Genomic DNA, 72,089 nt, shown 5'->3' with positions numbered 1-72,089 from the left:
TAAACGCTACTCTGTTGTTGACATGTTGAACTATGAGAAACCTGCAAACCTCACTCTCTAACCTCAACCACATATTGGTTCTAGAACATCACTGTACTATGGAGTATTACTTCAGAGTGAGCTGCTTGAGACAATCAGATAAGTTAGGGACAATTGAATGAAATTCATATCTACTAGATCCATAAATGAAATTAACATTAACTATAGTCAATAGCAGAAACAATAGTGTATTATAAATAATATAAATAATAGACACAATTATTCTTTTAAGAAACAACATAGAACTAAGAATACCCTAAGAAATTTTTAGTAGCAGTTCTTCATTACAAAAAATGTTGCTTTCTTAAACAAATTTATATGGGATTTTCAGGCTTCTTGGGCATGTTTCTGGAAAAGTCAGTCCCTTCAACTGTGTTGACTATATGATCTACAGATGGACTATTCCACAATATTTCCTTTTCGATATTATAACCAGTTTGAAACCAACAGGTAATCTCTCAGGAGAATAATGATTAAGTGATGACCACATTCTAAAAGAAAAATATTGTTTTCTTCAGAAAATATATCATTAATAAGATGTTCATTCATCCTAATATTTTGAGAAATTATTGGAGAAATTATTTTTAATTCAGTTTGAGCAACACACTGATACGGTTTCAATTCCTCAGACAATTTATAGGCATTGTCTCCACACCTAATTAAAAAAACAAAATCTCTTATAGTTACATATTTCATTTTCATTCAATTTTAGCAGCTTGAAGGGGAGAGTAAGGGATGTTTTAAAATCAAAATCGATGGAAGAGACGAGAAAATATTTACTAATTCCCAGAGAGTGACCCTACGGGAGTAGGGAACCAGAGTGCATACAATTTACCATCCAAAGTCTCATGGAACCAAAGTCTGGAGTTTTAACATCAGAAATTAGTAAGATAATACAAAATTTAAAGAGCAACAGTGTAGCTGAATACTCTTACTTTTATTTCTTCACAATGCAGTATTCTGTTTTTGAGCTTACCTTGGAAAAGAGTTAACATAAAACCAAGATTAAGAAATGTCTATTAAATCAGAAATTTGAACCTCCGTGTTGTGTACTACTTTATTTTTCTGTTTTAAGTGCTCTTCCAGTTTTTGTTTCCCATAATTGTCAGAGTCTGTATGCTGGTCCATACTCTCTTCAATTATTCCTATGTTAATGAAACTTTCTGTAAGAGTTTGAATATGATTTAACACCTAAAATATTGCATGAGACATAAAGTATTTTTTGGAGATGTTTTTAAATAAGCACCTGTGAATAGATTCATAGATACACTGTGAAAATAAAAGCTGTTCCTAAGGGAAGCGTTGAAATGAGTGCTATCATTACTAAGAACTGTATATTAGACAGCAGGAAAATATTTAATTAAAATAGTATCAAAATTAAATTTTAACTGATCAGACAATATGAGGAAAACACTTTATAGAATACATTAACTTTAATAAAAGTTGGAGAAACGAACGGTAAGGAATGCTTGTTAGTCTATGATGCACTAAGACCTCATCACCTTTTCTCCTCACGGCTCATGTTTCGGGAGCCAAGAAAGACAAGGTGAGAGAAAGTGAGGGGAGAAACGGACGATGTCTTAACTTTGGTGTCTTTTATCCTTCTTCATTGTCCTCTGCTTCCACCTTATCTGTCTCCCTTTTTTTTTTCATGTACTTTTCAGAAAGGTGACAAGACAGAGCCCCAAGACAGGCCCCAGTAAAATTTAATATGATTCTGAAAAATGGTGAAATTAAAGCAGAATGGCCATGCTCCTTGACTTATGTAAAGTTTATTCAAACCTGTCTTGCTCTCCTTTTGAACCTGATAGTGCATGGATTTCTTAATGATGTGCAAATTAAAAGGACTTTATCAAAGACTCAATAAGTCTGTAGTCAATTCCAAAAAAAAAAAAAAAAACTGGAAAGAAGTCCTATAATAATTTCAGAAGAAATATAATATACTGCATCATATGTATCTAAAACAAATATTCAAACAAACAAAAAAATCCCTGCTGAATAGTTAAAATGATTGCATTTCTTATTTGTAATCAGCTGGGAGGAAAATCAAAATTAGATATTCCCAATTAGTCTCCTCACTGTTTAGACTTCATTCCTTAGATTAGTGAGTGAAATAAAGATCTTCAGTCTCTGTAGAATTAGATACCAAAATAGTAATGTTTTCAGGAACAAGCCAGTGGATCCTTTTACTGTGATTCTAGTCTGTCATGTAATTGAATCAGGTTTATTTGAATTATGATATTATAGACTGATTCTAAGCTGTAATTACAGAGAAATGTTGTGAGGAAAGTTGAGAGCACAGGAGAGGAGAATGCGGAAGTGGATTTTGGAGACGTTCAGGATCATTGGCCACAGAGTTAAGAGTTCACCCAGAAATATCTGCAGGTGAGAATCGAAACTATGGTAGAGTACTCGAGGAGCAATACCATGAGAAAACTGGCAAAGATGATACAGAAAAGAATGCAAAGGAAGACTGACCAGATATTTAGAGAATCTAAAAATGCAGGTGAAGTAGACACGTGTTCCTTTTTTTCATGGTGTTTTGACTGTTCAGAATGCGAACCGCCTCCTTCCTGCTCACTGTGTCACTCTGTGGGTCCTGGTGTTGGCCAGAGTACATTCTCAATATAAAAGATAGAAGGGCATATTCATTTCTTCTCTCAGTCCTGGCAGCAGAGCCAAAAATGATGACCTGTGCTTGGCAAAGCAGAGGTTCCTAACTTAGAGTTTAACCAAGGAGGGGGCACAGTTTAGACTCTTCACTGGTGGCAGTGCCCACCCTGTTTAGTAGTGGGGACAGCAGCAGTGTCTAGCCACCCTTTTCCCACTGCGACGTCTGAACTGGGGTTTGAAGTAGCAAGTAGTGCATAGCATTTTCCAAGACTGTTTCTTGAGGCTTACCACTGACCACTGGCCACCAACATCCTTCCAAACTTTTCCTTCTCTGCTGAAGTTTAAAACACAGAATGCTGACTGGTACAGGCCCCAGTGCAAAATCAAAAGTGCAGGATCTCCTGTTTTTGTTTTTGTTTGTTTGTTTGTTTGTTTTTTTAAAGGTATTTAAACAGAAGAGCATTAAAACAAACATGAGTCCCATCTAAATGTGGGGTGCCGTGCAGTTGCACAGGTTGCACACCCACGAAGCTGGCCCTGCTGCTACGTCACAGAAGGAAAAGCACTCATTGAAAATATAAGGTTAAGAAGAAAATCCCCCTGAGAAAATAAATCTTCAGTACTTTTATTTTGCAAGTGATTGGTAGCCAAAGAATGTTCTAGTCCAAATCAAGCTATCGAATGAAGCTATCAGTTAGAGCTCATTCCAAACCTAATGCCAGACTACTAGGAAGGTTTGGCAGAATTTGCTGTATCTCCTCAAAATAAGAGTGTTCCTCTGTGTATACATTGCATTATGAAAATTTTGGGGTGTGATTTATAAACACTGAGATGGAAAAATTAAAAGGGTGTGTTTAGGGGCGCCTGGGTGGCTAAGTAGTTTAAGCCGCTGCCTTCGGCTCAGGTCATGATCTCAGAGTCCTGGGATCAAGCCCCGCATCAGGCTCTCTGCTCAGCAGGGAGCCTGCTTCCTCCTCTCTCTCTGCCTGCCTCTCTGCCTGCTTGTCATCTCTCTCTGTCAAATAAATAAATAAAATCTTTAAAAAAAAAAAAAAAAGGTGTGTTTAAAGGTCCCACTCTACGCCCACCTGTGAGAGAGCCCAGGCACTGGTGCCATTTGTCCTGTCGCTGAAAGATGGCCACACAGTTGTGGCAATGGCCAGCTGATGGGCAGCTGCCGTTCACACAGCGTTCATGGGTCCCCTCCAGGGATTCCGAATCCCTTAGTGGCCACCGCATTCAGCCAGGGCCCAAGCCAGATTCAACGGGTGGTTTTGCTTTTCCAGAGAAAACCATCTGTTTAGATTACCATCCTACTAAAATTGCCCAGCTTTGATATGTTCACCCATAAATTTTATGTCTGAGCTTAGAATTCTGTAAGACTTTGTATTTAGTAGAAGGAAAAATCTTCACAAAATGGACAACTAAGGAAGACAATTCTGGTCACAGTGCCCTCAGTCTGGTGACAGCCCATGGGAAGTTACCCTGCTGGTGCCCTTGGACTTGGCACATAGCCCCACCCACCTTGGGCAGTCCTGGGAAAGGGATGGACGTCTAATAACATGCAAGTCATCAAGTATCTCCCATGAGACATTCTGTCCTCAAACAAAAAGCCTTCTGTTCGGTCTCTAGCTATTTTTAGACCAGGTCTCGAGATTTCTATGTTCATGGAGAGGACAGGGAAGAAAGTCTGCAGGGCTCTCAGTGGTATGACAAAGGCTGTGGCAGGTGGAAACACCCTTGCAGGGACATGAACAAGCTTCCTGCCTCATACATCGTCTTTCCACACGGCCCCATGGACACAGCAGACACGTCTGAAGAAACCAGCACTGTTCTGTGATCAGAAACACAATAAAAAATGACCACTCCCTGGCCCACCAATAGAGCTCCTGAGATTTTCAGCCCAGAATAGAAAGACAGCTTCTGTGCCTACCTGGCCTTTTCCTCCACCTTATACACCTCCTTGAGTTGATGTTAGTTTATTCAAATTAGTCCATAATTGGAAGCAGCTGCTATTTCATAGATGACTGCAAGTCTTAATATTCTTTGGGAAACATGCAAAATTAACTGAGTTCGTATAATTTGATATCCATTTTTTCACATTCATCTTTCTTAAATGGATTTTAGTAACATAACTGTATTTATGAGCACCTACTACATGTTAGGCCTCATAGGCTTGAATACCGAATCTCTTTTTCTGTATTCATTTCATTCTCCCAACATCCTATGAGCTAAATATAATGACACCCAAAAATGCAGAAATTTGAATGTAGAGAAGATACGTAACTGATCAAAAGTCACATTGATGGATAGAAGTGATAGGATTCAAACTCCTTTCCTAATTGTTGGAGAGCTATTTTCTGCTACCTCCAATATTATTGGAGTATCTCTTGTATAAAAAAACATTGTGATAGAAGCTATGAAAAAATCAATATAAAAATACATATTCTGGGGGCACCTGAGTGGCTCAGTGGGTTAAAGCTTCTGCCTTCAGCTCAGGTCATGATCCCAGAGTCCTGGGATGGAGCCCCACATCGGGCTCTCTGCTCAGCAGGGAGTCTGCTCCCCCCCCCACCACCTGCCTCTCTGCCTACTTGTGATCTCTATCTGATAAATAAATAAAATCTTTTAAAAAAATACATATTCCAGGCCTAAAAGAGCTTTTATTATACCAAAGAAGAGATGAGAATATAAACACACACACACACACACACACGATCAACTGATTCTTAACAAAGGTCTAAATGCAATTCAATAGAGAAAAAAATAGTCTTTCAACAAGGGGTTCTAGAACAATTGAAATCCACTTGCAAATTAAAAAAAATAATAATAAACCTCAATCCATATTTTTAACTATATAAAAAATGAATCAAAATAGATCACAGATCTAAATGTAAAACCTAGAAGTTCATCATTTCTAGAAGAAAACATAAGAAAAAAAACTTTGAAGCTTGTGTTAGACAAAGGTTCCTTATATACAACACCACAGGCACAACCCATAAAAGAAACAATTGATAAATTGTACCTCATCTAAATTAAAAACTTCAGCTCCAATGACACTGTTAAGGAGATGAAATATAAGACACAGATTGAGAGAAAACACCCCCAAACACTATATCAGACAAAGACTTGGATCCCAAACATATTTATAAGTATATAAACTCATTGGCAAGTAAATAATTCAATAAAAATACATAGGCACACTACTTGATGGACAGTTTACAAAAAAAGATCTATGGATATGAAATCAGCATAGGAAAAGATCATTAATCATTACAAAAATTCGAACTAAAGCCACAATGCTGTATCAATACACATCCTTTAGAATGGCTTTTTTTTTTTTTTTTCTAACATCAATACTAAAATGCTGGAAAACAGTTTGGCAACTTTTTATGAAGCTAAACATCTACTTACCACATGACTCAACCATCTCACTGCTAGGTATTTACCCAAAAGAAATAAAAGCTTATGTTTAAACAAACACCTGTATGTAAATGCTTGTAACAGATTTATTCATAATCTCCAGAAACCTGCAAGAAGTTAATGTTCACCCCCTGGCAAACGGATAAATAAACTTTGGTACACCCATAGAATATACTCCTACCTATCAATAAAATTAATGAACCACAAACACTTGTGGTTTGTTATACCAAGTAAAAAAAATTATACCATGTAAAAGAAGTCAAGTTTTAAAATCTCGCAGACTGCATGATTTCACTTAAGTCCCATTCTAGAGAAGGAAAAACTGCTAGGACAGAAAACAAACGCGTGGTTTCCTGGAGCTGGGGTTGAGGAAAGGTATTGGCTATAAAGGGACGGGAGGGAACATCTGGAATGGTGGAAATATCCTCCATATCAGTTTTGGCGGTGGTCACATGAATGTTTACATCTGTCTGTCAAAATTCATAGGGCCGGATACCAAAGGAGGGTGAATTTTGCTGCATGTTAATTACATTCCAACCAAACTGGACTTTAAATATTTAGCATGTCTAAAACAGAGGCCCTTCTCTTTCACACTGAATCTTGCTTCTTCCCCATCTCCCCCAAAAGCTCCACCCAGTCTGCAAAGGATGGTTCCCTCCATCTCTCCCTCCTGGCAGCTGGTCAGCTTTGAAACCCCGTAAATCCTACCCCTTTTTCTGGAAATGTTTTCTTTCCCCTCCTTTCCTATTGTCATTGCTTCGCGTTCTTTCCACCTTTCTGGCCCAGTTCCTATCTCTACCTCCTGACAGGTTTTTCTGCCGTCCCCTACTCTCTGGCCTGAGTGGCCTTTATACAGTGTCCTCCTCACCGGGGATATCCTGTGCTCAAAGTCTTTGAAAGTGCAAGATCCTTCAAACTGCCCCGAAGCCCGGTCCCACGTAGCCCTTGCCACTCCTTCCTGCGTATGTAATGTCCCAGCCATCCTGGGACACGCCTGCCTCCCACTTCCTGAATGTGTCAATATTTTTTCTCTTCTCGGAATCTTTGTAAATTCTGCTCTTTTTGCCTGAAACGTCTTCTTAAAAAAATCTTGTCTCTAGTGACATCTACTCATCCTTTGAGATTCTCCTGACTTGTCAACTTCTCAATGGAAGCTTCGATCCTACTGCCCCCATCAGGCTGAGATTTGGGTGTCTCAGCCCTTTGTTCCAAAAGCACACCTTTGTATCTTAACGAAGGCCCTCACTTCCCTGTCCCGAAACTGTGCATAGATCTGGCTAGCCCAGTAAATAAGGTGCTGCCTAAATAAATGGGCCAATATCCTAAACTCTTGAATCTTCGGCAGCTAGAGGTGTTTGGAAAATATCCTTCAGATGATTGAGTAAATGAACATAGAAGTATAGTACATACACAGCATCAGAAAAAAAAAAAAAAAAAAAAAGGAGGGGCTCGAACAATTTCCCCTCCTGACCTACATCCCTTGGTATTTTGGCTCTGCATAGACTGCTTCTGAGAAAAGATCACCTAATACATGCATCAGCAAGGGCACAACATTATCCAAACAAATCCCCGGGGCTATAAACGAGCAAATGTGCTGAGACAGGCATAATATTTAAAGCAGATCAGTTGTGGGAAAAATACAAGAAGGGTTATAAGGTCACTAGCCTGTATTTAAAGTCCGCAGTAAAGGTTTGCGTAGGATGTTCGTTTTCATCGTAGATCATTTCTTGCTTCTAAGGGAGACCAAACTAGTTTTTGAAGTTACTATTTATGGAACTGGTGGAGTCGGCATGGGGAGATTCCTGGGGCATGCGTTCGTGTCTGCTCTGCCCTGAGAAGCAGGGGGCTTGGCTGCACTTGGCCGGAGAGTGGAAGATGATGTTTTGGGGACGTGCTCCAGTGGCTGTACTTTGGCAAACCGAGAGGAGATGGGGAGAGCTGGGGTATGGAATGCCATCCCAGACTGCTTACATGGCAGACTGGCTTCCCCCATATGGAGTGAGGAGTTAGGGGCCGACACTGACTGTAGTCAATAAAACTAGGGTGTTCTAGGGCTCCGGGGTGGCTCAGTTGGTTCCGCAACCACCTTCGGCTCAGGTCATGATCCTGGAGTCCCAGCATTGAGCCCCGCATTGGGCTCCCTACTCCTCAGGGAGTCTGCTTTTCCCTCTGACCTTCCCCTTCTCATGATCTCTCTCTCATACTCTCTCTCTCAAATATATATATATATACATATATATATATATATATATATATATATGTATATATATATATATTTTTTTTAAATCAGGGTTTTCTTGTGCACAGAGGACTATTTTAGTGCGTGGAGGCAACAGTCACCAGGAAGAAAGGAGAGAAGAGGCTTTTTGTCCCCCTTAGTCCCCTGTAGACCACAAGGATCAGACAGAAATGACATGCACAAAAATCATTGAACTGAAATAATAGAAATACTCCATACTCACAGGTGGTTGGTTTTTTTTTTTTTTTTAATTTTCAAGAAAATACCATTTAATAGATTATTTATTTTAATTTTCTGTGTTCTTTTTTTAATTTCTTTTTTTAATTTCTTTTCAGTGTTCCAGAATTCATTGTTTAGGTGGTTGGTTTTTTATTCTCTTTCTCTCCCTCTCTCTCTTTTCAGAGAGGATTACTTAGGACATTTTAATGCCCAAGTAGGTGGTTTTGCCACACTTTTATTCATCTGATTCATTTTCTTCTCTTATTTCCAGAACTGAGGGTGTGGCTTCTCTCTCTCTCTCATTTGTGTTGTTATTTCTAATTCATTTCCAGTCAACCTACGCACACTGTCTATTCACTGAAAATGAATTAGAAATTACAAAAACTATAGATTATTTGTTTTCAACCACATCGTTGTGTGCAACAAATCGTGGTGCTAGCAGCTTGCTGAATTTTAATCAAATTACATTTTGTCAAGTTTTAGGCAGTGAAATCGCATCACATAAATGGTTTGGAGAAAACAGATTAATGACGGATTACCAGGAGCCTCAGAGTGGCCCCTGGGGGATCCCAGTGGGGCCCCATGGGTTCATCAGCCAAGAAGCCTGATCGCAACCAGACAGTGACAGGAGCCCCTTCCAGAAAACAAATCAAAGCCAAAGAATGGGAGAGAGCTTGTTCCCTTCTACCGGCAGCAAACCCCCAGGAGAATCCCAAGACTATCTGGGAGAGTCTACATTCAGGAAGACAACTGTCTTATTTCCCATCCTTCTCACAGTCAATGGTGCATGTCTTGGCCACGGTGGTTCTGTTCTGTGCAGGGTCTTTTCTCAAAAAGCAGGAACAAATGTTCCTGTTCAAGATACTAAAATAAAAGATTTTTTTCCCCTTTCTTCTGTGGTCTCCCCATTTGTCACAGTGCTTTTATTTGCTATTTAATGTCATTCTAAGTGAGGAGAAATGAAAATTTGACATGATTAGTATGGACTTTATCATTCTTCCTTACATTGCACAATGCTGGTATTTGAATATGAATACAAGAATTTATAGCACAATCACCAAAATTACACAATTTGTATTTCATATGTGGTATATATTTTGTTCTTATCAGAACATGGGAAAAGCTGTACCAAATCAAGTCAACTGTTTTTATTTCATAAATGCACATTCTTCTAAGAATCTCTATCTTCAGCTTACTGGTGAATAAGGAAGGACTGAAAGGAAAGGAATTGTGGCTTGCCCTATTATTATTATGGACTATCATGATTTTTGTCATACCTGGTTGGTGAATATAGGGAAGTAACACATGTTAGAAAGAAGATATGATACAGTTTCTTACTTGTATGCATTTGTTAGTATATCACTGTTTGCTTTTTACATTTGAAGCAAGTTCTGTTTTCATAGAGAAAGCATGGCCTCTCTGAGAGTCCAGTACTCCGTAGCTCACTCAGTGCTTACGGAAGGATAAATTAAAGATCAAAAGAACAGATCAGAGACACTGCAGAAAAAAAGCTCCAAACTGGAACAACCTAAATGTTTTTCAACAGATGAGTAGAGAAACTGGCTCTTCATGCACTGGAATATTACACAGAAATAAAGAAAAGAACAAACTACAGCTATGTCATCAATAAGCTAAATCTTGAAAACATCATGTTGAGCCAATGAATCCAGACACAGAAGAGCAGATACTCTATGACTCCATTTTTGTGATGTTCTAGATAAATTAGGCAAATCTAATTTATGATGATAGATAGCACAATACTGATTCCTCTGGAGAGATTCAGAGACATCTTAAAAATGTCCTGAGGAAGGCTTCCGGGGTCCTGGAAAAGGATCGTGGTGTAGGTTATCTGGATAGATTTTTTCTTCAGACTTGTCCAAAGGTACATTTAGAATCTCTGAATTTCATTCTATATAAATAATATCTCCATGAAAAGTAAGCTACTTTGTATTTCTCTTCACACAAAAAAATCTTTTTTCTTATACCTTTTATCTTCTAAGCAAATTTTAAGATCAGATTGTCAAATTTTTCAAGGATTATATTGGGATTGGGATTAGGATTGGAAAAACATTCACTTTGTGCACTTATTTAGGGAAGAGGCATTCATATTATATGAAATCATCTTAATCATTATATTTCTTGCCATTATGGGTTTTTGTACATTCATTCTTTTCAGTTAGCTCTAGAGGGGATTTTCATGTTTTTATTAGGTTTATTTGCAAGTTATTTGCAGATTGGCTTATTTCATGTGTATATTGTTTCCTCCCTATTTGATTTTCTCATTATTACTAGAAAATAAAATACTAATGATTTTTAAAAATTTAACCACTTTACTTAGTTCTAGTATTAGTTCTATTATATTTTTAGTTGATTTTCTGCATTTTCTGACTAGCCAATTTTATACAAGTGACTTGAGTTAAACAACAACTTTTTCTAGTATCATATATTGTTCATTTTTTAAATTTTATTGTACTTAATAGAATGACTACAATATTAAATAGGAGTGGTAGAAGATGGCATCGTCTTATTTACAGGAATATTTTTATTATTTTTATTATTAAGATATTTTTTCTGAGTATGTTACAATAAACATATATGAGGTTCAGGAAATATCCTTCTATTTCTGAGAAAGCTATTCTGAGATTTCGTATTGGTTGAATTAAAATGGTGATAGCAGGAAAAGCCAAAAGATAATGCAATTAAAATGGACAGCAGACCTGAATAGACATTTTTCTAAACAAGATGTACAGATGGCCATCAGATGCATGAAAAGATGCTCAACATCACTAATCACCAGGAAAATGCAAATTAAAACCACAATGAGATGTCACCTTACACCTGTCAGACAGCTAGAATCAAAAAGACAAATAACAGGTGTTGGTAAGGATGTGGAGAAAAAGGAACCCTTGTGCACTGTTGGAGGGAATGTAAATTGGTACAGACACTGTGGAAAACAATATGGAGGTTCCTCAAAAAATTAAAAATAGAACTACTCATATGATACAGCAGTTCACTTCTGGGACTCTCCCACCCAAAAAATGGAAACACTAATTCAAAAAGATACATGCACCCCTATCCTATGTTTATTGCAAAATTACTTAAAATAGCCAAGATATGGAAGCAACAATCCAAGTGCCCATTGAGATAGACGAATGGATAGGAAAGATACGGTATACATTACCATGGAATATTACTCATTCATAAAAATGATGGAGATTTTGCCAACTGTGACAAAAGAGATGGACCTAGATAGTATTACGCTAAGTGAAATAAATCAGACAGAGAAAGACAAATATCATATGATTTCACTTATATGTGGAATCTAAAAAAATAAAACAAACAGGCAAAACCCAGAACCAGACCCGTAAATACAAAAAACAGACTGATGGTGTCTAGAGGAGAGGAGGGTTAGGGGGATGGTACCACATAGGTAATATACAGCAGGAACAGCAGAAGGAATGGAGTCAATGGTATTATAATAGTGTCCCATGGGGACAGATGGTAGGTACACTTGTGGTGAGCACAGTATAAAGTACAGATTTGTCAAATCACTGTGTTGCACTCCTAACACTAATCTAACACTGTGGGTCAAATATACCGCAATTAAAAAAATAGGTGACAAATTGTTTTATTGTTTTATATAGGTGATATAATTGTTTTATATAGGTGACAATTTGTTATTATCAAATAGTTTTGGTAACTATTGGGGTACTCATTTTTTCCTTCCATCTGTATTAATAAATATATTAATGTTGAAACATCTTTGAATTGCTAAAATTATCCTGACTTGTGGTAATATATGAGTCTTCTAACAAGATGGCTCCGTTTATTAATCTTTCACTTAGGAATTTTCCATTGGTTTTGTAGTTTAGATTGCTATTTGATTTCCCGTTTTTCTTCAGACTATATCTGGCTTTGATATCACGGCCATGCATGCCCTCACTTGACTTTGGGAAGCTCCCAATTTTTCTCTGTTTCTGAAAGAGTTGAAAGATTAGAAGAAGACCTGGCAAGACTTGTTTGCAAAATTATCTAGGCATTGTACTTTTGTTAGAAATTACCTCTTTTTTTCAATTCCCCTTTTGATCATTGGCCTGTACAGTTTTTTTTTGAATCTTTTTAAGCTGTGCATTTCTAGAAAATATTCTATTTCATCTAGATTTTCAAATCTACTGAAATAAGTTTTATGTATACATCTTTTTAAAAAAATGTTATTCTTTTTCTTTTTCTTTCTAGAAAGTCTTGCCAAACAGTCTAATTTATTTATGTTTTTGCAGAAGAACTTTTAAAGTTTTTGGCCAAGTTTATGTTTGCCTTCTTATCTCATAAAATTCTGCTTTTACCATATCGAGTTTCCTTTTTTCTCTATTATTTTTATTTTTTCTTACTTATTGAACTGAAAATCTTGGTCATAAAGTTCCAGTCCATTTAGTCTAGGAAATGTATTTTAAGATTACAGTTTCCCTCTTGAATACTGCTTTGTCTGCATCCCATGGGTTTAATAAGGGTCATTCCTTATAATTTATATTTTGATTCCTTTTTGATCTCAGGAATCTTTTAAAAGATCATCTTAAAATTGTATTTGATTGGATAGAGGAGTTTTATTACTTTATTATCAATATATAGTTTTAATAAGATATGGTCACAGAATGTAAATTTTATAATTCAGAACTACAGAATTTATTTAGATTGCCTTTGTGATATAGTATATGTGGAGAGTTTTTGTGACTGTCCCATCAGGTTTGAAAGGATGTATGCCATCCGCTTTTGAGAAACATATTTCTATATGTGAACTAAATTATTCAAATGCTTTATATTTTATATGATTCCCTTTTTTTCTTAACCTAGACCCATAATTTGGGAGATGTGTGCTAAAATCTCTTACAATGATTTTGAATTATGAGATCCTTTTGAGTTTCAAGAAATATTGACTTTTTATATTTCAAAGCTATGTCATGAGATTAACGATTGCTTGCTATCCTTTAACACATATATTTTATTTTATATATTCTTAGTAGATTTATAACTCTTATCATTGCAAAATATGACTTTCATTTGAATTTTTTCTAATGTCCCATTTTTGTACCTACCTACTTCCTTCACCTTATATTTGCCTAACACATCTTTTTTGCAACTGTTTTCAAATATCCTGCATCACCTTATTTTAGAAATATCTCTTGAAATTATCACATTTATATTTATTGTTTTTATTCTATGTTTGATATCCCTTTCTTATTTATCATGTTTTTCTGTTTTTAATTTTTATACATATTAAAATTTTTAAGATACAAATTGTACTATTTAAGGTGTACATGATTGCTACAGTCATGCCAATTGACATTTCCATCTCCTTCACATACTTACCATTTCTGTGCATTTGTGGTGAATACCTCTGAAATCTACTGTCTTAGCAAATTTCCAATATTCAGTGCAATATTATTAATGGTAAACATCATGCTGGACATTAGATCTCTATACTCATTCATGCTATGTTACTGCATCTTTGTGCCCTATTATGCTTTTAATAGCTTTTGACTCCTTACATTTTTTTTAAGATTTTATTTATTTATTTGACAGACAGAGATCACAAGTAGGCAGAGAGGCAGGCAGAGAGAAAGGAGGAAGCAGGCTCCCCGCTGAGAGAGCCCGATACAGGGCTCGATCCCAGGACCCTGAGCGGAAGGCAACGACCCAACCCACTGAGCCACCCAGGCACCCCTTTACATGTTATTTTATTCTTTAGAAATTTGTTTCATAAATTCTACAGTTTCTTGGTGGAATGTGTTTTCTTCATTCTAATTTTTTTTTTTTTTAGCCATTTTTAAATTTTGCTGATAGTTCTCCAGAGATCTCATGCATTTCTATATATCTTGTCAGCAAGGCCATAACTGCTCTTCATTTCAAGCTATCTTCTTCAGTATGTTTATACAGTAAACAGCCTTAGAATATAGAGGTAGTATCTCCCTCCAAGGCAGAGAGCAGGATTAATGACCACCTGAGAAGGGAGAAACCAAATTTCTCTCTGGAGCAAAGGAGAGCAGGCTTATTTTCCAGTAGGAAAGACTCAGTTCCCAAAGTTCATGGCTCCTTTCCTGTAATAGGGTCCATTGCACGTGCTTCTGCAATATGTCATCAAGCCCTCTTCAGGCCACCCACTGGGACCTGGAGTACAGGTAACCAGAGCAAATATTCAGATGTTTATTCTACTTGCTGAGATTAATGTCCTTTTTCTCTGACTGTCTTCTCTCAGTATCCATAAAACTGTGACAGGTGAATTTGTTAGCTTCCAAATCAGGTACCATCTCAGTCCCTTCACATTTCTTGATAGCTAATACGTACAGCTTCTAGTTCTTTATTGCAGTGTTTCTCAACATGGAATCTGTAAGCAGAGGAATACTTTTTTTCATTAAATGAAGACATTTCAAGTGTGGTTTCTTGAGGAGAAATGCCCATTGGCACTGCTAGATCCTCTTGGGCTAGCTTCAGATGGCTGGAGCTGCTGGCCACAAGAGCAGGTATGAATTGGAAAGTATGAATTGTCAGGACTGGGAAAGTTCAGAAAAAGGACATGGCACTGGGATGGTAAGGCAGGAAGTGGCAATTCCACATTAGGAGCTTTAGAAATAATCAGATCGGCAAGGAGCATTGGGACACGCTGAGAGTCTTGGAGCCTGGACACCTCAGGGTTCTCCTGTCCTCCAAGATAACCAAGAATCAGAAGACTCCAGATAAGGACAGAGTCTCAAGTCCAGTCCTATCATGGATTTTAATTTTAGATTCAGACATCATCACTGACTTGGACCTGAATGTCAACCAGTTGTAACCCAGGACACCTCTCTGAAAAGTCCTTGTGGCTTGAAAGGCCTGCGACTTGTGGTTATATTTATAGCCTAATAACTTCAATCTAGTTATTGTAAAAAGAGCAACCAACTTGAGAAGGGCAATGTGAAAAATGAGGCAGATAGTGACCACAAAACAGAAATAGAAGCAGGTCTGAGTGAGGAAATAAACAAGGCCCTAAATTATTGGTGAAGAGTCAGCCTTGCAAATGTCCACGTGGCACAAATCAAAGGCTCCTCAAAGGAAGTTGCCAGGACCAGAAAACCCCAGATTCACTTCCTTTCCTCTGAGGCAGGTGGCTCCTATCAGGGCTAGCAGTAGTCCCAAACTTGGGGATCCATAACAGAACCAAAGTATTCAGGGGACATGCTTGGCATCCAGTTCCTACTGATGCTAAGGGAAGTGAAGCCAGTGTTGCCTGGAGCTCTGGAAAATTCAGTGCCGAGCAGTGACTGCTTCCTGTTGTTAGAATACTAGCACTGGCCTGACCCTTGTACTGCTCAGAGTTGCCAAGTTTCCATCACAACAGACCCTACAGCTCAAAAACACAGGTTCCCCCAAGTGAGTCTCTCCATCTGATACTTTGTCTGCTCCCAAGTACCTGCACTGGTCCCAGATGGCGCTGCTGGTTTCCACACCTACTAGATCACCAAGAAAAAAAATCCAAAGAACAGCCAGGATCATAGTAGTTGCACAGATCATGGGCCCAAAGTATTAGTAAGGAAATGGACCTCCTTGCTGCTTCTGGAAGCAGCCTCCTCACTGCGGTTCCTTTTGGCTCTGGGATATATGACACAAATATCTGAAACCTTTGGCTTTGGAATGGTTGACCTGAACTTGATTCTGGCCACTTTGGGCTAAAGAATAGGGGTCAGGCAATTGTGTCGAATGGCTGAGAGTGATTATTGGAAATGGAAACCAAGGGGTTGAGTACATAAATGATAATGACCACCACTTTTTGTCATGAGTATAGCCACCACTAATGGATCTGTAGGGCTGGGCCTCCTGCCTCTTTGAGGAAATGATGGACTCTGGACAAGATACAATAATGCCCCCAAATGTTAGAGATACTTTTCTCCAGGATGGTTAAAAAAAAAAAAAATCCTTGCTCCGTTCAGTCTTGCTACAGTTAGGGTAGAAGCAGAAATGATGAGATGAAGGTCATGGTTGATCCAAATTATTAGGGACCGGGAGAAGGCACCTGCACTGTGAGCCTTAGGGGATGCTCCAGCAGTCTCCCTGCAGTGTTCGAAATGACCATTATTTGCTTTGTGTATCTATAAAGTGTTTTTAAGCTTGGATTTATTTCAGTGCATAAAGGAGACATTTATAAAAAGGAGCTGGTAACCGTGACCAAAAATGAACTGGGAAAAAAAATGGTAGGGAAATTAATCACAAATCAAAGGTACAAACTTACTCATTTTTTTCTATTCATGTTTAATTGTTTGGGTTTGATTTGCAGGAGCATAAGATTGCCTCTGCTTCAAATGGAGTTATTTTCCATATTTTTCTCATTTGATATGATCTTGGGAAAAAACATAGATATCCCTTAAGAGAGACAAACAATTCACGTCATGAAAATGGGCTGCATAAAACTGTAATAAATACATATTCAAGGGCATAAATATGTAGTAACACATTGCAGCTAAAAATCAAATATGTGGTAGGATTTCCCCTCGGGATAGAAACAGCCTGCATCAAAAGCAATTTACCCTTTCCCTTAAGGCCCCAAATGCCCCACATTCGCAATTCACACATCCTGCCTTCTGGACCACTTTTGACTTTAAGAATTGGTGATATTTTCATGATGTGTTCTTGTTTTTGAATCAGGGTGTCACTTCCAGGAAGGTAGGGCACAAATCCGTATCTCTTAGAGTAACAGCTACCACCTTGCTTTTTCTAAATGCCCAAGACAGTAATTTACATCTTTTCCCCCATCAGGATGCACAGAATAGATTTTCATCTCCCATTCCAAATGAAGTTTTATCTTTCTGTCCACAGTGACAATTGGAGGAAAGCTAAGATCACTGTGTTTTTCACATTCTCTTCGAACATAAATCTTGTCAATACCTTTTAAATTACAATTCCAATAACAATGCAATTCTTTGGCCTTAACTCTGTGTTCCAAGCTCCAATCTTTCTATCGGGTGCCAATTTCTAAGAAATTACACTTTAGTTGAGGGATGGGTGAAGAAAAGAAGGCATGGGAAGGGACAAGACCTTTGTACAAGCAAGGCAGAGAACTTTGATCCCCAGCTCAGTAAGATCTTGCACCTGACTTATGTCCTCTGCTCCTTGGGCTTCTGAGCCCCTCCCAAACTTCCCAGACTCCATCTGAGATGATCTTTGTATCCCTTTCCCACCAAGCAGGGAGTCTACATGAATGCCTGATTCCAAAGCTCTGCCTCCCTTGCTGGGCCACAGGGCTCCTCTGGTGATGGAAAGGACAAATTATGTTAAACTCTAAACAGAGAATGGAGTAAGGATCAGCAGCCGCCATCATCGCCACTATGTCTATTGTTACTGTTATCATTCCATAGGCCTCTCAAGTTATTTTTGTGTTTATTTTATTTAATTTATTTATTTTTAGATCTTTCTTGTTTCATTCCATTGCATTTTAACCTTAAAAAATAGACCTAATTTTTTTTCTTTTCTTTCAACTTTCTGAGATGGAGGCGGGAAGAAGTCTTCAGAAAGTTAGCCTAATGTCCTGTTTCATTGGGTCTAACAAAATCATGCCATAATTTCAGTTTCTCAATCTTATCACTTCAAAAGATTTCAGCCTTATTTCCTCACTTGAGAAGTAACCATCACTGTGCTCAAATAATAACAGATGGATGGATGTAGCAAACAGCTTTAATTTGATCTTAAGTGTTTTCTCAAAGAAATGAGGCAGAGAAAAAGTTGTAGAAGTAATCAGTAAATAGAATAAGTATGCCTAAAATTTTTCTGTTGCTTAAGAAACAAAGAAATCTAATTCTACAACTTGTTGAAGAGAGAGAGTTGTGGAAGGAATAGTTAAGCTAATGGGAAAATGATCTGGAAGCCAGAAAAAAAGTTCACCTCTTAAAAACAGAATGCATCACATTTTTACCTTTTTTAAAATTTTTAAATATTTTATTTATTTATTTGAGGGAGAGGGAGCAAGAGAGAGCAAGCAGGAGTGAGGGCAGGGGCAGAGGGAGAGGGAGAAGCCAGCTTGCTGCTAAGCAGGGAATACCCACTTGGGACTCAATCCCAGGACCCTGATATCATGACCTGAGCCAAAGGCAGACACTTCACCTCCTGAGCCATCCAGGTGCTTCTATTTTTATCTTTTTGAAAACAAGAATACCTATAGAGTGAATTGAAATGTTGTTTGCTTAGTTTTCATGATATTTAATTTTGTTTTATTTAGTAAAAAATCTGGACATTCATGGTGGACAGGTATCAGTCTCATGTACTGGTCAATTGTACCACCTTACACCAGTTAGAATGGCCAAAATTAACAAGACAGTAAACAACATGTGTTGGAGAGGATGGGGAGAAAGGGGGAACTCTCTTACACTGTTGGTGGGAATGCAAGTTGGTGCAGCCACTTTAGAAAACAGTGTGGAGATTCCTTAAGAAATTAAAAATAGAGCTACCTATGACCCTGCAATTACACTACTGGGTATTTATCCCAGAGACATAGATGTAGTGAAAAGAAGGGCCATCTGTACCCCAATGTTCAGAGCAGCAATGGCCGCAGTCACTAAACTGTGGAAAGAACCAAGATGCCCTTCAACAGATGAATGGACAAAGATATGGTCCATATATACTATGGAATTTAATGCCTCCATCAGAAAGGATGAATACCCAACTTTTGTATCAATATGGATGGGACTGGAAGAGATTATGCTGAGTGAAATAAGTCAAGCAGAGAAAGTCAATTATCATATTGTGGAGCATAAGGAATAACACGGAGGACACTGGGAGATGGAGAGGAGAAGTTGGGGGAAATTGGAGAGGGAAACAAACTATGAGAGACTGTGGACTCTGGGAAACAAACTGAGGGCTTTGGAGGGGCGGGGGTTGGGGAGATGGATGAGCCTGGTCGTGGGTAGTAAGGAGGGCACGTATTGCATGGAGCACTGGGTGTGGTGCATAAACAATGAATTTTGGAACACTGAGAAAAATAAAATAAAATTTTTAAAAATTTCAGAAAACCATAGGTTCTACTGGTTCTACTATTGTCGCCATCATTTATTAGCAGATCTTAGACAAGCTACTTAACCTCTCTGTGCCTCAGTTTCTTTATGTGTAAAATACAAATAATAATAGAATTTACTTTATAAGGCTGATTTAAGAATAAAATGAAATAATGGGTATGAATTATTGAAAGCAACATCTATTCCATTATAAATAATAAGTGTTATCCATTATTATACTGAGATTCTTTGTCAGTTTTATGAAAATAATTAGATATATTAGGAGCATGAAATTACTAGTTTTCAAGCTAAAATTTTCTCAAATCTATAAAATAGGGAGCTATATAAGCATAGAACTATATAAAGCTATTTTAAAAAGAAGCAATCATAGAGATTTCATTCAGGCACCCTTTGTTTTTGTTTTTGTTTTTTTAATTGGACCACAGCCCTGGGTTGATTTAGTCATTTTCTCCAGGTCTTGGCCCATTAGGACCTTACAAGATCCCTTTTTTTTTAATCTCATTTAATTTTTTATTTCCCCCCTCTATTCTCCATCCTCACTCTCCCTCCTTCTCTGGATATCCAACACACACAAACCCAGCTGCCAACCTTGTTTCTATGTTCATAGCCTTGAAAAAAAAAATTGAGTTGTTTTATGTATCCATTGTTTTTTTTTCTATTTAAAGATTTCATTCATTTATTTGAGAGAAAGAGTGTGTGCGCACATGCATGCAGGCTGGGGGAAGGGCCAAGGGAGAGGGAATCTCAAGCAGACTCCCTGCTGAGCAAGGAGCCCTACGCTGGGCTAGATCTCATGACCCTGAGATCATGACCTGAGCTGAAATAAGAAGTCAGATACTTAACCAACTGAGCTACACAGGTGTCCCTATGTATCTATTGTTCTTAATTGACACAAATGATATCATACTATGGCTTTTACTTGTTCATAGTATTTTACTCAGTACTGTGTTTATAAAATCTACTTGTGCTTCTGTGTATACATCTAGTACACTGTCTCAGTCTGTTGCATACTATTCCATGCACACACAACATTTTACACATCCACTCACCCGGAATCACCTAAGTAGCTTTCAGTGACCTGCTGCTACCACTTTTGCTATGATAAATGTACTTGTTCCTGTTCTCCTGTGGAGCTATAAATGAGTGCTTTCTGGAAGGGGGAAAGGCCATAACTGATTGCACTAACATGGTTATGTTGTTCTTCAGAATGATTGTATTATTTCTTTACTTTTTCACAACCTTGGCATTATTCAAGCATTTCTCATTTTTGCCAATCTAAGTATAAGGAAGTTTTATGTTGTTGTGTTAGTCTACATTCTGCTGACTGCTAGTGAACTTGAGTTTCTGTTTATGTACTTATCTGTCATCTCTACGGAGTTCTTCTTCATATCTTTCACCAATGTTTTTCTATAAGATTCTTTTTTTTTTAAAGATTTTATTTATTTATTTGAAAGAGAGAGAAAAAGAAAGTGCGAGAGAGCATGAGAGGGGAGAAGGTCGGAGAAAGAAACAGACTCCCCATAGAGCAGGGAGCCTGATGCAGGACTCGATCCTGGGACTCCAGGATCATGACCTGAGCCAAAGGCAGTTACTTAACCAACTGAGCCACCCAGGCACCCCATCTATAAAATTCTCTTCTTATAGAGAGAATATTCTCTCTCTATATATATATTCAATAAGAGAATTTTCTTATAAAGAGAATACCAAGGCTTTGCTTGTATATTTGAAATAAAATTTAGATGTTGCAAATACCTTCTCCAAGTCTGTTATCCATATGGTGACCATATTTGTATTGTTACTCATAGAGCAGAAGATTTTTATTTTTATGTAGTCAAATACTCTATCATTTTTCCTTATGGATGATGCTTTTGAGTTAATGTATAAGAAGTCCTCTTCCCCTCCTCCAAAAAAAGAAAAGAAAAAATTGCTAAGACCAATGTCAAACAGCATATTGCCTCTGTTTTACTCTAGTGGTTTAATGGTTTCAGAACTTACACTCAAGAGTTTAATCCATTTTGAATTTATTTTTGTGTATAGTAAGATAGTGATACAGTTTCATTCTTTTGCATGTATCCATCCAGTTTTCCAACACCCTTATTGAAGATACTATCTTTTCCCCATTGTATATTCTTGGCTCCTTTGTTAAGATTAATTGACTATATAAGCATGGTCTCCTTCAGGATTCTCTGTTCTATAGATCTATGTGTCTATTTTCATGCCACCAATACAATTTTTTTTTTTTCGCAACAATACTATTTTGATTACTATAGCTTTGTAGTGTAGTTTGAAATCAGGGAGTGTGACACCTCCAGCTTTGTTCTTTCTCGAGTTTATTTTGACTATTTGAGATCTTTCATGGTTCCATACATAGTTTTAAGGGTTTTTTGTTGTTGTTGTTGTTGTTCTAGTTCTCTGAAAAATACCATTAGTATTTTAATGGGGAATGCACTGAATCTGTAGAGTACTTTAGGCAACATGGACACATTAGTGATATTAATTCTTCCAATCCATAAGCACAGAGAATCTTTCCATTTCCTGTGTCATCTTCAATTTCTTTTATCAATGTCTTATAGTTCTCAGATACAGGCCTTTCACCTCCTTGGTTAAATTTATCCCTACGTATTTTATTCTTTTTGACGCAGTTGTAAATGAAGTTGTTTTCTTAATTTCTCTTCCTGGTATCTTGTTATTAGTGTATAGAAACACAACAAATTTCTGTTTGCTAATTTTGTATCCTTTTGGACCAGTCTCTTCAGGCAAGGGCAACAAAGCTTAAATAAACACATGGGATTACATTAAACTAAAAAGTATTTGCACAGCCAAAGAAACCATCAACAAAATGAAAGGCAACCTACTGAATGGGAGAAGATATTTGCAAGTCATACATCTGATAAGGGGTTAATACCCAAAATATGTAAAGAACTTACACAAATTATTTTTTAAAAATCCAATAACCCTATTTTTACTTTTTATTTATTTATTTATTTATTTATTTTTAGATTTTATTTGACAGAGAGAGATCACAAGCAGGCAGAGAGAGAGGAGGAAGCAGGCTCCCCGCTGAGCAGAGAGCCCGATGCGGGGCTCGATCTCAGGATGCTGAGATCATGACCTGAGCCGAAGGCAGAGGCCTTAACCCACTGAGCCACCCAGGCGCCCCCCAATAACCCTATTAATAAAGGAGCAGAGGACTTGCATGAACATTTTTCCAAAGAAGACATGCAGATGCCCAAGAGGCACATGAAGGGATGATCAACATCACTAATCACCAAAGGACTACAAATCAAAATCACAGTGAGATGTTTCCTCGCACTTTCCAAGTTGTCTGTTATCAAAAAGGAAAGAATAACAAGTGTTAGCAGAGATGTGGACAAAAGAGAACCCTCCGCGCATTTGTTTTGTTTCTTAAATTCCACATATGAGTGAGATCATATGATATTTGTCTTTCTCTGACTGACTTATTTCCGTTAGCATAATACTCTCTAGCTCCATCCCTATCTTTGCAAATGACAAGATTTCATTCTTTTCTTTCACTGAGTAATATTCCATTGTGTCTATATACCTTTTCTTTATTCATCAGTCCATGGACACTTGAGCTATTTCCATAGTTTGGCTATTATAAATAATGCTGCCATGACATTGGGGTGCATGTATCCCTTTGAATCAGTACTTTTGTATTGTTTGCGTATATACCTAGTAGTACAATTGCTGGATTGTAGGGGAGTTCTATTTTTAACTTTTTAAGGAATCTTCATATTGTTTCCCAGAGTGGCTGCACCAGTTTGTATTCGTACCAGCAATGCAGGAGGGACAGAGGGGGGGATGAGAGAGAGAGAGAGAAAGAGAGAGGCAAACCAAGAAACAGCCTCTTAACTATAGAGAACAAACTGATGGTTACCACAGGACAAAAGGATGGGGAATGGGTTAAATAGCTGATAGGGATTAAGGAGGGTCTTGTTGTGATGAGCACTGGGTGTTATATCACTAAATTATAGATCTGAAATTAATATTACACTATATGTTAAAACTGGAATTTAAATAAATTTAAAAAAAAAGACCCCTCATGCCAGGTTGGTGGGAATGTAAATTGGTCAGTCACTATGGGAAACAGTATGAAGGTTTCTCAAAAAATTAAAAATAGAGCTACCATATAATCTAGGAATTCCATTTCTAGGTATTTATCCAAAGAAAATAAGGACACCAATTCAAAGAGACAAATGCATCCTTATGTTCACTGAAACATTATTTGCAATAGTCAACATGCAGAAGCAACCTAAGTGTCTATTGATAGATGAAAGCACTAAGAAGATGTGGTACGTATATATAGTAGAACATTACTCAGCCATAAAAATGAATGAGATCTTGCCATTTGCAACATGGATGGGCCTAGAGGGTATACTGCTAAGTGAAATAAGTCAGACAGAGAAAGACAAATACTATATGACTTTACTTATATGTGGAATCTAAGAAACAAAACAAATGAACAAATAAAACCAAAACAGAAATAGACTCATAGATACAGAAAATGAACTATTCATGAGCAGGTATTTGAAGATGAGCAAAAGAGGTGAAGGGAATTAAGAAGTACAAATTTTCCATTATAAAATAAATAAGTCATGATGTTGTAATGTACATCATAGTAGATGTAGGCAATAAGATTGTAATAACATTATATGGTGACAGGTGGTAACTAAACCTATTACAGGGACATTTTATAATGTGTAAAAATATCAAACTACAATGATGCATGCCTGAAACTAATAGGATATTGTGTGTCAGTTATACTTCAAAAAAAAAAAAAAGTACTCTTTCCCTCTACTCCCACCAAAGTCACAAAAATATTCTTCTACATTTTCTTCCATTAGCTCGTTCAAGATAAACAAAGCTGGACACTAGTTAAAGCAGTAAGAAAAGGTTTTCATCAGTAATACTACTGCACTAGGGAAGAGGGTTCAACATGAACCAAACTCAACTTTACTGAAACAAAAGGCCACAGACTTCTTTAAGGCAGGACTGTGCTAAGGGAAAGGCACTGAAGATTGTGAATGTAACTAGGCCATCTTGATTGGTTAATTGGCATTCATCCAGAGGAGAAAGAGACTTCTATCTTTTTGACAGGAGGCAGTGGTACAAATTGAAGCAAGGTGCCTATGCACGTGAGGCCCCTACCTTCCCACAGGGAATGAGAGGGAGAGCCAAAGTTATCTCCCTAAATGTTTGCATTTTACTGTGATGGTGCTCAGGTCCTTAAGCAAACAGTTTAGGGTGGTAGTTTTCTATCTCAAAGAACAAAGAAAGAATTTATAACTGTATCTAAAGTATAGAAGCTCAAAGACAAGATTCAGCAGTTGTACTCACTGGGGTTCTCCAGAGAAACAGAACCAGTAGAATCCAGAAATGCATGGATAGAGAGGGAGGAGGGGGAGAGAGATTCATTATAAGACATTAGCCCACATGATATGGAGATTGAGGAGTCCCAAGATCAGCAGTTGATGAGCTGGAGACCCAAGAAAGCCAAAGCATCATTCCAGTTCAAAACTTGACAGGCTTGATATTCCAAGATTTGATATTCCAGTCTGAGTCTGAAGGCTAGAATAAAACAATGACCTAGCTCCACCAGTCAGGCAGGAGGACTTCTCTCTTATTCAAGGGAGGATCAGCCTTTTTGCTTTATTCAGGCCTTCAACTGATTGGATGAGACCCACTCCCACTATAGAGATCAATCCAGTTTATTCAATCTACAGATTCAAATGTTAGTTTCACCCAAAAACACCTTCACAGATACACCCAGAATACTGTTTGACCAAATAGCTGGGCACCCTATGGCCCATTTGATTTGACAAATAAAATCAACTATCATAGGGACCTATTCGCCTATTACTAGGCTTTGGCTGGAACAAATAGTAAATTCTCCTGCCAGTATTGAGCTTTCTCAGGTGAACATTTTAAGGGGTGGGCATGGGCATCTGGGATCATTTGAAGGACATAGCCTTATGGTGCCAGAAGCCATGCTAGAATTTAATGTAGAGGTTGGATGGAGTCATTATGTGTCAGGAGCTCTGCAGTTCTCAAGCTTTAGAATTTACCTTTCAGATTAATCCATCTGAAATGCATAATATTTGTATATTTTAAAGGGTTACAACATGATTATTTTTCTATATAGAGTAACACAGTTTTCCCAACATCATCTAAAACATATTCTCTCCTTTCCCCTTCTATTTTGATGCCATCTCCATTATATACTTCTGTTTGTTTCCAAATTCTCTCTTCTGGTCTTTCGATGTATTTGTTTCTACACTAGTGCCATGCTTTCATTGTTACTTTGGCTTTTTAATAGAATTCCGTGGCTATAGGGTAACTATCAATTCTTTGTTCTTTAAAAAAAAAAATTAGTTATTTGTAGACTTTGTTTTTCTACTTTTGGTTTAAAATCAGTGTGTCAAGTGTATGGAAAAAATATTGTGGGCATATGTACTAAAATCATACTGAATATTCAGAGTAATTTGGAAAAAATTAGAAACTTCAAAAACGAAACTAATACCATCAGTGAAAACGACACAACTATATTTTTTCAGGTCTTCTTTTGCCTTTTAACACTATTTAGAAGTCATCTTTATAGGAGTCTTGCATTCCTAGTTTAATTCCTAAATACAACATGATTATTGTTTCTTATGTAAAAGCATCTTATTTTTATTATTTTTACAGTAAATGACATTGGCATAACAGAAAATTGAGAATTTTGAAATTTGTCTTGTATCCAGTAACTTTGCTAAACTTATGTATTAATTCTGAGAATTTGTTCTTTGGTTATGTTTTATATGGAGCTAATCTCACTTGTAAATAGTGACACTTCTGTCCCTTCTATTCCAAATCCTGTCTTTGCTCTCTTTGTCTTCTGTTTTTTGTCTATTCTGGCCAGGATTTGCAGTGGTATGTTGAATTAGGGCAGTGGTTGTAGACATCCTTGTCTTGTTCCCAGCTTTGAGAGACTGCATCTAAAATGTAACTATTAAGAATGACATTTGATTTAGTTTCCTTTTTTTTTTTTGGTAGATTAAAAATATAATTGAATTTAATGTTTCTTCTTTGTCTTATATTTCTGGTATATACCTATTTGATCATGATGTATTATTAAATTTTTTTTTATTATTTCCTAATTATATGAATAAGTGAAATGGGCCATAATTTTCTTTCCTTAGTGTATTTCTTCTGTTTTGGTATCAAGTTTATTGTAGCTTCATAAAGTAAATAGAATATTACTCTGCCTTTTTTTTCTATTTTCATGAATCACTTATTCAAATAAATGTATTAAGTGTGTTTCACAACTTTGGATAAAACTTATCACAAAACCTTACGAATCTAGCTTTTCGGTGTTTGTTTGAATATTTTGAGGATTTGATTACCAGTTCAGTTTTCTATGCCAAGTTTTGGCATTTTCTATTTTTTAAAAATATATTTATTTCATTCTTGTTATTATATTTAATAGAATATAGCTGTTAATAACTCTCTTATCTTTATGTTATGGCTGCTGTAAATTATATTTTTCTATTTTATTCTGTTTATTTGAACATTCAGGATTTTTTTTTATTTTTGTTTAATTGTCTCCCCAAATATTTCCTGTCTTAAAAAAAACTTTTGAAGGACCAGCTTTGCAATTTGAAACATTCTCTACTTTTTCATTTCTTTTTCATTATTTTTTGCCCTTCACATTTCATTCATTTTGATATTTAAGGCAAATGTTTGATATAGTTGTCCTCTGTGAATGACTGTTTAAAGCTATAACTTTCTCTCTTGTTTTACCCGCCTCCCCACGTCCCAGAAATTTAATATGTGGCACTTTGTTTGTTATTTAATTTGAAGTATTTTCTGTTTCTGTGGTGGGCAGAAGTTTCTGTGGGTTACTTCTATAACCCAAAACTTATTTAGTAATTGGCTCTTTAAAAACTGACTATTATGGGATTTTAAAAAGTTATGTTTTGTTACTAAGCCTTATTTTATCATTTATTCCTTTAATTTATTGGGGGTTTCTTTTTTTTTTCCAACAAAGAACACTTTGTTCAATAGTTCCTACACACACACACACACACACACACACACACACACACAGGAAGGAGGGGGGCAGACAGAAAGGGAGAAACGGAAAAAGAGGCAGGGGAGAAGAGAGGAAGGGAGGGAAAGAAAGAGGCAGTCCCCTTTTCTGTTACCACAATTTAGTTAAACACCGGTCCCTCAAAAACACAGTTCAAATTTCAATTACCATGGCATATTAACTATGAGTAATGGCATAAAGTACAAACTTCACTGCTGGGTTTTCACTCCATCAATCACGACTTAAAAACAAGCACACAGATCGGTGACCAATCACATCACTTCTTTCGAAATCTGTCTGTAATTGGTCACTGCGCGTCTGTTACTCAGTTTACTCAGAGACAGCAAAGTGCGCAGTTTCTTTGCTTCCCTGTCTCTCAGGGATAAACCCAGACAGTAATATACACAAATGACCATAATCAAGAAAGCGAATCAGGAAGCAATGATAAACTTGCAGTGAAGAAATGAAAGGAGACAATGGTAGAAATGAAATTCGAATTGAACATAAAATAAATGGAGATAGAGAAGATAGAGCTGGGCATGGGAATGTTTTACTGACACCGTTGGAGAGACTGCAGATAGGATGCCAGAGAAACTTAATGAAGGCAAACTTACAGGCATAAAAGGGGAAAGGATGATGAAAAGGATGCAGATGTCCCAGAGGAAACGATGCCAGCAAAACTTCACAGTAAAAGAACTCTGAAAGATTATTTCACAACATTGAAAGTGCAAAAGATAAACTGTTGAAAGCTCTTCAAACATAGAAAAGAGTATGACAATTCTCCAAAGCAGAAAAAAGGTACTTCCTTCATATCATGTTACGCAATGAGATGAAGACACACATTAATCAAATTACTCTTGATAAGTTTTTTTACAAAGAAAATAATAATTCCCAATTTTTAATGCTTTAAAGTGTAGTGTAAATATTAGTTTTACTCAGTAAATATTTTACTCTTTTTTTCATTTCCTATACATTTATGACTGACAGTGATAGAGTTTATAGTGTTTTAAGATAGTCCTCAAAAGTTACACAATTATAATTTTTCCCATCGATTACTAGCTTCACTTCACATGGTTTGGTGAGTATATACGTGTGCATGTCTGTATGCATAATACATGTACTTACATATTCTTTCAACTTACAAACCATATTATTCAAATCTTTGCTGATATTTTTGTCTGCATGATCTGTCAATTTCTGAGACATATTAAAACTTTGAAGTGAAATTTTTGTTTTTCTTTTTCTCTCCATTCTATCAACTGCATTCTTTATGATGATATTGTTGGTACATATAAGCTGGTGATTGTTTTATATTACTAATTAACTTTTTATTTTTAATCTATATGAATAGACCTGTTTTTTCCCTTTTGCTGGTTTTCTCCTTACAGTCCACTATTTAAAATATTAAATTGCAGGACGCCTGGGTGGCTCAGCGGGTTGAAGCCTCTGCCTTCGACTCAGGTCATGATCTCGGGGTCCTGGGATCGAGCCCCGCATCGGGCTCCCTGCTCAGAGGGGAGTCCGCTTCCTCCTCTCTCTCTGCCTGCCTCTCTGCCTACTTGTGATCTCTCTCTGTCAAGTAAATAAATGAAATCTTAAAAATGAATAAATAAATAAATAAATAGATTGCTCCTTTATTTACTTCTCCCTTGAATGAAATATTCTCACCAAGTATACTTTCAAACAGGATCTTCAATTTATTTAAAGGTTATTAAATGAATTGCTTAAGGGAATTGCAATATCTTGAAAATGATACATTTGTTAGATACAAAATCATAAGCTCAGTAATTTTTTTGTAGCTGCTTAGAAATATAATCAGCAAATAGAATGGCTTTTGAGAAGTTTGTTGGAAATTTGATACTCCTCTTTTTAGTTATTAACTTTTTCATAAGGTTTTAGAATTATCTTTGTTTATTTTGTACTTAAATTTCATTATAACTTTTTATATGTGTCCATCCTGCTTAATATTTTATAAGCCCTTTAAATCTGAGGCCTTACTCTTTTCAATTCTAAAATATTCAGTCATTATTTTTTTCTTCCCTTCTGAGGTAGATGTCTTAAATATAGATTTTTACTCTTTGTGTTTCCTCCAAATCTTTCATTTTTTTTTCTTTGTATTTTCCACCTCTTGTCCCTTTCTGGTGTCTTCTCTAAGGATCCTTCCACCTGATTTTCTAGCTCACCAGATTGTTCTTCAATTGCGCCATATGGTTCTTGAATCTTTCAGTTAATTATTTATTTTTCAATTAATATATTCATATACCCAGTAACTCCTATTGGTTTCTCTCTATAGCTGCTTATTTCATATTTCAGATATCTCCCTTTGTATTTCTGAGAGTATTTATTAAAGCTAGTTTTAAATTCTTGTTCTATATTGTTGCTTTATTCTAATTCAGCTGGTTTGATTAGTCCATTTGCTTTCCTTCTTTTACAATGCTTGTGACCATCTGATGTCTACATTCTTTGGTTGGGGAGTATAAGGATACCAGCTATTGAATGCCTGGGGAAAAGACTGTACCCTTCTGGGTAAGGGAAAGAGATAGAGTAGAACATTTAGTCTTCTGTCCCCTATTACCACCAGATGAATCTGACTCTTGGAGCTCAGTGAATTACTCTTACCTACACTGCTCCTTTCTAAGAGTTGCCTTTGTAAATGTAATCTCTCCCCCAACAAACTGGTGTTTGGAAGGCAATGGGGGAAGAGATATGCAGAGTCTGAACTATCCCACTCCTTGCTCAGGCCCAACATCACCCCAGCCTTCACCACATCAACACTTCTCACCAGCTCTGGTACGCTTCCATTGTTTTTGCCCATAAACATTAGGGACACGGCACAGCGTGCTCGACCCAGGGCAATGTGTGGGATATTTCTAACTGATTTTCAAGAATTATCACGAATTTCCTGCATGCATCAATAGTGTGTAGGAGTTAGGTAGTCTATTTTTTTTTAATATCTGTAATAAATAGGATACCCACATTTTCTTTTCTCTTTCTTTCTTTCTTTCTTTCTTTCTTTTTCAGGCTAACTTTAACCTAGTAATTTCTGAAAATCTTTCTTCAAATGTCAGTGTGAAAAGATGAAGAAGGGGGGGGAGGACGAGGAGGAGGGAGCAGTGTGTACCAGAATTTGTATTCAGAACAAGCACAGGGTAGTTAAAATATAACAAGAACGGTACAAAAAAGAAAAGACAAGTTTCCTTTGACATCTCTGGCTACTCTTGCATTTCTGTTTGCTGATACTTTTTTCTTTTCTCCATTTTTAGATGCCAGCTTCTCTCTTCTTATTCCACATTCTCTTCTAAGATGGATTTAGACATCGCTCACTTTACTTTCTACAGTCTTTTGACTTATAAATGTATTTTTAGGCCCAAAGTTGTTATTTACACTCAAGCTTGTATATACAACTGCCTGCTTAATTAACAACTTTGCTGAAATCTCAACCAGGACCAGCATCTTGGACATGTGACTTGGGCAGTCATAAGGGCCACATGCTTGGTTGAATGTTCTGCTGTTCTCATCCTGAAATTTAAGCAAGGGTTCCCCAATTCATGTAGCCAGTCCTGGTCTCAAAGTAATATTAAATGTTACATGCCCACATCAACTTTCTTCCTTAAGTTTTTCCTTTCCAGTGTTCCCTGGCTCAATCAAAGTAGTACTAATCTTTCTTGACCCTGTCTATTCCTCATTTCGTAGACCCCCAGCCTTGAAGGATTCTGAATCTTAGGTCCTAAGGATCTCTAGACATCAAATTGTTTCTACGTCCAGGGGCCATCTTTCCTTGTGTGTACTACTGCAATGACTCCATCTTTCCACCCATGCTTCCTTGCCCTACTTCTCTCCCATTGGCAGGTCCAGGGATTATTGGTCTTTCAGCACCAAGAAGCTTACAATCAGTGGAGAATGTGAGGAAAAAAAAAAAAAGTAACTGCAAAATAAGATAGACTGAAATACATGCTAAATCAATAATTCATTCCTATTCTGTAGGACCCAAAAGGAAGACTTCTTTAATTGTGACTGATGGGAGAGAGGGGTCAGGTAAGGGAAGATTTTCATGTCAACATTATAAGGTTGTAACACATGGATTCCGGAACAAATTTTAAAAATTTGACTTAAGCATTTTTCTCCTCAAAAAAAAAAAATCCGTGTCTAATTTAGAATTCTTATTGATAATTAATTTTACAGACTTGATACCAATTGGTAATGTATTTTCCTTCCTCCAGTCTCTCCCTCTATAATTCATACTTACATCATTGCAGAATTTTTCTTTCTAAAATGTAAATTATGCCACTGTCCTGCTGATATGCTCCCCCCGAGTACATAATGAACTCCATCCTCTTTAAAATGGAATGTGTACTTTCCCATGAGCTGATTTCAGCATCCTTCTATCCTCATTCCCAACTACCTGACCATACCTCTGTGCACACTCCCCTTCAACTATATGATCAAAGAATGCCCTGACCATTTTCATGGGCCCACTACCCTTGTGCTATTCTCCAGCCTGGAGTGTCCTTCATACCTTTGTCCAGCCCGTAAGCACCTATTTTCTTTTAAATTCTTACTCTAATGCTGTGTTTTCTCTGTGCATTTCTCGTTGCCATCCCTTAAGCTCTTCAACCTTCCACCCCAGTAAATAAGCACCTATTAAATACATAGTGCTATTATAGGATTTACTATATTGTATATACTGTCAGTCTCAAGATGCCCCCTTTTTTTTTTAACCTTAACATCTCTGAAAACAGAACATGTCTTACAATAGCAAAAATATTATTATTTGGCATAATTTATTTCTTAGTGTCACATAAAATAATGGTGCATCTTACAGTTGATGACATCTTAGATTAGATGAAATATCATAGTTCTTTATTATGAATCTACCTCCCTTTCTAGACTGTGAATATCTTATGTACTGTAATACTGTAATTCACATAAGGCATAATATATATGTATTCCATAAATAAAAAGTTGCTTAATTGAATGGGTGGTACACACACTTAAGCAAAGAAAATGGAAGAAATATTAAAAGACCATATAATTTTGACTTGTGAATTCAGAATAAAACCTGTGGATTACACCAATGTCAGTTTGATATCATACTATAATTTTGATATCATACTATAATTTTGAAGGATATTATCACTGGGTGAAATACAATTAAGGGTACATGGGATCCATCTGTATATTTTGCAACTTCCTGTAAGTCCCGAATTTTTTATAATCTAAAGCCTGTTGTTAGGAATAAATCCACAGATATCCACTGAAAAGATTATATGGTTATTGACACCATGGTAGACTGAAATCCAAGTGACATGTGAGTGCTCAATAACTAGTTGTTTCTGTAATTTTACATATTATTGACTGGTCCTTGACCTATCAAAATTATCTCACTCATATAACTAAGCTAATAGAATTTATGAGGTTCCTATTCAAGTCCTCTTGGTATTAAATGACATTCCTTATGCTTTGATCCTATGACTGTTCCAAGACACACACACACAGAAGTCCTAATTTTACTTTTAATTCAAAAAAAAAAAAAGTAGTCTCAGTAGTCAAGATGCAGCCTATGTAATTGTTAAAATTCCAAATCTCATTTAGTGTTAAACTCCCTGACAACCCTCCCTTCCCCACCAACCACCCCCTTCCTGGTTGGGCCTGCTGCAGCAGACAAAGAGGGCTGATGACCTCTTTTCTGTTTACTAAGCTTCTACCACATCATTTGCTCTTCTTTCTTCTCAAGATGCTTCTGGATTTTCTAGGTCAGTGGGGGAGGCAGCACAGGTAATAAGTAGGAACAAAGTCTACTTGACACATGGCAAATAGACAATAGATTCTTCTGGAATTGGAGAGTTTTTAAACCATGGCAGGCTTTGCAAACCTGATTCTTTTCCCCATAGGTGCCTTAACGTGTTCCCCACACATGGGAGCTTCCAGGCGGCTATCTTGTCAAGGGTCATGTCTTCCACTAATGCTGAATGTCTTTTGCCCTCGGTACAGCACATTCTCTCTCTCTCCTTTGCTGCCTTAAGTTGCTAGCACAGCCTGTTGCCTTTGAGCCCTCATCAGGACCAGCACCAGACCCAAATCTCAGGGTCATTATTCACCTCTTCAAGTACAAAGCCCTGCCTACCACAAGACTGGGGACAGGGGAGAAGAGGCCCTTACTTGTTCCATATTGGGCATATGAAAAGAGGGAAAATGCCGTACTGTTCCAACATTTTCCAAAGTGATTAGACTCTCTACTTTCCAACTTCAACACTTTCATATGTTTGAAGTGGCTATTTGTTGAGACTTTAAAATCTATGGTCTACCACCTCCTTTGCAAGTTCAGCACTATTCACTTTACCAGTCATCCATGGTATTAGGGCCCCAGCCAACATGGAGGCAGAGATGCTTCCATGTTTAAGCATCAATTTGTTCTATGGAAAAAGAGCATTGAAACATTGGATATCAAGGAATCCTATTGTTAATAGCAATGTCTTTTTGCAACAAGTGATTTTTTTTTAAATAATCAGGAATTTTAAAAAGATAAAAATAGTTAAGTTTCCAAACCATGTCATGTATTCCTTTAAGATAATTAATCATTTTAACATGTGTTTAAGAATATCTATGTTTCAGGTGCCTGGGTGGCTCAGTTGTTAAGCATCTGCCTTTGGCTAAGGTCTTGATCCCAGATCCTGGGATCAAGCCCCACATCAGGCTCCCTACTCAGCGGGAAGCCTGCTTCTCCCTCTTCCACTCCCCCTACTTGTGTTCCTTCTCTCGCTGTGTCTCTCTCTGTCAAATAAATAAATAAAATCTTTAAAAGAAAAAAAATATTTCTGTCAAATGGAACGTGTGAAGTGAGAAAATCTGAATTGTAAATTAAATAAAATTACTAGGGCACCTGGGTGGCTCAGTGGGTTAAGCCGCTGCCTTCGACTCAGGTCATGATCTCGAGTTCCCGAGATCGAGTCCCACATCGGGCTCTCTGCTCAGCAGGGAGCCTGCTTCCCCTCTCACTCTGCCTGACTCTCTGCCTGCTTGTGATCTCTCTCTCTGTCAAATAAATAAATAAAATCTTAAAAAAAAAACATAAATAAAATTACTAGTATTAAAGACAAATATATATATGATAACAGAAAGTATTTTTGTACTTTAGCTTAAATTCTACTTTAAGAATTTCTTTTGAAGAGAATATTTCTCAACAATGGCACTTCATCAGTACTTTGACATTTGAGATGTAAACACGTAAACATAATTTTAAAACAAGTGAAATAAAATCTATGTACATTTGTGGGAGAGTTTTACATCTAACCCTACATAGGTAGTGAGGATTATATGTATATGAGTGTGTGTGTGTATGTACACATTTATACATATACATGAATACACAAATGTGTACCTAAATATACTATCACCAGACCTTGCTTCTAATGTATATTGAATCTTTAAGATATCTTTCTGAAGTGGCTTTGTGTAATTTTGATGATCTTGTTTAATAAGGCATTTAAAAACGATACAACAAATCTGAATAAAATATCCACTCTTTAAAGTCTAAGTCAAAGGCTATACACATGGAAGGCTGAAAAATAACCAGCTTTTAAATTCTGTCCTTTCAACAATACAACTGCACTTTCAAATACGCTTTGTTGTTTTCTTTTAATTCACTAAAATTAATCTTATAGATGTAGATGCCAGATTTGCATTAATTAAAACTCTACTGTAGAAGCCAGGCTTAATTGCAATCAAATTTGCTTAATTATGCATGGCGAGAGATTCCCAAACGAGAAAGGTTTTAGTAAGGATTTTGGTTTTTTGCATTGACAAAATAAATTGAAATTGTCATTTTTTGTGTTTTATGTAACACTTGTAAATAATTTGTGGAGCACCTTAAGTCTTCTATGTAAAGCAATGTTATTGCTTAAGTAATTATAACAATCTGCATTTTTCATTGTTAATTGTGGGTGTCAGACTCATTAATTTTAATTTACAGACTGTAATGAAATTAAGAAAATTTTATGCTGATCTGCTGAAACTTGTCTTACAGGAAGTTGTTTAATACAACTAAAGTTTGAAAAAGTCAAGACTCATTTTTGTAATTTGTATTTCAACCAATATAATCATTCCCCAACAGTTTTTCAGTAAAATCTGGCTTCAATATAAAAGCAGATCAATTGTATTAACAATTTTGGTTTTTAAAAATCACTTGATATTTCAAGTTCAGGAATCATTCAAGTTCTATTTAAATTTACCTTAGAACTACACCTCTGGTGAAAGAAAATCTGCAAACATTAGAGTATAGTTTCAATTCTATCTCCTTTGTTTTCTATGGGGAATTACGTTATTGGGGGAGGGGGAAGACAGACATAACCTAAATTTGCTTTAATCATCCTTAGATCAAAGGATTATCAGTGCACTATTTAACTTACATCTCAATGTGGATCACCCTAATTATTTTATCTCAGATATCTGTCATATATTCATTGCTTTAAAAACTACATCTGTAATCTAACTTGATTTTTAAATGTGAATTTAAAACAAAGTAATTCATTTGGAGATTAGTAAGGCATACATTTTAAGTAAAGAAAGTTAATGACAAGGAAAAATGCTAAATCTTTTTGATTTCGTGTTAAGATGTTACATTCTGCTCTTAAAGCCTGTTTAAAACTTTAAGTGGTATAATTATTAATATAAAAAATATAATGGAAACAGAAAGTATCTTTCATGCTTATTTAGTAGCAAGTCAACTCTTAGGGAAATTAGCTAAAGAGCCTTCACCTCAATTATTATTCATCCAATTAAAAATTCCAAAACAATTACTATAATTCTGCTTAAAGCCAAGCATGAAAGTTTCGTAGTCAAACACACTTAGAATTGTTGAATGTCTCAAGAAGAAAATGACAAAGCAAAGATTATTTCATAATTAAGGCTAACCTTTAATTATAGGTCCTTTTAAATCAAGTTATTCTGAAGGGGTGAAATAAATCATCAAAAGGGCCTTGGCAGTGCATCACTGCATGTACTACTCTACAACAAGGTATTGGTGGTGGGTCAGAGTTTTTCCCTTTATTAACTTAATGGGAGACATATTAGAGATAGGGAATGCCTAGTTAAGATCCAAAATACACAAATAGGTACTGAATACCTAAAAAAGTTTTCCCATGACTTACAAACAATGAGAAAATTGTGAGGTAGTGAGAACCTGGAAGGGCACTTTCTCATCCAAGACTTCAGCCTGAGGACTCCTTTTGTATTTTGTTCACCCCAATAAAAGCTTCAAAATATGTTCATTTTCTACTTCTTTGCAAGAACAGTTGCGCATTTCCATTTTTTTTTCCATTTTATTTATTTCCATTAATTTCTATTTTATTCCATTTTTTTCATTCTTAATTCCAACCCATTTTTACCAGCCCCTGGGGAACCAAGAATCTCTACTATCCCCCAAATAATTTTTTCCATGATTTCCTGTACATGTATTTAGAATATCACAAGGGACTTCTTTATTGAGATTCATTCTCATAAAAAAATAAAATAAAATAAGAAAGATTCAATATTCTATCACTTTTTCAAAGCACTGGTACAAGTAGGTATCAATGCACTAACTGAATTTGTTTTCTGATGCTCCCTATTCTTCAGAATAATTTTTGTCTCCTAATTATGCTTTTGTCTCTATTCATGTTTAAATCTTCATTTTTAATTTGCTCTCTCATTAGGAAGTCATTTCTTTACTCTCTTGTCTCCCCTATTATTCCCTATTAATTCCCCTATTAATTCCTATGCACTTTTCCCAGCCATATTGTCACCCTTCTGTCACTCTTTGTTGCCCATATCCTGTATTCCATTCTCTGTCCCATTTCATCCTGTCCTCTCTGCCCCTGGTTTCACCCAGAGATGCTATTATGGTGATTGATTTACACAGTGCAGAACATTCCATAGGTATCATATTGCTATACAACGTACACATCCCATACAACAATAAATCTAAAAATAACTAGCAAAAGGAGACGTTTAAGTTGAGAGTTAAAAGTGCTAACAGGGTCAACGGGTACAGTCATTGTGTGGATGGTGGTTTCACTACCTTGGAGACAAATGGGCAAGAGCCAATAGAGCTGGGCACTCATGATGAAATCAGTAATAAATCAGACACAGAGTATAAGCATGAATCAAATTACTGTACTCAAATAAGAGCTAGGCACCGACTTGAAAGGAAAATATGTCATTTCCTTTCCTTTCCCACCATCTCAATTCCATCCATCTTTTGTCTCCTTTGCTTGATGTCTGTCTTTCTCATTCCCACCCTTATTTTTAAGTTTCCCTTGTTTTATGATTTTCCAAAGCGGCAAAATCCATACCCGCATCCTGAAACTGCTTATGTTTCTTATTAAATGTAATTTGATGTGTTAAGACCAGATTTCAGTCCTCTCGAGAATCAGATGTGTCATGATGAATAACATCTGTATATCTTAAGAAGTGAAAGCCTGTTCACAGCTCAGGACTGAACAGACATAACATCCAAAGATAATTTGTAATCTTCATATAGACCCTAATAAGAGCACTCTATCACTTGCAGGGAGATGTCGCTTTTCTGTTCTTTTCTCTTCTCTTCCTAGACTCACCCTATTTCAATTGTTCTTTCAATCACTCGGTAACCACCCTCCACTCGGGTGTAGCCACAAGTACCTCTGTGTTAAACCACTTGTGAGACATATTAAGCACGACCTCAAACAATGCAGTAGAACTATTGATTCGTGGGAAGCAACAGCACCAGACGGAAAGAACAAGCTCTTTTCTCAAATGGGCCACTCATTTAAGGCCAAAACACAGGTTGGTTTCAGAGGAGAAGCAGCAAAATAATAAATAGACTTTGCCTACTTCTTAGCTTTTCCTTAAGTGCTTCAAGTTTTTCTTTTTATTATGGAAAAATTCAAATATGAATAAATAAAGAGAAGAGTAAAACGAAGCTGTGTACCTATCACATGAGTATAAAATTGTTTCCTCTCTCCCAATCTCTTCTGCTATTATATATTTTATATGTGTGTGTGTGTGTGTGTATCACAGACATACTGTATAATCCATAAACCCCCATTCACTTTGAATAAATATTATTAAAATTATTATTGTTTCTTTGGTTTAAAAAAGAGCAGTTTATCTTTCAAATATCAGTTAAAACTTACTACAGTGGCGTGTCATTTCAACTGATAAAAAATATTTGTCCGTGTCTACTGTGAACAAAAACTAACCTACCCCATGGGGATCTAGAGAGTTTAATTGCTCCTTAGAGACATAAACCCACCCTCTTTTCAGTGCTCCCCACCTTTGGAAGTATCTGGTGCCTCTCATTTTGAATCCATTCGGCACTCTCGAGGGGAAATTAATTTGCATTTATTGGTTTTCTCTGGTATAAAAGCACAGTTATTGTTTATCTAGAACTCTCGTCTTCAAAATTTAGTTGGTATCACTTCTACTGTTTTATCACTTATATTTTCTTTGTTCTTATGGAATTATACTTTTATTTCTTTATTTTCATTTTAGTTAATTTCAGGAATAAATAGGTATAAGCCAACCTTGTATGCCCCCACACTAATGTGTAAGCCATTTTTACTTGGCCATTGATACTTAAGTTGATGGCACATTCCACATGACAATGGTGGGACTCTCACAAAATCCTCCTCCAGAAAGAGAAGAGGTCAGAAAAATTACATTAGAGAACAGGCAGAAGGAACACATTGCTTATGCCTCTGTTTCCTATTCTATATCTGCTTTCTTTCTTTGTATTCACAAAGCCCTATTCCCAGAACTCTCTTTACATTTTGATTAATAATATATTTGCTATTGGCAGAGAGGCAGAGAAGAATTATAGATATTACATGTGCCCTATGCAGTTTCTTCCTTTTCTAGGAAAATACCACCTACAAAACATACTGTCCTTTTACACTATTTATAATGAACATTTTTTAACAGCATCTGTCTTGTGAACATGTAAAGTAGGAATTGTGGGTAGGTGACATGAAACCATCAGCTGCGGAACACTGGGGACAAAAACAGGTTGACAGAGTAAGCGGAGAGTGACCTTGATGACATCCAAAGCAGTTGGGACCGTGAGTGAGCCACAGAAATGAACTCTTCTGTTTTGATCTAGTTGTGATTTGATTGATTTGTTTACAGGCCATAGAAAACAACCCCGAGTAACCTAAGATTTCCGAAGAGGGGAATTGAAAAACATTGAATGGCTCCAAGAAAGAAGGTGAGACTGGCGACCTGGGCTTAGAAGCCAGGCGGGAGCAGGGGTTCCCCTAGGAGTCTGGATGCAGGTCCGCTTATCTGTTCTGGCTGATGTCATGGGAACAATGGAACTCCAGCCAAGTCTCCTTGTCCTCATCACTTGGTGCAAGATTCCCAGTCCCTAACAGTCCTCCTGGCTACCTCCTTGTCAGGTGTCTGCCCTTGCCTGTATCAGCCTGAGGAGGAGAAGTATTTGGTAAGAAAGACTTCCAGGGAGCCTCTTCCCCCAACCCTGCATGCTTGCCCTGTGGGTGGACACGGTACCCTGGTTCAGATGCCACCTAGAAACCACAATAGGCAACAGGGTCATTGCCAAAAGGAAACCCGAGTACTGCACATCAGGGAGCAGGGCTAGTGGGAAAGCAAAATACCAAATGATTACTCTGTCTCACTATCTTCTCTTTCTATATAAATCTATTAGTAGATTCCGAGGATGAGTAAACAGCAGATTATATGAATAAAATAAACAATCAATTGGATTATTATCTCTGTTTTTTAAAGCCCATTCTGCCTTTTAATGCCTAATGACATTCTTAATATTTTGCTAAAATCTTACCGTCTTGTTCTCCCCAAGATTGAGGCCTCCCCTGTGTAGCCCTTCTCCACTCTACCTGATCCCCTTCTGTACTCCCAGAAGTACCCTGCACCCAAAACACTTGGCTCATTCTCCTCACTATTGAAAATATGTGATTGTGAACAAGTGATGCTATAGAAATAGTCTATAGGACATTATAACCCTCTTCACTGTGTTTCTTTTTTTAACCAAAAAGTACAATATTCAAAATTTAAAAGAAAAACATCCAAGCTGGGAATATGTCCCCAAACAAGGCATTTCCAAATGTGAAGCATGTTGCCTAATAATAATACGTCATATATGTAGATAACCCTCTTACTGGTTGTCAGAACACTATGCATTACATCCATTCATTCCACCAATACTTACTGAGCCCCTATTATGTGCCAGACATTGTCAGAGCCTAAGTATGTCCTGAAGGTAGTGCCACAGGATTTGCTGCAAGATTGAAGGTGGGTATGAGAAAAAAAGAATTCAAGCACCGAAGTCCTTGAAAGGTAGGTAGAGCCAGTGACAGGGGAAAATCAGGAAGTTCTGAAAAAGCCAAGTCTGAGAATCTTTTTAGATGTCCAAGGATAAATGTTATAAAAGAAATTGGACTTGAGTGCAGAGATTAGGTTAAAAATACATATATTTGGAAGTTGTCTGTACATCACTGGTATTTGAAGCCATATGCTTAAGGGCATAACAAAGGAAAAACATAGACAGAGGAAAGATGGAGCCCAAAGTCCAACCCCCATGTTATCCCAGGGCTAAGAGACGAGGGCCAGGAGAAAAGAGGAAACCAGGAGCATGTAGAATCCTGGAAAATAAGTGAAGAAAGGATTTCAACAAAGGGAAGTGATGGCCTTTGTTAAATGTTGATGTTAGGTCAAGTCTGTGGAGAACTAAGAAATTGACTGTTGAGATTGCACAGCAATGGAGATAAGAAGAGTGTTTGGAGGCAGGAGGAGGGGAAGAGAGGCTCACTGGAGGAGTTTGAAGGAGAAGAACAGAGGAATTGGAAAACAGCAAGTATTACCCCACTTTTAAGGAGTTTCATTAGTAAAAGGTTTCAGAGACATGGGAAGTATCTTGAAAAGAAAGAGCCAAGAGAAGAAGACAACTAACAGAAGGCATTTTAATGTAGGAGAAATGATAGCACTTTTCTCTGCCAAAGAGGTCCAGGAGAAGGGGAAAAGCATCTGTTATGGAAGAAAGAGGTAGAACTGTTGCATCAAGGTTTTGGGTAAACCATTAAGGGGGTGGTGTTTGCAGGAGAACAGAGACTCCACCCACAGTAACAGGTAAGTAAATGGAGCAAATAGTCACAGATACACCGGTGGGTATGGTGGTGGGCTTCAGAGAAGTTCTATTTGGGCAGATTCTGTTAACTCGGTGGTACAGGAAGCAGCAGCCACAGTGGGGGTACTGGGTGGTTTCTCAGAGGGCATTATGTTTAAATGGAGATTATAAGTCTGTTATTACTGTAATGACAGAATCTGGGATATTTGGAAAGTGACTAAGGGAGAAAGCACAGGAGGAGAGTCAAAGAACAGAGAGTGAAGCTTTACCTCCTCCTACCAACACTCCTTGGCTTTGTCTCCCACCCCCACACACCCCCAAACCTCCACCTCCAGAAGGACACTCAATGCTAGAGCATCTCTTCACTTGGCAAGGAATTAGCAGTTAACTAATTCAACCATCGACCTTATTAGCGTCCCTTCTCAAGGTATTTAAACTTGTTTCCTCTGCCTAGAACACCATGCTCCTAGATCTTTGCATGGATCTCTCATCACTCGGATTTCACTTCTAATATCTTTTTCTCAGAGACAATCCCAGACCACCGGCTATAGTCCAAATATTCCTGTCCCCTCAAAACTGGAAACTCATCTGATTATCTCTCTAGGTCTCAAGGTGGGGGCGGGGTGTATGTAAAATTAGGAGACAGGAGACTTTGATCTAACTCTAACTAATCCTTATTCCTATTTTCAAACATTAGGATGGTTTATGATTATATGAATTTAATTTATAAATTATTTCAAGTTTTACACCCAGTGTCTTCCTCATTGCTTTCCTTTGGACACAACCTTCTTATGACTGAGTGCTGTCACCTGGTTCCCTGTCATTTCTTAATCTTGGTGTTGGTATCTGTTTCCTGTGGCTTCTGTAACAAACTGCCACCAGCTTGCTTGTTTAAAACAATAGAAACGCCCCTGGGGCAAATAATATATTATATGTTAATTAAAAGAAAAAAAAGAAAGCCACAAAAAAAAAAAGTATTCTCAGAGTTGTACAGGCCAAGTCCTAAATCAGTAGCACCGAGCTGGAAACGAGCTGTCCACAGGGCTATCTTCTGGAAAGGCTCTAGGGGAGAATCCATCCCTTGCCTCTTGCATCTTCCAGTGACTCCTGGCAGCCCTTGGCTTGTGGTGGCATATTTCCAATTTCTGTCTCTGTCTTCATATCGCTTTCCCCTCTTCTATTCCAATCTTCCCCTTCCTCCTTCCTATACAGATTCATGTGATTACCTTTAGGGCCCAGCCTGATAATCCAAGATAATCTCCACGTCTCAACAGCCTTCACTTAATCACATCTGCAAAGACCCTGTTGTATTATATATTACAAATTTTTCATTTTTGAATCTGGAATCATTTAAATATTTTAACACTTTGATTCAATGGTGTGCTGAAGCTGGCTCATATCAGCTCGTGGAGTCGATGGTTAATTTTTCAGGAATTTTGTGAATGGTTGTCCAACACAGCCATCATGAAAAAGTGAAGTACATATGTTCATCATTAGAGGAGTCATATCTAAAACAATGGTCGTAAATAACCAAAGTTCCCTGGGTCGCTGGAATTGTACTAATTTTACTATTTCATTTCTCTTGAAGTTGTCCATCATGTCTGTATGATGGGAATAGCATATAATGGTATGCTCTGACACATCTCTTTCAAACTCTGCATTTAGTTATTTCATGTTAGTAGCCTGAAATTGCTCATGGTAGAGCATTTACAGCACAGAAATCAGCATAGTTAACAAATGGGGGCTTTTTTAAAAAACTGTGATGTACTCTTAAAATCACTATAGAAGCTACATAATCTTTAAGTCTAAAACCAAGCAAAGCTTAAGGAATTGTTTTCAGAGAAAAATATCCTTTTAGGTTTCAGGAGAAACTTTCTCTGTCTTCGGTAAAGATATTGTGAAATAGCCATTTTCTCCTTTAAAAACTTTATGTGAACACTCTGCTAGAAGGGCTAAGCAAAGTGAATTAGATGTAAGTCTGTTAGAACTAATTCACTGCTCAAGAAAAGAGATCAGCAGAAAATAAAGAGAGATAAAATTTAGTAAGCTAATAAGATGACTGAGTTTTCTGACAGGGTTAATTCATTTGTAATAATGAAGAGGATCTGGACCTACTGGAGGAGAAACAAGCTTTTACTATACGGGAACGTGTTTACATTACATATATCTATTGCTGCGATTTCAATCTTTCTTTAAAAAAAAACTAAAGCTTTCATGGGCTAATCATCTTCCTTATCTTCTTATTCTGCCTAATTAGTAATTATAAATTGCCTATTTTAAAACAGGATCTAGGGCACAATGAGAATTTTTAAAAAGTTAAATCAAGCTGGGCTAAATGCCCAGAAAAATTAAAAATTTAGTTTAACACTCCTGGGATTTCTATGTATGTCCATGTGTCTATGATTGGGTTTATTAGACAGAACTAATTGAAAATAAAAGATAAAATACCTGAAAATTAAACCTCAAATAATGTTAGTAAGTGATAAGAAAGCATTTTTTTAATCAGAGTTCAGTGGACAGAAAAAAGGTCTATCAACTAACTTCATTCAAGTTTTCTTTGAAAGAAATTTAAGGTGTTCAACTTGCCTACCAGTTGAAAGTTAATACCTAGAGACGGAAACCTCACTCCCTAAATCCAGTACTAAGAAAAACGCTTATTAATGGAGTCCGGGCTAGAAAAGGTTGTAAGGGAGAGAAAACAGGAGTTAAATCACGAAAGTAAAAAGACAAAGAGCAAAACTTCTAGCAAATGGAGCAGAATGAGAAAAAGACAGTGGGGAACATCCAGGATTTAGAATTTGTTTTGAGGAATATTCTTCAGATGAGCATCACAGCAGGGTGCCTCCCTGTCCTTTGAGTAATTTGACTAGCCACAGTCCTCAGCTGTTTAAGTGGAAAATCTTCTTAAAGACTGGCTTTGCTTTTCCAGAGTGCCCAGCAGAGTGCCCTGTGGTCAGTGACACCCCATAATTTATCACCTAATTATTTAGTATTTGTTCCAAAAATGTCAGAGGCTCTGCTGGATCAAACCAAAAGGGCTAAACTAGTGAGAAATCAGACCCTAGAATTATCCATGACCCCCAAAGCCTATCTATATTAGAAACTTGTCAGGAGAAATTCTACTCAAAAGAGAATCAGCTGGAAGTGAAGAAACCCCTCACGCTGGCCAGAGATAAAAAGAGTTACACATGTACATGAGAACTATGGCGTGTAGTACGTTAGTTGGAGTATTGCTTGCTTTTGTTTCTAATACTATCTTGACCTAGTTTTGATGCCCCGGCTTGAGGCTGGTCAATTTCTCTTCCTGAGGTGCTGATTAAAACTACAGCCCACCCACTCCTAGCATGGGACTCCTACCCTCCAGCACCACTATTCACCTAGTCAGGTACCAAACAGGGAGAGCTCTCAAGCTCTGGAGCCTATGAAATTACTCCAATTAGCCAATACACAGGGAACCCCAAACCTAGATAACTCTACCCCACTTGCCACACATAAGCTGCCCTCAAAACAGTTGTCACTGTTTTGAGTGCATTAAGCATTAAGATAAAGGAAGTAACACAATCAATGACAATAACTACAGTAGATATATTTTTAATCAATATTTTAACCTATGTGTTTTTATCCATATATGTATCGATCTATCTATATGTAAATAAACCCCAACAATGAAAGTAATGAAGAAATAGCTCAGGGAGTCACATCCCTGGACATCACCTTGCAGAGCTGTTCTTCCCTCCTAGCCACCGGCCAGAAGAGAGCACCTCCAGAAGGAAGAGCTGATAAATTGTAAGAAGGACAAGGCTTCTGTAAAATTGCCCAGCTCTCTTGTCATGCTTGTGACTTCTGCATCCCATCTTTAATCTCTCAAAGCTCATCTTAATCTTCTAAGATTTTGAAGGCCAAAGAAGAATTTTGATCTATCCTAGGAGCTAGAGGTAGGTAACTATTAGTAATGGGGAAGTAACCCTAACACTCTCTCTCTCTCTCTCTATATATATATATATATATATATCCCTTAATGTCCCTGATTCTTAGTTCTCATCTGTAAAACCTGAATAATGGTCTCTAGGTCGTTAGATTAATAGAGATGACAAATGTATAGTAGTATATCTGGTTCTTGAAACAGTAACCTTTAGCCCATGGTAGCTCTATGTCAAAATTAAAATTCTGCTACTAAATATCACTTAATCCTTCCAGTTAACTTTCATACCCACTTCTTTCATTTTAGGCTCCTGGCTCTTACCCTACCAAATCCTTTTCACCTCATCAAGCAGTAACTAATCCACTCCAGTGTCTCTTTTCTTCCAATTACTCTGTGTATCTCTTCCTGGTGTGTTGTTAAGGAAATACTGATTTCTACTGCTTCAAGGTCAGACTCCACTTCCTCACTTCCAAGGTTCCAGCTTCCTAGTTTCTTTCACCATCGATTTCCTCAGCTATACATCTGGCCAGCTAATCCCAGTCCCTGAAACATGCTTCTACTAAAGGGAAAAACCCAGCTACTGCCCTACAGTGCCTTGAACGGGCCATTCTTAGTCTCACTACTATGCTTTTCCCTGTTCTGTAACATCTTCCTGGAAGGTCCTTGAAAGAAATCTTACTCAATTTCCAAAGCCAGTTCAATTATATGTTTTCCATACATTTCTTCTGTCTCTTCAAGATTATCTCTACTTGTCTTTATTTACCCCTGCCTTCTTTGCACTTGTGTTATGTTTTAAGACCCATATGTTTTGGAAATGTATTTTACGTCCCTAAGAAAATTATAAACATGATGAAGCAAAAAATGATACCATTCACTCTCTTGGTGGCTTAGTGCTTGGCACTAAAACTGTTCATTAAAAATTTGATTGTCTGAAAATAACATGCCTAAAATGAAAACTGGCGTTTATGGAAAATTTGCTTTGTGTCAGCACATGCCTTTTATATGTAATCATCACTGCCCAAAAGACCTATTTTGGTGGTTATAAATTACTGCCATTTACAGATAAGGAATCCATGGCTGTGTGACATTAAGTCATGTGCCCAGAGCTGTAGCATCAGTGAGCTCAGCAACTGCCATTTACTTAGACTCTGCCTTTCTCTCTTGAATCTTCCTCCAAGTATACAGCAGTGGACCAGCTCTTTCTCTTCTCCTTGGATGAGTCCAAGTTCACTCCCATCTCAGAATGCTTTCACTCTTGTTCCTTCTTAAAAAGGTCTTCCTCCGGGTGCCTGGGTGGCTCAGTGGGTTAAGCCGCTAATGAAGGTCCCAAATTATCTTTTTTTTTTTTTTTTTTGAGGAAGAGTGAGAGCATGAGCAACAGGCGGGGGTGGGGGTAGGGAGGCAGCGAGAGAGAGACTCTCAAGAAGACTCCATACTTAGTGCAGAAGAACCCCATGTGGGCCTCCATCTCAGGATCCTGAGATCATGACGGGAGCCAAAATCAAGAGTTGGACGCTTAAGTGACTGAGCCACCCAAGTGACCCTGCTATTATGTATTAGTTATAAACAAAACAAAATCCCTATCATTATAGAATTCTGTATATTTCACTTAGACTGCCCAGGCAAAAGCTTGCTCTGTGTCTTTAAGATGTGCTTCCTAAAAATACAAACCTAGGTCTTGGAAATAGTTAATATCTTCTATATTTAACTTAAAAAATCTGTTATAAACTTTTTTGTTCTATTTGCCTTTTAATAATATTTTCCTCTTTCATTCAAAATAACGAAATTCTTTAAATTTTAAAAATTATCATGAACCATATAAAATGCTGTTTTTGCAGACAGAAAGTGGTATAAAATTGTGATTTCATGCAGTTCCGTCAGACGCACTAGCTCTAGAGATCTGTAATCTCTAGACCCCATCTGCAGTTTCCTAGACCCCAGATTGCTGTCCTCTGAGTTATCAGACTTGGGAGAAAAATTACTCTCTATGAAGTTGCTTTTCTACACCACTCAAAATAAAAGTCATGTGCTAAAGAGAAATCTGGTTTACCTTTGCTACATTTTATGGAACTGTATGTTGTGAAATAGTTAAACATTAGCTTGATTGTGTAGATAAAAAAGGGAAAACACTTTGAAATAGGCATGGTTAATGGCTCCTTTTTAAAAGCAAAATCTAACTATAGGCACATACTCACTGAGACGCAGTGCATCCATCAACCTTAGAAAAAGGTTTCTGGTCTGAGTATTGACATGCCAGATAGTGGCAGAGCTCACGATAATGGAGCAGCTTTATTCCTAGAGTGATGTTTTTAACTAGGACTTCATCGATGTGCCAGGTTTCCTGAGAGAAAATAACAGATCAAAAATGGTTGATTTCTCAGGTTTACAGGAGATTTTTTTTTCCTTGACAAATTATGCAGAATTTTCCTATAGGTCACTAGATTTCATTAACTCTATCTTCAGACAATTCTAAATTATTTGTGCAGATTATCCAATTTGTGGATTATTTGTAGCATTCATTTTAATTTTGACTTGTCTATACCTAACAACTGACCCAGTTCTGAATCAACCCTTTTCCCTGGACATCTACCAACATGAACTCAGGAAATAGCAGCTTAAGTAAATCCAAATTAAGAAGGCAAATCTTTCTAATTTAATGTTGTACAATATGACCCACTCTAAAATAAAATATTTTGAAATTTTGTATTATATTGGGTCATTTGTTATTCTATATTCCTTCACTTGGGTGTGATTTACCATATTTATTTTGAATGTTTTGACTCGAGATTCCAAATGTTTATCACCTTCAAAGAATTACATGTGCAGTTGAGATACACTTAGAAGAAGTACCACAGGAGAAGTTTAATACTGTATGATTTAGATTATAATCATGGTTTACTGAGATAGAACGGTAAACTTCTCTAGCCACCAATTTTATACAGATCAGAACTAAAGTCTTAATAAAAGCACCGGAACATGAATGATATTGCTAAGAACTACACTGAAGAAGTAAAATAAGAACTAAAGAAATAAAAAAGAAACCTAACACTGATTAAAGCGCAGCTCACTGAAGTTCATTGATTAAATCACAGTTCATAACAAATGAGAAAGGTTCTTTTCAAATCATAGAATACTTTAAAATTTAGGTGCTCCTGGAGGTTATTCTCAATCTAAGTTTTTATGTATTTGAATTTTAAAAGCCTAATATTGTCAGGTTTTTCTTACTCAGCCAGAAGCCTCTCTGAAATCTCCCCAAGGAAGATTCTTTATAGGTTGAATGTTTTGAAAGCCCCCCTCAGAAACAGGACCTGGTACCTGAGACAGAGAAACAGGTGTGGAACTTCTTGCAGGAAACAAGAAGGGAAAGGCATGTGTAATAGAACTTGATGTTTCATGGGTAGTGGCAAAACTAGAAAGACCTGGAGGAAATACACAGGCTTTGTGGAGCTGTGTGCTAAATTATACATCATTATGAGCTGAATTAGGCCCCTATGGCCCAATTCATGTTGAACTCCTAAACCCCAGTACAGAAGAATCTGCTCTTATTTGGAGGTAGTTTCTTCAAAGGACAAATCAAGATAAAATGAGGTCATTAGGGTAGACCCTCATCTAATATTGCTGGCATCCTTATATAAGTGCAAGGGAGTCATTTCTGGGGAATGTAAAGAGCTTTTGAATTCTGCATATTAATGAGCATGTAATAGAATACAAGTTGACAGGAGACACTTGAGGTATTCTACTTTCTCTTTGCTTCATACCGCACCATGAAGAGAAGTACATCATGGGAAGCAAAATATGTAGCCTGCTTCCAACCTTCCTCTTCTTCCTTTCCACACCTTCATTTCCCTTTCTAAGTTTCTCTATCCTGTAGCAGAATGATTCTGAACCATAAAATTAGGTGAGTATTGAAATGCCAGTTCTGCCACCTGTAAGTTACTTAAATTCTCTGAGCCACAGTTTCATGATGTAAACCTGTACAAAACTTGCTTTAAAAGTCTCCATCATTAGGGGTGCCTGATGGCTCAGTTGGTATAGTGTGCAACTTTTGATCTTGGGGTTGTGGGTTTGAGCCTTACTTTGGGGGCAGAGATTACTTAAAAATAAAATATTTTTTTAAATGTTTATATATAAAAAAGTCTCCATCAATAAATAAAAGGAATAGAAAATAGAATAAATGACACTACAAGGAAGCAACCAGCCAAATGTAAATTGTGGGATATTCCACAAGCTAAATGGCCAGGTTTCCTTTACAAGTAAACAGCATGAAAAAGGACAAAGTGATACTTAAAAATTAAAAAGAGAGAGAGACATATCAACCAGATGCTGTGTGAGCAACTTGTGTTTGGATTCTGATTTAAACAAACCAACAATAAAAAGTTTTGTTTGTTTGTTTTGTGAATTGAGGAAATTTGAATACAAATGGGTATTAGGTAATGTTAGCAACTATTATTTGGGGCTTTGGGCATGTAATTGTTATGGTCTGAATGTGTCTTCCCAAAATCCATACATTGAAATCCTAATGCCCAAAGCAATGATATTGAAAGGCGGAGCCATTGGGGGGTGACTAGATTATAAGGATGGAGTCCCCATGAATGAGATCAGTGCTTTTATAAAAGAGACTTGAGAGAAACCACTCATTCTCCTTCCATCATGTGAGGATACAAGAAGTTCATGAAAATAAGAAATAGTCTTCTAAAGAATTCTGAGGGGGGGAAATTTTAAAATAATTGGAAGTCAATTCCAGTGATAATCATGCCTATAAAAATATGGGTGCAGCTACCAAAATACTCACCAGAGGAAAATTCAAAATCTTAAGTTTCAATTATTTCAATTGTTAAATTAAATTTCAATTATTAAATTAAAAATAATGACAACAAATGAACTATGCAATAAAATCAGGAAACAAGGAAACAAAAACAAAAGAAGCAAAAGAAAAGACATGTGATCTCATAAGAATAAAAGCATAAAATGCACTAATTGGAACAGAAAAATAATAACGTTTTAAGTAAAACCAAGACTTGGTTCTCTGAAAATAGGAATTAATTAGACAAATCTCTAGTAAGACTAAAAAGATAACATATGTAAAACATTAAGCACAACATTGGAGTTATCATTTACACAAATGTTTTTAAGATTTTAAGCAAAAACTTTAGACAACTTTTTGCTAAGTTAATGAAATTTGTGAAAATAGTTGACCAAATCTGGCTCAAAATGCTATCAGATCCATGCAATGTGAGAAATTAAAATAGTTATCAAAGAATCACCCCTCAAAATGGTATGGGGCTTTTGTCTTTCCAAAAGATAAGCTCTATTTATTATCCATTCAATGGACAAATCATTCTTGCCTGTGTTTAAAAAGATACTTTTTTTAAAAAAAGATTTTATTTATTTATTTGACAGACAGAGATCACAAGATCACAAGATTTTATTTATTTATTTGACAGACAGAGATCACAAGTAGGCAGAGAAGCAGGCAGAAAGAGATGGGGAACAGGCTCCCTGCCGAGCAGAGAGCCTGATGTGGGGCTCGATCCCAGGACCCTGGGATCATGACCTGAGCTGAAGACAGAGGTTTTAGCCCACTGAACCACCCAGGCGCCCCTAAAAAGATACTTTAAAAACAAAAAAAAGCAAAGAAAATATCACAATCCATTTTTCAATGGATTACCCAATGAAGGAAGTATCAGAGAAATAAAATAGTAGAACAAACTATTTTAGTAATACGATTATAAAGTATCCTTTAAATAAAATTAACAAATAGAATCCAGCAAAGTTTTAAAAGTTTAACACCCTGTGACCAAGTAAGGATTATCTCCAGAATGCAAAGATGGTTTGATCTTAGGAAGTCTAGCAATAGAATTCATCAAATTAATATGCCTGTGGATAAAAATGATATGATCATCTCAATAGATGCACATAACTCTACAAAATTTAATAAATTTAATAAAATTCTATAAAAATTCAGAGTAAGAAGTCCTAGTAAAATAAGATTATAAAAACAGTTTCTTACCATAATGGAATTGAATAATCGACTGATAATCAAATGTGAAAATCTGTCACAAATCAACATCCAGGATTCTGCAGAATGGCAGGCAGTCATCATTCCTGTTAGAACCACAATAAAAAAGAATGCTTGTTAACATCCTTTTGGAAGTACCAGCAGTAAATCATTAAGCAGAGTGGAAAATTATGAATACTAGAGATGAGGTAGCAAAGCTATCATTACGATTGTCTACCTGGACAACACAAAGGAAACAGATGAAATTTGACTGCAATTCTTAGGGAAGTTCACAAATATGACTAGTTACAAAATTAACACACACAACTCAATTCCTTTCCTAGATAATAACCTTTGAGAATCTGGAAATGAAAAAATGCTTCTATTTATAATAAAACCAAAATATAAAATGACCAGGAGAAAATATTTTAGATACATAGTATTTTTATTAAAGAAAGCTACAAAATTCACTAAGGAATCTAAAAGACGATATGAATACATTTATACACCATGTGTCTGATATAAAGCTTCAATACTGGAGAGATTTCATGTTGTTCAAAATTAATGAATAAATGTAACCAAATCATGTGTCATTTAACATAATAGTTAAGTGCACAGACTTTGGAGACAGCTGAGTTAGAATCCCAGAGCCACCTCTTACTGTGAGACGTTGGGCAAGTTACTTTACCTCCCTGAGCTTATTTATTCAGTTTTAAAATAGTCATAAAGGAATATCTATCTTGAAGGATTGCTTTGGAGATTAAACAAAACACTACATGTACTATCTTTAGCACATGCCTCTACTCTAGAGATTAATAATGTTGGGTACTGTAATCATTATTACTTCACTCTGGCCAAGGGGTCTTACACATTTCCTATAAAGGGTAAGTGATAAATATTTCAGTCTTTCAGGCTACATTATTCCTTACTTATGTTATTCTTTGTTGTTAATTTGTTAACAGCCTTTTAAAAACATAAAAAATAATCCATAACAGAAGTCTGCTTAAGAAATATGTCATGGGGGGTGCCTGGGTGGCTCAGTTGGTTGAGCATCTACCTCTGGGTTTCAGCGCAGACGATTTTAGGATGGTAAGATGCAGTTCCATGTTGGGCTCCACACTCAGAAGGGAGTCTGTGATTCTCTCTCTGTCTGCACTTTTTCCCACCACTCTCTCTCTCTCTCCCTCTCTTTCCTTCCCTCTTTCTCTCTCAAATAAATAAATAAACAAAATCTTTAAAATATTCTTTAAAAAAAAAAAAAAAAGGACCACGGACCAAATTTGTCATGTGGGCTACTGATTACAGAACCATGTTCTAAACTAGTAAAACAAATTTGATCTCACTAATAGAGAAATGCCAATTAAGTGAAAGTTATCAAGTGGGTAAAGATTTTTTTAAATACCCCGTATTTATGAAGATAGGAAAAAATGGGCACAGAGGAACACTGCTGATAAATTCTTGACTGGTGGACACTTGATGCATTCAAAGACTTAAAGTATGTATTTTCTTTCACCAGTCTATGTCTGGAAATATTTCTTGAAGAAATAATTGGAGACATTCTCATACGTTTGAATAAGGATATTTAACACAAGGATGGTCCTAACATTGAAAATCAGTAACTATTTAAATGTCTAGCCATAGAGGATGGATTAAATAAAATACAGTGCCTCCATACAATGGAATAATATGCAAATATTAAAAATAACGTCGAAGCATATAGTGCCTTTTTCAAAAAAACAAAAGACTGAAATAGTGCCATCAACAACTAATCCAAGGGAGCTGGTGGAAAAGCGAGTTAAATAACTCTGCATTTAGAAAACCTCATCCTAGGGTGACTCTGGGTCTCTCTATAAAAGGCTGGGCATCACCTTCCATGGTTACCACAGAAGAAAAATAAACAAAGAAACAAACAAAAAAGCAGCCACAAAGCAAAACAGTGGCAGTCTACCAGGACCAAATTCCTTCTTTTTTAGGCTCCGTGCTTTTTAAAACTCTTTTGTAAACCTGGAGATTCAATGCCATTTTTCCTTTAGATTTTCTTAAAGACTTAATACCCTATTTAAGGCCAGTGAAAAACACAAGGAATTCACGGCACAGCACTATCCTTTTCTGGGAGACTCCTTCGGTGGTCCAATTTCTTTATACACAACGTATGCTCAGAACTTTGAGCTTGGGTGAGATTACTCCAAAACTGGAAAAACCATGAAGTAAGCACAATTTACCACCATGCATAGTAATCTATTGTTGACATTTCGGCATGATTTCTGCAAATGACATCCATTTCCTAAACCCAGTTACTCAGACCTGCACTATCAGAACTAGATCATCTATTTCATTGTCTAGTGAATTTGTGCCCCACAGATGAGTAGTAGTAGCGTGGTACTTTTCCAGGGTAACTGATGAGATTTTAAACTTGGCTTCCAGCGACCAAGGATGCAGTTGAAACCCTGCCTCGGCTTAGTAGCTGGACTTGAGGCACCTTGGCAGGCTGTTTGGGCAGGTTAACAAAAAAGTCTTTAATGTGGGATACCCACATGGAAGGCTTCATTGTAGAAAAATCTACATTCAGGTATAAAAGGTGAAGTTAATAGCATTAAAAGATCTTATAAAAATTTATATCTTAATAGGCCCCTCTGCAACCTGTACCTTGCCCTGAATAAGGAGATAAAATCCTGGCTGAAACTTCTCATCTAGATTGCCTGTGAAAATTTACAGCGGTTTCCTCATGTCTTTTTTTTTTTTTTTTTAAGGTCCTAGCATTTACCAAGTTTGTTTTAGTTTTCTTTTCTAAGAGTTCCCTACATCCTTCCCCTTTTCTGTCTTCTCGTCCCTCAATTCCACCCAGTCCCTCCTTAACCAAGGAGAAAACAGAGACAACCAGGCTCATAGGGATTTTTTTTTTTAATTCATCTATCTAACAGAGCAAATGCACTAGAGGTTAATTAGATGAGCACATTTTACGATGAAAAAGAATAAGAATATCAGAGTTGTGCAAGAACGAAGGGGGTGGAGAAAATCAGGCAGGAGGATGGTAAGGAAAATGGAAAGGAAAAAAAATGCAAAATGAGCAAACAGAAGTGGTAAAGCTACAGGACCTTTGGTATGATTCTTTGATGAGCAATTGTATGCATGACCTTCAGAGGAAACTTACCTATTTCACGATTTGTTGACAGGCTGGTGTGTGACATTTTGACTAAAGGACCTAGTTACATTGTGAAGAGAGGAAAGTACCCTTTAGGTAAGGAATATAAACAAATGTCTTCAACTCAGACATTTTTGAAAGAACTCAGGAGACTCCTGCTAAAGTGCATGCGGGTGACATCCTGTAGCTGCTTTCAAAAAGAAAGATATTTGAGAACCTATAAGCTCGGTGCTAACTCATTTTCTCAGATTTCAGTAGAAAAATAGAGTTGATCTAATACAAGAATTAGAAAAACACAGCTACTCTAAAGAAAGAGAATTTGGGAAACAAAAAAGGCAAAAGGAGTATGAATGGAATTTGTAAATTTCAACCTGGCTTAAAAATATATACAGATACCCTTAAAATTTCCAATTCAGAGTAGAGATAACAAAGGGAGGTTGATATTTCTGCTAATCACTACTATAAAGGACATTTGGTATGTTCCTGCTTCAAAGGTACTGTTTAAGAAAAATTAGAATATTTGACAGAGATTGAAATCTCTAAGGAGAAAGTTATGAAACATCTTGAGAAAATTCGAGCTCACTAGAACAGCAGGAGTGGATGACATTTAGCAATTAACTCCAAGGAAATAAAGAAATGCGCAATTGCAAAAATGCTGATAGGTTTTGCATAAAACAAAGTAATCTATTTTGGCCTTGAACAGCTGTTAAAAGTTCCTTCAAAGTCACTAACTAGTAAACAGCTGAGAATTCTTTTTTATCATCTATGTGCTGGGGGAAGAGAGAGAGAGAGAGAGAGAAAAGGGTAAGCTTCATACTTTACAGAGATTTGTAGGTTTTTAATAAATGACCCCAGAGAAGGCTTTGTAGGCCTGGTTTTTGGCTTCTTCTCCAAAGGGAATGCACTTGCTGCATAATTCTATCCAGCACATAAACCTTCCCTTGAATCATCAGGTCCTGCTAGATGAACATCCTGGACATTTATGAATTAGATGCTCTAATGGGCATCTCAAATTCTCTTGCTAAATATTTTATCTCATATAAAAGGAAATTCATTAAAAGTATGTTAGGCATTCTTTTATTAGAATAATGTTGGATAGTTGATATCAAAGAAGAGCTATACTTTAAATGATTTAAATTCTTTATTGCTCTTTACAAGCCAAAAGTCATTATCAACTAGCTAAGGGCTCCATTTAATCACAAGTAAATATAGTAAGGCAATCACAAGCATCAGAGAAAAAGCAAGCTTCAAACAGAAGTCCACAAAATGTATCTGACTGTGAAGTGAATATACTCCAAAGAAGCTTTTTAACTTATCTTGACAAAAGCCAAACCATTGTTGAGGTTAAAAAGACTTCCATGTGTATCTTTGTGAATATTGCTGACAGGGTTGGTTATGGATTTTAATATCAAAGGTATAGTTGTTTTCTCTATATGAATAAAAGTATATATTTATATTTATAGTCAATGTAAGTTAACTATTATTTTCTTCTATGGTAGACTACCAAACGTATAGAGTTGTATCAAGATTGAAATAAGAAGAGTAAATAGAGAGCTTTTGTAAGATGTGAATACAACTAAAAAGATCATGATCATTTTCATAAAGCATCTGTATCAGATCATTCCCTTCTAAGCTGAACCCACCAATGCAGAATGTGAATTCTCTACTCCCCACCTAGCTACCCTTCAAAACAATCTCAAGTTCACCCTCCAATTCACAGTGCTCTCTCCTTTCTCTGAAGCCAAGGCACTTAAAATTTATAGCACTCATTTGGTAATTAATCATGTAATGACCTGTGATATTTCTTTAATTGATATTATTTAATCTCTCTCTCTCTCTTCTCCCACTTCCTCTACCCCCGTGGCTTTTTTTTTCTTTCTCTCACTCACTGTCTCTCTTTTGCATCTTTTAAACTATGTTTTCAGCTTTTATGGGAATAAGTATGCAGTAAACTGCCACATTACAACACATTAATTCATGGCACACAATACTGTGTCTTGCATTCCATAAGTGCTCAATAAAAGTTTGTTGACTTAAAAAGTGAGTCTAAGAACTTAACCTTATACTAGAAGCCTAGCAGGTATCTGGAAAGACTTGATTAAATTGATGATCTGTGATTTGAAGGATGACACATGATAGGTAGCTAGACAGTAGGATGTCTCGAGGCTTAGCAATCTTTCAGAGACATTGTGCCAAATCTGCATTCACCCACTCCTTCTGAAGGTTATATGCATGTCAATGCCTTTGGGAGAAGGAAGCATGGCAGAGTCTCACAGATCATTTACCCACCTGCCCCGTCAGAGACCACTGTACTATGAAACAGCTTTGAGTCTCTTAGCAGAGGAATCCCAAGACCAAAAACCAAATGCTTCCAGGACTTAGATAGCTAGAATCACCATGGAAGGAGAAGAGGGAAATTAAGAGGTTTCTTCTTCTATCTCCATACTCCTTTCAATATCTGAGCATTCTAAAAGCCTGAGTCTTAATTATCAGCCAAGAAAAGCACAAGGTTTTCATTTACAAACAAGGGGGAGGGAAACAAGGGGGAATGAAAGAAGAGAGTTTCTGAGAGAACTTTGGTATCCAACAGACTTCTTTCTTACATTTTACTTGTGACATCAAAATCATCTCAATACCATCTCAGACACGAAAAGCAAAAGGCATTAAGAATCTGCACCAAAAAATATCAAATTGAATGAAGAGAAACAGGATTGACTGGCAGTGAAGCTAAAATCTTCCCTCAAATCTTTAGTTCAAGTAGCTTCAGCTAAGCTCCAGAAATGGAGAATCTTACTTTAAGATTTACTATCTATTTAGGGGCATCTTGGTTGCTCAATGGGTTAAGGATCTGCCTTCAGTTCAGGTCATGATCTCAGGGTCCTGGGATGGAGCCCACCCCCACAGTCCTGCTCCCCACTCAGCAGGGAGTCTGCTTCTTCCACTGCCCCAATCCCCGGCTTGTGAGCACATGCCTTCTCTCTCTCTCAAACAAATAAATAAAATCTTTTTTAAAAAGACTTACTATTTAATCACCAATGATACCTCATCAAATCTAAGAACATAATAAAATATCAGAATCTCCATGTTCACCTTCCAGAACAAAAAGTAGATTCTGATAGTCTTGAGTCAAATGTTTGTTAAGTTTCAATATAAGCTTAAAACCATTGGAAACCACTCAAATTTTCCGACAAGGAAAGAAAAAAATCAAAACCATAAATTTGGAACAATAATAACTGAACATAGGGATATATAAAATTATATATAATTGTGTAACTTTGCTCATGACTTCTCTGAAAACACACAAAAAATATTTAACATAAAATTTCTAGGCATTCAAAGATGACAAATATGAAATCCATAGGAGCCAATAAACTACAGATTAAAAATTCTTTTTGCAGTTGGAAAGGCCAGCTATGTGGAAGCTAGTGGGAAAGCCTTGGGTGTTCTCTGAGTTGTAGTATCTTTCCCATAGCAAAGATTAGGTGTGATAGTGTAGTTATTATAAATGCTATAGATGTAGTAAGTTTACTTTGACTTAATATAGGTATGATAGGCAGAATAATGCCCGCACCCCAAATCCCTGGAACCTGTGTATATATTATCTTACCTGGCAATGGAGAATTAGGATTGCAGATACAAATGAGGTTGCTAATCAGGTGACCTTGAGATGGGGAGATTATCTTAGATTGTCCCAATGGTTCCCTGTGTAATCACAAGGGAGTTTATAAGCAAAAGAAGTATGGGACCCCTGAGTGGCTCAGTCAGTTAAGCACCTGACTCGGGTTTTGGCTCAGGTCATGATCTCATGGTTGTGGGATCAAACCCCACATGGGGCTCCTTGCTGGGCATGGAGTCTGCTTCAGATTCTCTCTCTGCCCCTGCCCCTCATTCCCCCATCTTCTCACATGTACACTCTCTTTCTCTCTCAAATAAATTATTAATTTTTCAAAATTTAAAAAAAAAAAAAGACTTAAGTGGAAGAGGAAGAGAGGAGAGTCTGTGTCAGGGTGATATAGTGTGAGAAAGACTCAACCAGCCATTGCTGATTTTGAACATGGAAGGAGGACACAATCTGAGGAATGCAGGTGAACTCTAGAAGCTGGAGGAGATAAGGAAGTAGATTCTCCAATAGAGTCTTCAGAAAGAACACAGTCCTGCCAACATCTTCATTTTTGCCCGGAGAACTATAAGATAAACAATTTGTATTTTTTTAAGCCAATATATTTGTAGAAAACTGTTACAGCAGTCATAGCTGCTTTGGCTGCCAGCCTAGGAAGCCAGAGAGATTGGACTGGGAGTCTTTTCTAGGGAGGGTTCAAAGCAAGCAGAGCAGATCAACATTCCAGAACTCTAAGAGGATTTGATCTGAAACCTGCTCATTAGAAAGGGAAAGTTAAATATAAGTAAGTAAGCAAATAAATAAATAAATAAATCCAAGATAAATCGATCGCACACTTCAATAAGCACTTATTAAACACCCGCTGCCTGTGATTCAAGGTAAAGTGCACAAGATCAATGTAGGTGGGAAAGTCCCTCCCTGAGTGCCAGGGAGGAGGCCTGGCCGGAAAGCTGCTTTTTGATGGCAGTACAGAAAAGGCAAAGATTAAAAATCAAGATGACGATTTCCCCCTTTTAGCTACTCACTTGCACAAGTCTGCTCAGCGGCTGATTTCCCACCAGAGGTAAGATGCTTGACTATAGGTATGGCTGTAGTGAGAATCAGAGCACTTTTCCTTGACAAAAGAATGTATTTCCCACAAACTAGATAGAAATCCTAGAAGTGGTTTTTCTGCATTACTCTGTTTTCCCCACACGCCAGTCTCCTCTGTATCTCTCCTTTATCTTTACAAAACTCAATTTGACATTGGTACCTACATTAGTAGGTTCTAATAAGCAAGCAAAAACATAATTCTTTCCCAAAAATCCATAGACAAACATTAAGTGTCAAGGACAGATTTTTTTTTCCCTATAAGTTTTGAGGACCACCTACAACAGCCATGACAGCTGTGCTAATCGAAAAAGCAAACGAGGCCACAAAGGACTGTTCTTTGACCATGTAATCAATTTTCCACTCAATGCATTGTTCATTCTTGGAGACTTTAATGCCAGAATTGATTTTAACAGCCATTATAGAAATACTTAAGTCAAAGGGCTTGCAACCTTTTTTAGCATGACCAATGGAATTTTTTAAATAGATATGTAAATAAATCATTGAGTATGATTCATATGCTTTTTTAAAAAGGTTCTTTGAGTCACTGTCCAGACACATTCTTTACAAATAGTCAAGTGGACTAAAATCCCATACTGAGAAATAGTGCATTAGCTCAGTGTATGCTTATAAAAATTTTTTTTGAAACATTTGTGTAGCATCTTCAGCAGCTCCCAGAAAATCCAATAGGTAATCAGTTAGCCACATAATGGACGATCACTATTCAACATGAAATCTGAGGAAGTTGTATAAGCAGTCTTGATGACAAAATGTGACCTTATTTGTGTGCAAGGCAGACAAACCTCAGGAATGGGGAGAGATAATAAGGAAATAAGTAATTGCTGTTCAAGGTGACCAAGCTGGGAGCTCTTCCATATGAAATAATATGTTGAAAGAATTAACCAAATGACTTCATGTATTTTTCAAGCATCTGAAGAACAAGATAAACTAACTAAAATCTCTTGCTTATTCACATCTCCCCTGATAAGAATTACTTAAGGCATTCCATGGCTGGAAACGAAAATGTACATAAAATGAAGTCTGGGCCATAATTAATATAAAGAAAAAGCAATCTATTGGAAAGGGGTGCAGATTTATAGACATTGTACATGTGGAAGCTTTTTATAACTGATAGTGGAGCTTTTCATTTGTACTCTCACGGTAGACACATTTCTGATAAATTAGTGTGTATCTAAATCATCAAAAACAAGATTACCCAATAACAGATTGTTTTGTCTAGAATTTTATAATTATGTTGAGTTTATATTTGACTTAAATGGCATAGTATTTAAATCACATTATTGGAATATTGATAGCTAACTCTCTTGATCAGGACCCATCTATTACTGTCTTATAGACAATCACCAACTTCCACAAGACCTTTAACCCTCCACCATGCAGTATACCAGGGTTCAATCATTGTCATCAAAGGGCATGCACTCAGAGTTGGTTTAGTATGCAGCTACTGTTCATGGAGTGAACAAGCATGCATTCATCTGAGTTCTCAACACCACACCTGTTCTTAAGGAGATGTCCTTACGTGTGATCGGGTGCCCAAGTGACACAGGCATGACATCCATGTTAGCAATCAGCATTTATCTGGAGTCCTGCATGCACCATAAAGCAGAGCTTTATTTCCATTTTTGGTTTCAACTAGGAACAAAGAAGGTGGACAAAGGATGATGTCTTTTCTCATCTTTGTTCAATGTCAATGTTGAACACTACCCATTTATCTTTCAGCTGAATGTGCCTTCTTTCTAGGTTTCCTAGTCCATAAAAACAAGAACAAAAAGATAACCAGTGTAAAATAATTTCTGTTTCATTCCAAGAAAATTTAAAGCTAAACTCTCTAAAAATGTTCATTCTTAACAGGTGCATAATCCCATGAGGGGGAAACAGTATATTTATTGATTTAATGGTCAATAAAAAAATCACAAGTTGAATGCACTATGAACTTGCATCTGATATTGTGAAAGTTACTGATATTGAAAGTGCATTAAAAGTCATTTATAGAAGATATTGAATGAAAATTTCAGGAAAGGGAAGAGTTTGAATTATTTTCTCTTTGAAGATCAAAAGAATAAGTCAGCTTGACTGATAATATTAGATGATTTAGAGTCATGAAAAAGATCTATTAGAACATGCATTAAAAATGGCATCATACCTCCCCCCACTCACTACCCCACAGGGCCCTGACTGACACAGGAAACAATCTCAAACTGAAAACTTTCTATACTCTTCAGGGAGTTTATTTAGTCATTTGTAGTCTTATCCCTGATTGTATAAATGAAGCACATTTAGAAGCCGCCAGTCTACATTTGCGATAAAGTGTGTTTTTCTCATACAATATTCCTTTTGTATATGATTATCATTTCATCCTTAAGGGCAAAGTGTACTTTTGACTTAATCTACAGAATATTACATATAGGTTCAGCCATGTAACTATTAAAACATTTCTAAACTTTTTAATAGTTCAAGTATCAAAATGGCAAGAATACATATTTTTGCATTGGGTGGTCATATTTTGGATGGAATGGGTTATGTTCTCTTCTTCTCATATAACCTTAAAAATGATTTGTGTACACTGACCTATATTTTATGAGCTTCAATAAATACTGGAAATTTTAAGGTTACATTTGCGGAGAATATTCAGGAATTATTAACAGGGTAACTCAAAAAAATCTCTGTCAGCCAGATGGTGAGCAATTGAAATGCCTTGTTATTTCTAAATGAGAAAATATACATCAACGATGTATAAACTTCATCTTTTTTATAAGCAGGTCAATACCCAACTTCTCTCTGACAAGACTGCTTGTATTAGTGTTCCATGCATGCATTAAGACAAATAATAGTCTGACACTTGAGCACAGTTAAAGATATAAAGGTAATACCCTTAATTTTGACTTCAGGTTGATTCTGTACCTCTTACCCTTTAATAAATTCCTACAGATAAGATTATTCCACTGACACACCTAACCTTCATTGGTTAATAAAACTTCAATAATAATTGCTTTGGGATGCTTTCTACATTATAAACACTTTCCATATATCGTGTTCTAATCCTCACAACTCTATGAGATATGAACCTATTATTGTCATCATTCCCACTGAGCAAATGAAGAAACGGAAGCAGGAAGAGATCCAGTAACTTGCCCACAATCTCACAGCCAGTAAGTAGTAAGTCTGCAATTCCCATCCTGCCCACTGAGCACCTGAATCCTTGCTCTTACTCACAGTGCTTTGTTGCCTCTGACCTTTCTTTTACTGACTGGCCCATCTTCTCCTTTTGCTTCCAGGGTTGTGTAAAGCCATTTAACTACAGTTAACTCTAAGAAGATCGCATTAATACGCACCTAGTTCCAACTCCTTTCCCTGATCTCAAAGGGCTCTCTTCCACCATGAACAGACCTACTTTACTTCTCTCATTTCCTGCTTAATCAAGCATATCTCTCACTTAAATACATCTTATGTTTGCCGTGTATGAGTCTGACTTTTAAAAGGAATAGCATCTACTGGTATTTAATCCAAGAAATATGAACAGTGACAATAATATGTGGTTTCCTGTCCTTGTAATTAGTATTTTAGTTTGAGTCTAAAAAAAATACAAGAGATTTGTGCTGTGACCCTGTTAAGGAAACCTCAAACAAAACTGGCTTCCGGAAGCCATAAAGGGAGGGGTTTCAAGAGCCCCACTGGTACCACTCCTTGTGTCATCCAGCAAGAAAAAGGAAGATTTTCTCTCTGTTCAGCAGCAGCAAGCTGCCCCAGCCTGCAGCCGATGAGAAACCACCACCACTTCCAACTCCCATTTTCCTCCAAGAACGTTTATGGAAAACAATCCCTCCCGACCTCCACCTTTTCTCTATAAAAGGAGCCTCTTCTCCCTTGTTCTCCAGACTTGCCTATGGTTGGCCCCCGTTGAAATTCCTCAGCTATTGCTTAATAAATTTGATTTTGCTGGCTGAAATCATTCACCTTTTCCTTTTTAAAAGTTAATGGTTCCTCTTCCTGTGACTCATTTGGAAACGATCTTTTTTTGTTGTTTTATTTATTTTTTAATTTTTTATTTATTTGACAGAGATCACAAGCAGGCAGAGAGGCAGGCAGAGAGAGAGGGGTAATCAGCCTCCTGGCTGAGCAGAGAGCCCGATGTGGGGCTCGATCCCAGGACCCTGAGATCATGACCTGAGCAGAAGGCAGAGGCTTAACCCACTGAGCCACCCAGGCACCCCTTTTGTTGTTGTTTTAAAGCGTTATCTAGACTTGAGGATTACCATCCTCCAACTTGGAGTGAGAAGGGCAGGGTAGAAATGGCACCCAGGCAGAAAGCCTAAAAGTTCTCATCTTTAAACAGTGCCATATGGGGCAAGCAACATTAGTAATGCAAAAGCTTTACTTAAGAAACCTGTTTAGGAAAATGAACATAGCACCTTAAGAGTGGGAGCAAGTGTGGGAGACATGACTCCTCCTACCCGGGCCATCCACATCCACTTGTTGCCTTCCCTCCTTCTCATGGTCAATACTCCCTTTTTTTTTTTTTTTTAAGATTTTATTTATTTATTTGACAGGGAGAGATCACAAGTAGATGGTGAGACAGGCAGAGAGAGAGAGAGAGGGAAGCGGGCTCCCCGCTGAGCAGAGAGCCTGATGCGGGACTCGATCCCACGACCCTGAGATCATGACCTCAGCCGAAGGCAGCGGCCTAACCCACTGAGCCACCCAGGCACCCCAGAAAGCATTTTCTATTAAAACTTTATGATCTTTAAGTGAAGAATTGTTATAGGAGGAAACAAATATCTTTAATTATTTTACTGTTCTCTAAAAATAGCAAATGATTTTGGTTGTGAGATATCCTCTCTGAAATGCCCATAATATTTTTTATTAGCATTTCTTGCCTTTTACTTCAGCATATCTATTTCCTCATACATTAAATTATTAATTTTAAATTGCAAAACAAATTTTATATGATTTTTTTCAATCTATGTCTTAAATATTTGGGCAAAATCATATAACATTTGTCCCAACTATTCTATACAATAGAAATTATATGAAAGCACTAAGAGTTGAAGTAGAAGCAGTGTAAGCTTAAATTATAATCACAATATGCGTTGTGATTAATTCCATTTGGAATATAATGTGATAATTGTGAAAATTATGAGGTATAAAATCTTTCACCCAAAAACATTCTCTTAAATGTGTAAGATAGTCAAATTAAGCATTCATCTAATTATATATTTCTTCTCTTATTATACTTCTCTAAATTGTCCAACCTCATAAGTGCTTTACTTGTTAATTTTTAAAAATTAACATTAAAAAAAAATCAAACAAAAAATCCTCTGCCATATCTCTCTGCCTTTGAAACCTTCAGCAAAGAAAATCCGAATTTACATTTAAAGAGACCACCAGCCTTCCATTTTTGACAGTACAGTACACTGGTTTATACATACATAGTTCCCATGTATGATATATTAGTAATAATAGAAATATATCTCCCACTTTCATCATCTTAATAAACTTGGCAGTAAACTTAAAATCACATCCTTTGATCTTTAATTGCACAAGTTACACAAAACTTTCTTTGCTCTGGTTTCATTTTTTTAAATCTTTTTTAATTGTTATTATTAAAATTTTTATTTAAATTCAAGTAGCTGACATATAGTACATCTTTGGTTTCTGATGTAGTGTTCAATGATTCATCAGTTGCATATAAAACCCAGTACTCACCACATCACGTGCCCTCCTTAATAACAGGCTCTCTTGAACCTTCTCTGATCCTATTGTGTGAACAATTGTCTTAATCACTATTACTGCCACGTGATAGAATCCACATAAAACCTGAATTGACTAGTGGCTTCTTTCAGTTCCATGTATATTTACATTTATTTCTCCAACATGAGATTTCCAAAGAAAATAAAACTAAAATTTGGGTGCCTGGGTGGCTCAGTGGTTTAAAGCCTCTGCTTTCGGCTCAGGTCATGATCTCAGGGTCCTGGGATCAAGGCCCGCATCAAGCTCTCTGCTCAGCAGGGAGCCTGCTTCCCCCTCTCTCTCTATCTGCCTCTCTGCCTACTTGTGATTTCTGTCTGTCAAATAAATAAATAAAATCTTAAAAAAAAATTAAAATTCACCCCACAACTGAAATTGCCTTTCCATTTTCTATTATTTAAATGACTCAAGAAGAAATATTCAGTAGGGAATTTTGCTTCCCATAAAATGGTAGAAAAGACAAATAAACAGTTAACTATTTATTTCGGTCTTTAGTTTGCTTTCTATTTTAACTCTTCCACAAGGACCCCCGTTCCCTCTCTCACTCTAAAAAGTGAGCAGCAAAATACAGACATCCCATCTCTGTTTTAAGTGAACAAATAAATAGCTTTGCTTCCTTTCTACTGTCAACGATTTCTTGAAGTTCATCAATGGATTCTGACTTCCGTACTTGGTACACTTATCAAAATCGCAAAGGGACCGTCTTCTGATGCAGAAGAACTGCCATCACTTGTCACGGTCATCGATGCAAGATCCTATACAAGTACTTGGTATCCAGAACAGCTTTCCATATCTTTCCACTTCATTGAACTCCCATCATTTTCTAATCACACATGAGAGCATCTTTTTTCCATCTCAACTATCAAATTTTCTTTTCTTCTGTTCATATTTAATTCCAATATTATTTTAACTCTGAAATGTTGGCAGTTGTAGCCTGCATATAAAAAGCTATGTAAATGAAGCATTATAGTGTAGATAATACATGTGAATAACCATGCAGCAGCTATGCACCAAAACCAGAGATGCGTGGAAGGGCACGCCATCCAAAAAGAGCTGGGAGTGTCCATTCTGCCTAACTTCTAATTGACATCTCCACTCTGCCAGTTGCCTTCACCTATGAAAATGAACATGGTTAAGTGACATAAAGGAAGTTACTTTGATGAGACACACAAATATTCAAAAAGGAAGTGCCTGCCATACCCAGTTGCCCGAAACCTACTGGGGAACTCCCATCTGTGTATCAAAGTAGTTAGCAACCCTATCAGTTGCTTTGTTACTGTGCTAGATCGTTTCTGCTACTTGCTAATGGGTCAGCTGAAGTTACTTTCATTTTTACCTCACCAGCGAACTCTAGTTCATCTCTGCAAATGAGACACCAGCTATTTGACCTCAGAAGAAAAAGTATCATGAGTTTGGGGGCTGATGATTTTCTAACGTTAATGATAGGAGCCCTGGATTTCTGATTGATCTCCAGCTTTATTTAGGGAAAACACATCTGTATAAGAATCTGAAAACTTACCAAATACTGAATTAAGTATTTAAGCATAAATCTACTGTATCAAAGTGTTAGAAATTCTTATCCCATTACTTACATGGGTGCCATAAATTTTACTTTGAAATGTACAGATACTATCTTTTCCTACAAATGAGGTCATTATTAATTGGCCTAGGATATGGACTCCAGAATGTTCATTTAAACTCCATTCCCTTAGGAAATTAACAATTTCATAATAATAATAAAAATAAATATATTTTAAATACGGAGTTGTATGTTTCTTCTCCTCTGTTCTTTTCTGAAAGTCTCTTAAGCATAGCCTAGCTTAAAAAAAAAAAAAAGAAGAAGAAGAAGTAGCAGCAGCAGCAGCAGCCTTGGGTCAAAATAATCAATTTTGGAAGTAGTAATATCAATTTCCTTGGCAGAGTTGCTGAATAGAGTGTTTATTGACTATGAATGTAAGTTACTAAGAAAAATTAGTGATATTAGCAAATGGTTATACTATACAAATCCCTGTGATAGGACAATAGCTCACCGTTCCCAGGACAGACGTGAAAAACATTTGAACAGTCTGAAATGATGTGCACTGTTCCTGACCTTAAGATTTTTGACTCTGGGGGCACTGGTGGCTCAGTTGTTTAAGTGTCTGCCTTTGGGTCCTGGGATTAAGTACCCCCATCCCCTCCCTGTCAGGTGGGTCAGCCTTCCTGCTCAACAGGGAGGGATTCTGCTTCTTTCTCTCCCTCTACCCTTCCCTCGGCTCATGAACTCTCTCTATTAAACAAATAGGTAAAACCTTTAAAAAAATATATTTCAACTTTGAAAAACCTCAAATGACTTTAAAATGTATTCAATGTCCTTATTACTATCCCAAATTTAAATTATTTTTTCCATTTCTTAAAAAAAGAAAAAGATCTAAGACTACTACATTAGGAACTATGATAAGATGTTCTTCCTTTTCTCTTCCCATTTCACCAACTGTGTGTTGATGGTGACTCACCAAACTTTCTCTGAGGCCCTTACACTTGGGCCCTTTATGTGTGAGAACGTAGTAAAATTTGGTTTAGCCTCATCAGTTTGCCTGCTGATGGCAAGTCTCTTTTTTGTGCTGAGTTACCAGTCCCTACAAGATGGACAGTTTTTATTACTCTTTATCACTTCTCCTTAACCCCTCATCCAAAATTACTTTCATCCACTCTTGGAATTTCCAAAGTTTGTTGTAAAATCCTCCATGAAAGCATTCCTTTAGCAATGTAAACATTATCTGGTGAAGATTTAAGGAGATTCTCTTTAAATCACTTCTAAAACGCTTCCTATGCCCTGATGGGCCCCAGTCCAACTATTCCCTGCACTGTTTTCAAAGTTTGGTGTCAGAACGACATTGACCATTTCTCGACTAGGCTTGTTCTATGACCCCCCCATTACACTTAGGATAGAGCAGGAAGCTTGTTACTATAAAATGTAAGGTTGTTCAAATCATGGCCTTCTATTACTCCTGGTTTACACTATAGAGTCATTTCTGTTTTCATCTTAATTTCCAGAACTTACTATTTATAGCCACTTCAAATTATGGCATTCCAGGCCATATTCCCATATACCGGTCCCTCCATGTGGAATGCCTTCCCTGAGCTCCATCTCTACCATCATACCATGATGTTATAGTTAATGTACATGGATTAGTCTACAGATTCTACTCAAAGGTCACTAGCCATTGGCAATGTTAACTGATGCTTTGCCACAAGGTGCTGGGATTCCTTCCACCCTCTGTAGCCCCACAGCAACCTATACATACTTCTATTGTGCCATTCATAATTTTAATTGCAATTATTCAACATGTTGTTCTCCCCATCTCCTAATTATCTTTATTTCATTATTCATCTGTATTGCTTCAGCAGCTACAACAGTGCGTGGCACCTAATAGCTACTCAGCTCCAGATGGTAGGAATCTGGCATGTCAACGTCATTTGTAGACCACAAACTCTGCTGCCAAGCCATCTTTCTTTGTTCCTTTCTTCCTTCAGTCAGCAAATATGTATTGAGTGAAAATTTATGAAGAATATTTATTTCTTATATAATTGATTGGTATTTAAACCCTTGTACCACTTCTACATACTTTCCCCCATAGCATTCATTTTTAGTCTTTTTATTGGTTACTTTTATAATGTTAAATAATATGTAAATGGCCTTACTTCTTGAGTCATCAGTAGACCAATTTCCTGACTCCCTGCAGTGAAAAATAAGGATACCAGACCTCTTTTCTTTACCTGTAACTTTCCTTTCCCCCTTTCAACTTCCAAATTCAGCCATATGGGCTTTCCCTTTAATAAGAGTAATGGCATTTATGTTCTGTATTGTAAAGCATAATTATGTCCTTCAGCATAATTTTTGTATATACAAAAATCAATGGCTCTATTGTTATAACTATGTAAATATTATGTGCTGCATAACCAATACTGTACTATAATTGCATTTCCTTTTGTGCACAGATTTACTATTTTGCTTTGTTTTGCTGGGTTTTATTTTGTTTCTGAAGTTTCTACATGTAACTTTTTTCTAGTGTTGACTGTCTTTTTTGCTTCCTCAAATTGCTCCGTATTTTCAAGGATAACATTAAATCTCTAGAATTATCTCTCTTTTTTTCCCCCACAGAAACCTCCCTTCCAGTTCTGTATCCATCTGAACTCATTGCCCCCCAGAGCTGCTGCACCACTAAATCTTGAATCAACCCTTCAACATGCTCCCTGATTCTATGTGTTCCACATCCCTGTTTAAATGCTTGGAATCTACCCTCTCATAACTTCTAAAGAAAGGGAAATAATTAGAGACATGAAAATATGTCTCTTCCAGCTTCAGTTTGGCCAAGAGATTAGCTGGGTATGTAATTCTAGATTGAAACATTATTTCTCAAACTTTCAAATGCATTGTTGCATTAATTTCTAGCATCTAATTATACAGATGTATAGTTGATGCTAATCTGTTATTTGTTGTTTTATAAACAAACTGTTCATTTTGGGGAAGTTTTTAAGTCATTACATTAGCCTTGGTGTTGGGAAAACTTCACAATTACAGGTCTAGTATTTTTTACCCCCCATTCATGTTATGTTGAACATTGATTCTTCTGTTTAAGAAAACTCTCTTATTATATCTTTGATGGTGCTATTAGTTAGAGGTTGGCTTACCTGCATGGCCTCCATTTTTGTAGATATTTTATCTCCTATCTAATATCCTGCCTCTCTTTGCCATTTTAATCATTTCTCACATGATTTCTTTGCCTTTTTGACTTTGTCAAAGTATGTGTTAAAATTCCAATTTCTGCAATCATATTGCATTTCCAAGATCTCTTCATTAGAGCTAGTAGTTGACTAAATAATAATAATCAAAAAATGAATCTAGATAAGTGTTAACATTAGAGAGTAACAAAACATTAAAAAATGTTTTATATAGCAAAATACAAAAGTATAAGTAGAATAGTCATCAACCATACTGATTATTTTTAATTTGCTATTACTACACAGCAATGGGCTAATGAAATAAAAATAGTCAGAACAGATTATTCTTATAACCCAAATTTTAATGATGAAAATACATTGGGAATATGTTTCTACTCTTGGATTTATTTTCTTCATCTAAAAATGATAGTTAAATATTGTATAGCCCATAACTTACAGAAAAATCAACTTACTTATATTTATGAGGAATTAAAGATAAAAAGAACTTTGTCTTCATCTTTATTTCACTTGAACTATGTTATCATAGAATTACCAAACTTAAAAACTTTACAGATCTCATATTCACTAAACCAGTGACACTGTTTGGTTATTGAATTAGTATTAAGTTTTAAAAGGTTTTCAAATTCTAGTGACTTTGGAGCTAAAATTTCCGTGATGTTTCATTATGTATTCATGTATCCAATTTATACTTCACAGTAAGAAATCCACTGAAATCTACCTTTATTTCATTGTTTATTTTGTACCTGTTTACAAACTTGTCCTTTCTAAAGATTTTGAGAATGCAAAATCAGAGAAACAAAAGACATTGATTGGATTATGACTCAAGCCAGGTGCCAAAAGTAGACACTGATTTTTTTAATTATATTCAGTGCAAAAATAGATAATGTGATCCCTATTTACAGTAGTTCATCTTGGCCTTTAATCATTTGTTTATCCATGAGACTATTGATTGCTTCTCTAGCAAAGAGAACTGCAGTGACACAGGGGTAAGAAGAGAAGCAGTGTAATTCTGTGCTGTTGGCTGTTCCACGTGATGAAACTATAATTCACAAAGTGATAGATAACAGAAGGTAATTTTATGGTTACTAAGAATGAGTTTGCATTTGTTTGTGTAGTTACTATATAAATTTATAGATGCATTTTGTTTGTATCGCATTTTAAATTTTAGTGGCTGAGCAGGAAGAGGATTGAAGTAGTACAAGGAGTATGTTCATGAACTCCTTTAGCAGCCACTTGTAAAGGTGGACTGTAATTCAACATGAAATAGGTTCAGAATGTTCCCACAAACTCATTATAAATCAAGCTGCTCCGAAGGTATGGTGTTATTAAGTTTGTTTTTTGATTTTCTCTTGCCCTTCCTCCATCATCTTATCTAGAAAAAGAGTTTAAAGGCAGGAAAAGTAATTCAGCAAGGACCTACTTTTAGTGGCTGAAATAAAAAGAGTCTTGCTAGATACATTTCACTAAGCCATAAATGCAGTTCTGAGAGTCAGGGATTTTTTTTTTTTCCATATCTTTGACTGACTTTGTCATCCGCTACCCGCCAAAGTTTGATAATGAAGCAGTTAATTGACGTACACAAAATTAGACGTGTATTTTGGAAACTGTAGATGACTGTCACAGGAGTCTAACTATAGTGATGAAGTTCAGCTGATTCCAATAATGCTGCTGCTGGTTGCCTCTGTGCATTAAGCTCAACTAAAACATGTCAGGAGTTATAAAGGTTTACTTTTTTGTCCTTGTATAGATGCTAGAAAATCATTTAATATAGGCCATTATGGTTTTCATGTTGTGGGAACCTTCAGATCTTATAATAAGAAGCAGAACTGAACCTGGAAGAGCAATCTCAAATCTACATTGATAGAATTATACTTACATTACACCAGTAGGTCCTTTCAAGACTGTGAATTGCTTGAGGACAAGGAATTACATCTCATGCATTATAATGGCTGGTACCCAGTTGATTTTCAATGTATATATATCGAACAGGACTGGACTAAACTTTGGACAACTTGTTTTAGGTAGCAGATGGTTTTCCCTAGTGCTTCATAAATTCTCAG

General features: G+C 36.6%; 1 long non-coding RNA gene across 1 annotated transcript; it reads left to right on the top strand.

Moving 5' to 3' along the window:
- The first annotated feature begins 40,002 nt into the window (after window positions 1-40,002).
- LOC101681241 lies at window positions 40,003-54,928 on the top strand. The gene is made up of 3 exons (XR_200997.3): window positions 40,003-40,106; window positions 45,509-45,703; window positions 54,862-54,928. It is a non-coding gene; the product is annotated as an uncharacterized LOC101681241 (long non-coding RNA).
- Window positions 54,929-72,089: the final 17,161 nt, after the last annotated feature.

The sequence above is a fragment of the Mustela putorius genome, unplaced genomic scaffold (genome assembly GCF_011764305.1).
Source record: "Mustela putorius furo isolate JIRA1106 unplaced genomic scaffold, ASM1176430v1.1 tig00000480_pilon_pilon_pilon, whole genome shotgun sequence".
In the NCBI taxonomy this organism is placed as follows: Eukaryota; Metazoa; Chordata; class Mammalia; order Carnivora; family Mustelidae; genus Mustela; species Mustela putorius.
Note: the sequence above shows the minus strand (reverse complement) of the source record. Positions and strands in the feature narration are given on the sequence as shown.